At 40.9% G+C, this 72,089-nt stretch overlaps 3 non-coding genes across 3 annotated transcripts; all 3 read right to left on the reverse strand.

Moving 5' to 3' along the window:
- Positions 1-20,360: 20,360 nt before the first annotated feature.
- On the reverse strand, positions 20,361-20,432 carry TRNAW-CCA. The gene has a single exon. It is a non-coding gene; the product is annotated as a tRNA-Trp (tRNA).
- Positions 20,433-21,421: 989 nt separating this feature from the next.
- On the reverse strand, positions 21,422-21,493 carry TRNAW-CCA. The gene has a single exon. It is a non-coding gene; the product is annotated as a tRNA-Trp (tRNA).
- A 1,331-nt stretch (positions 21,494-22,824) lies between these two features.
- Positions 22,825-22,896, reverse strand: TRNAW-CCA. The gene has a single exon. It is a non-coding gene; the product is annotated as a tRNA-Trp (tRNA).
- Positions 22,897-72,089: the final 49,193 nt, after the last annotated feature.

Consider the following 72,089-nt stretch of genomic DNA (forward strand, 5'->3'; position numbering starts at 1 on the left):
TTCAGATACTACTGCAACCAACTTTAATATTTCTATTGATAGGAAGAGGGCCTTTTCAGTTATCTGAGTGGTGCTCTAGACTTTCTCCCCGATATGGGATCCAGGAGGCCTGTTCACATGACCTTTTCAAACCACTGCGGAAAGCCTTTCTTTGTTTTCAAACTTTTTGTCATGATGAGAAGAATTGCCTTTAACACATTGCCATTTTAGTAATAATGAAGAAACTGTTTGATCAATGAACATTTAAGAAATTTTAGGAAAGCCAATTGCAGCCACTAATCTGCATTTGTCTGGTCTTGTTATACTCTCTATCATGCCATAAACTGTGATTCTTTGGACCAACATCCAAACCATTATGGGGTGCACTTAAAAACAACTGCTGTGGTTATGACTAGACATTTACAGCCCTACAGTCCCACATTTATATTATTCATTTAAATGTGGACCTACATGATGGGGATGTAGTTCACCATTTGCCTACAAGTCATGTGAATGGTCCATCACCTTTAAAGTCACACCTGGTCTCAGAAAGATGTGCGTGCAAAAGAATTAACAGACGCAGGCCAGGAAAACTAGACTGTTGTTATAAGGCCATTTCCTTCTTTGATGTTATCTTTTACTGTTATCTTACTTTTCTCCCTCTGAGGTTACCACCTGTGATTTTTTTCCTCTGTTTGAAATGTTCAAATTCTCTTATTCCAGAGCAAGGCACATGAAAGTTCAAGTATGCTTACTATTGTTTGGGGAAAGATAGAACAGTATCTCAGCCTAGTCAGTTGCATCAACTGACAAGACTGCAGCGATGTATCAGTTTAGACAGTAAGGCAGACAATGTAGCCTAATTTAAACAGCCTGTCTGGTCAAACTGGAAATGAAGCACTGACGAAGCTCAAACTGTAAAGTTACCCAACTGTCTGTTCCAGCTATAGCTACATAGTATGTGACAGACCAGATCAATGCAACGGTCCAACAAACCTGCCATTCTGCATCTTTCCTATGGTGGAGTAAATTACAGGAAAAGAGATGAAAAATCCATAATGTACCCTGCTTACATATCTTGCATTGGCTTCTTCTCAAGCTCCAGCTAATTATAAATAGTATACATAGTATAAAGTTAGTTTCAGTGCAATTCATGTACTATGTCAAAGAGAACCTAAATTTTCAACACTGTATGTAGGGACAGCTGCATTTTTTTTCTGTCCCTTGGCTGCGCTGTGTGGGGGTCACTCTGAATTTGGTTTAACTAGCAGAATTGCTAAAATTAATTAGGAAACTGAAGCTTCTGTGGTTTGCTGTGGCTTGTATCATTTTCCTCCTACAGTGTACACATGAATAACACTGCAAGCCAGCAAGCCAGCAAAGTTTTCACGAGATGATTGTATATGTGGCAGTTTCAAGATTCTTTTGGTGCAGTGTTCTGCTGATATGTGCAACAGTAAAACACTGCAGAAAAAGGCTTTAGATACAGCCTTTGTACTATTACATGGGAAGAGAATGATGTTTTTATAAAGACCCTTATTGTGGAACGCACACCTTCACCTCAGTACTTCCAATGTACCACTAAAGGTAGTTGTTACATAGCTGTCAACCCTCCCTGCTGTTTCCCAATGCTATAATAAGGGAATCTCCTGCAAAAAAGGGAAAGGTTGACAGCTATGAGTTGTTATCTATACACTTCAAACAATAATACTAGGCAGTGTATGTAACAAACATTTAAAGCACATTGGAGAATAGAATCCTGGGAACTTTAGTTTACATCTCACAGAACTATGGTTCTCAGCACTTTTAACAAACTATAGCTCCAATTATTCTTTGGGAGGGGAGTGTGGTTTAAGTGTGCTTCAAATGTATGATGTGTGTGCAGCCCTAAAAATTCAGTCACAGAAAAAAAATTACTTGAAGGCTGCAAATCTGGAATCTTATTAGGGTCCGAAATAAGTCACAGCAAGGCTTAGGTTCTCCCCTTCCCCTTCCTCAAGAGGCCGTGAGGAAAGCTTTTTACTTTCAGTTTAGATTAACTATAGATAGCTGTGTCATTGAAACCAACAAACTTTGGTTTATCTGAACTGCATTTTTTAAAAAAACAAGCAAAAATCAAACTTTAATTAATGAAGCTGGTCCCCCCCTTTAAACATAGTTAACTTTGCCACAGTTTAAGATCTGGACAATGTAGTGAATTGTGTTTAATAGACATTTAAGCAAAACCTAGTGGCCACCTTCTTGCAGTCAGACCAGAGAAAGAGACCACATGAGCATAAATATTGTTGCAACTTGTTATCATTATGGTTCATCTTGACCTACAAATGTAGCCACTCTCTTTTACATAAAAAGTTAAACAACTCAAAATCAGTTGCTGATCATCCCAACTTATTTCTGAGTAGATACATTGAGAATCCCACTTTGAATAATATAACCAACTTCCAAATGTCTGGAAGAGGGACTTCCTCATAGGCCTGACTTTCAAAATTTGTTTTAGAAATGAAGCACTGCATTTATGACATTAAAATGACATCATTAGTTCAAGGCAGATCTGACCTGTTCTGTGAAATTAATCTTAGAAAAAGTTGCAGGACAGAATATTTCTGAACTGAAATTTTGCCTAAACCACAAGGCAACATACTGTAAATCCTATTTGAAATGCTCCCAATATTGAGTAATACACGCTTTGCAGAACATCTAAAGGCTTATTTCAGATTCATTGAGTAAAATGTCAAACCACCCATAGACTTGGACAGGGCTGAAATGTCAGATGTGTTCTCATTACAAAGTGGATGATTTATTATGAATCATTTATCATTTATTATTATTTATATGAATAGAGATTCAAAATCTGGGTATTCTTAAAAGCATAATTAAACTGGTAGCATTGGTAAATACATATAAACAATTTCTATTTTAAGAATGAGTTGCTTACTTGCAGCACATCCAAGATTAGTTAATAATCCTATTTTGTCCCTGGTAGTAACCATGCCGTTTTCCATTTCTATTTAAATATTTGGAATGAGTTGTGGGTTTGGAAACTGGAAAGTTCCAGATGGGCCCTTATTTACAGACACAAACTCTTGTTAATTGAAAAGTCAATCTTCTTTGGTCCTAATCCAGTGAAGTGTGATCTGCATGCACAATCAGGGATTTCTGTGAGGATGTGGAATGAGGTAATGTAGGGCTGAAAAAGTCCTCTGAAACTAGTGATGGTGTATAGGGGACCCAGAACACATTTCTCTATTCATGTGCATCGATTGCCCCTACGGGGGAAGGAATGTGTTGCTTCTTGCCAAGTCTGATTCAGGATGGGTAAAGGGATGTTTATGGTTCCCATTTATCACAGGTGTGGTTTTTATTATTTTATTATACACTAACAAACACACACATATGTGACTTTTAAACTGAGTATTAATCACCCACCAGAGTTTTTGTTGTAGCCACTGAGGCAACTTTCCAGGCTACAGCATACTGATGCAGGCCAGAGACAGTGGTGAAGGTGGGGAGATGTTTATGTTAGAACCCTGCACGTGCACAGTTGTTGACCAGATGGCCACTCCAATGTGGATGTGGGCTGTTGCCATCATCAGGAGCAACAATCCAGTCCATGCCATGAAGATGCTGGGAGGGACTGTGTAAATACCCTGGTTGTCAGGCTTCAGGGAATCTGACCCTTCCCATGGTGGGCAGCCAAGTATTAGGTAAACAATAAGAGTTCTTACCAAGTCTTTTATTCAATATTCACAGAGAGAGGATTAGAAAAGGTGTCCCTATTGCAGTATTGGCATTGCTCCGAGTAAAGCCCCATCCCCCTTTGTTTTTCCTGTTACACATCATCCCTGTGTTGGCTGATCTGTGCTTTCTGCCTCTGAGCTTTCTGTTCTCCTTCTTTCAATGCCCAACGGGTTCTGAAAGAGGGCGGATCTGGAAAGTTTTCTAAAGACACTTAGTCTGTCAGCTGTCTCTCCCCTAGAATCATAGAATCATAGAGTTGGAAGAGACCACAAGGGCCATCCAGTCCAACCCCCTGCCAAGCAGGAAACACCATCAAAGCATTCCTGACAGATGGCTGTCAAGCCTCTGCTTAAAGACCTCCAAAGAAGGAGACTCCACCACACTCCTTGGCAGCAAATTCCACTGTCAAACAGCTCTTACTGTCAGGAAGTTCTTCCTAATGTTTAGGTGGAATCTTCTTTCTTGTAGTTTGAATCCATTGCCCCATGTCCGCTTCTCTGGAGCAGCAGAAAACAACCTTTCTCCCTCCTCTATATGACATCCTTTGATATATTTGAACATGGCTATCAGATCACCCCTTAATCTTCTCTTCTCCAGGCTAAACATACCCAGCTCCCTAAGCCGTTCCTCATAAGGCATCATTTCCAGGCCTTTGACCATTTTGGTTGCCCTCCTCTGGACACGTTCCAGCTTGTCAGTATCCTTCTTGAACTGTGATGCCCAGAACTGGACACAGTATTCCAGGTGAGGTCTGACCAGAGCAGAATATAGTGGTACTATTACTTCCCTTGATCTAGATGCTATCACTTCCCTTGATCTGGTGGTGCTTGTTCTTCTTTCTGTTCTGTTCCTCTCCCAATATTTCCCAGCTTCTCACCTCTGCAGCCTCTGAGTTGTGACGTTCCACAAACCCCTGTTGTAAATCTATACCTCTTCTTCTAACAGGTTCAGGCCAAGGAGGTGGTATCCATCATTCCTTCCCCTCCTCCACCCAGTCCCTGACACTGGTGCAGATACTTCTTCTTCTTCTTCTTCTTCTTCTTCTTCTTCTTCTTCTTCTTCTTCTTCTTCTTCTTCTTCTTCTTCTTCTTCTTCTAATTTGATTAGAAACTATGCACATGGCTTCAGATTTTACCTCCACTAATGCATCCAAGCACAGAAAGGTGAAGACATGGAAGGCTCCTGCTCCTCTTTCACCCCATCTAACCACCATGGACTTCAACCTAGCAGAGCACCTCAGCACCACCACGGACAAGAACTCCATTGCATCTGACTAATAGGGAAGTTTTTAATGTTTGAAGTTTTATTCTGTTTTTAGACCTCTGTTGGGAGCCACCCAGAGTGGCTGTAGAAACCCAGTCAGATGGGTGGGGTATTATTATTATTATTATTATTATTATTATTATTATTATTATTAATTCTGTTTAAAAGGCATATGACATGACACATAAATATCCCTCCACCAAATAGCATAGGAAACCTGTTTTATACTGAATCAAACTATTGGTCAAGCAAGAAGTAAATCCCATGGCAATTTACTGCCATTTACTAAGCCAGGCATCCCCAAACTCGGCCCTCCAGCTGTTTTGGGACTACAATTCCCATCATCCCTGACCACTGGTCCTGTTAGCTAGGGATGGTGGGAGTTGTAATCCCAAAACAGCTGGAGGGCCGAGTTTGGGGATGCCTGTACTAAGCTATTGTATATAACCACTTTCTTAAAAATGCTTTCAGTACAGACACCCCAAACTTCTTCCTCCCCCTTCCCTTTCTTTCACCTCTTTAATCCCCTCCAAACAATGGTCCCTTCCAATTCTGCAATTCTATGATTCTATTAAAGCTATGGTTTTCCCACTAGTGATGTATGGAAGTGAGAGCTGGACCATAAAGAAGGCTGATCACTGAAGAATTGATGCTTTTGAATTATGGTGCTGGAGGAGACTCTTGAGAGTCCCATGGACTGCAAGAAGATCAAGGCTATCCATTCTGAAGGAAATCAGCCCTGAGTGCTCACTGGAAGGGCAGATCCTGAAGCTGAGGCTCCAATACTTTGGCCACCTCATGAGAAGAGAAGACTCCCTGGAAAAGACCCTGATATTGGGAAAGATGGAGGGCACAAGGAGAAGGGGACGACAGAGGACGAGATGGTTGGACAGCGTTCTTGAAGCTACCAACATGAGTCTGACCAAACTGCAGGAGGCAGTGGAAGACAGGAGTGCCTGGCGTGCTCTGGTCCATGGGGTCACAAAGAGTCGGACATGACTAAATGACTAAACAACAACAACAACAATGATTCTATGAAAAGGGAGATAAATATCAAAAGCTCCATAAAAGGAGGAATCACATGCCTCACGTCCAAAGTATCTCTGAGGGATCAATTAGTGTGGACCCAAACAGGAAGCACAAAGGAAGGATCTCATTGAAGAAGAACTTTATGTTGCAAGAACTTTATGTTAAGAATTGAATATTTTCAGCAACTATTTGTCACAAAGTGACTAAAGGCATAGTGAAAGCTGAAACCCTATGGTCCCTGTCCCAGGGGGTCTCTGAGGATAGATATCCACCCTTGGAGAGGAGGATCCAAAATGAAATATATCATCTGCAAGGCTGTGGAAAGGTCCACAGAAGTTATTTTCTGATGTTAGAACTCCAGAGAAGGTAAAGAGGAAGTATTGATTTCAGTGGGAGGTGAATTGTTTTAAGAAAGGAAACCAAAATAAAAACATAACCACCACACCATCCATTCTATTAGCATGAGCCTGGCAAGGCATAGGAAAAGATGACTCAAATGCCTTTGCTTCTCCCTTGCCTGCCATTTTGGATTGACCTGTAACTGTGGTGTTGCCACAGAGTGGTAAGTAATATTATTGCAATTATCCTGTGAACCACCCTGAGACCTGCGGATATAGGGTGGTATACACATGTAATTAATCTAATCTAATTAATTAATTAATTAGTAATAATAATAGTTCAGGATGTAAACTCATAGGGACTGGTTAGATGTGTAACTTAAAGAAGAAAAGCGAAATGTGGCTGGGAAACAAAACAGTATTCTGACCTAAACTGTATTTTACTTTACTATGAAAAGACAGTATGCTAATTCTGCAAAATTTAGAGTTATTATCCCAAATATCATACTATTTCTCAAATATGCAGGAGGGATCCTACTGTTTGGAAGAAATCAAAATTGAACCGTTTACTTTTCATTTGTAGCATTAACATTTATATTGAAATGAACAAGCAATATACAGTTATTTGGAAAGAATTGGAATTTTTATGTCGTTCAGAATTATTCTGGTTTCTATTTGCTAAAAGATTATTTTTGCTGATTTCATTAAAATGGAAATATTTTGTAGCACTAAGAAGAAGATTAAATTTCAGAGCTGCTCACACACCCATAAAATATTAATAGAAAGGTATTGCTGAATATACAAACATACAATAATATAGATATGTCTATTTTTAACAATAGTTTGTCAAATCTCACTTCTGTCATGGGTTATTGGATGGCTGCTCACATATTGGCTTACTGGTCTGATGATAGCTTATGTGGTGATGAACACTGCAATTCTATCTGCTGTGCCTCTTTGCAATGTTTCTATTGCTTTGTTTTATATTTCTGTTTCATTATTGGAATGTTGCATTTTGTATCTGCTAAAGTTGTTTTGAGTAGTGTGGAAACACTAAAAGGGTGGGATACAAATGTCTTGATGAATGAATGGATTCTCTTCTGACTGAGCTTTCTATCAATAAAGTGGGGGGTCATGCAATTATCACTATTTGTTTATTGTTTGCTAAAAATATTATAAACTACTGAACATCCAAACGCCACCCCCTCTCAAAGCAGTGTATAAGAAAGGAGACTAAGAGGCATACAGTGCCAAAAACCAAAATAAAATAGCATAAAATGCAGATCAAACTTTGCAGTGAGCAGTAAGATACAACAAAATGCAAGAGTAATTCTGGGAATCATTGGGTGAAAAGTATTTTGCATGTGCTGAAAACACAAGATTGTTGAGGCATGGCTTGTTTAGGAGCATGAATTACTGGTTTGACTCATCAGCATCCTAAGTTCCTGTGCTGTCCCACTTTACCATGGATATTTATGACCTGAAATTTCTCTTCCTCTGGCGTACAACCGTGACCGGGAGTAAATTTACACTTTATACAGCACTGAGTCCATGTATGGTCTTCAGCACATTGCTTATTCTGGGTGCTGATGGGTTTGTGGTTCTGTTTTATGACTGCAGATTGAGCAAGAGGATTTTGGTCCCTTGCAACTCATTGAACCTCTCTCTCTTTGTGTTGCACGCTCCTGAGTCCAAATTGTTCAGATCGCTGTCTGCAAAAACTCCTCTTTTCTCCCTTGAAATATTGTTCCATAAAATTGTAGGGCAAGGGACGTTGTGTGACTGACACCTATTAAAGGCAGCTTGCAAGGTGTCACATAAAAAATTCTAAACTTCCTGTTCCATTACTAGGCAACTCATCATTCTTATTTGGCTTATATATTTTCTTGGTTCTCCACTGCTTTTCTCACATCTCTATTGAGGGCAACAGAAGATGCTATTGAACCATGCAGTCAAACCAATTCAGACAAATGGACCAGCTTTAATGATTTAAGAATTGTAAATATTCTTTGGGTGTCCCAACCCAACAGTGATGTTTAATGCATACTGTTTACTAAGTGGATCTTTGTCCTAGTGAAGAAAGATGTGAATCTGTTATTAACTGTTTATCGCAGTACCCTTTTTCTCACGCTTTTTAGGACCACCCCCTGATTTCATTTTTTGAAATGTGGAAAGAAACGGCATGCATGCATGTGTCTTTAAAAAGCCATTTACTATATCAGGCATTGTCCTCAGCTTTTAAACTGAAGTGCTTGTTCCCTGATTTAATTGTTTTATCCCAGATGCCAGAGCCACATTAAGGAGTGTTGAGTGCCTTTTTGCCCTTAGACACAAAGCCATTTCTGCTAGTGATGAACAACAGGAAAAAAATACCACTCAGCAGGGGATGCTGAAATATACCGTATCTCCAATAAGCATTCAGAATTAGTTTGGTATTCCAATGTTTCATACCCATGCTATATAGAGAGAGGAGGATTGGGCATATACCCACTGTTTATAGAGCAGTGTTGGGTAACCTCAGGTCCAGGGGTCAAAGCAGTCCTCTAGGCATCTCTACCAGGCCACAGCCACTCTTCCCAGGCCTCACTCCTCACCAGCCCTACTCCACAGCCTCCTTAAGTGCTTTTGCCTGGATGAATTGTGTCCTTGAAATGTGATATTTGCCTGGATGTGGAGTGTGTGTGTGTGTGTGTGTGTGTGTGTGTGTGACCCTCCTATATCTGCATGGCTACTATGTACCTACCATCTAAAGAGTCATTTCCATTCTTCTCCTCTCTTTTGTCTCCACTACTGGCATGCGACACCTGCAAGCCTTTCTGCGAGGGAGGCCCTCAGTCTAAAAAGGGTTCTCCACCCTAGTATAGAATTTCCTATGGCAAACGTTATTCACATGAACAAATGGTGTTCTGTTTTGGGGCTCACTCCTCTGAGCACTTCAAAGGCAAAACGTGTCTTTTTGACATAGCCTGTTTTCTATTCCCTTTTAAAATCTTGCCCCTTTCCTTCTTTCAATCAAAATGAAAAGTGTCTAAAGTTTGAAGAACGAGTGTGGAAGAAGTTGTGAAAAGTTGACAGACATCTTGTTGAAATGTAGAAAGGAGAGCTTGGAGCTTCTGGAAGGGGCTCAAAGGTAGCCCCTCACAGAAAGCCCTATCAGTAAGAAAGTCTTGAGGTTACCAATGCATGAATCAACATGGCCAGGGTTCATGCTCACTTTATTGTTCTTCATCTAGATAATGGCTCTGATCATGCCCAGTCTCTCTGGATTCAGATGTTATGGAGAAATAGAGCTCCAAATTAATCACGACCACTCCCGATGGCATCATATAGTCGGGAATCTCTGAATTTAATGGGTCCTGTCTGTTTTCCTCTCTTTGGCCTGTGATACCATTTTGTCCAGACAACACCCACCTGCCCTACAGATAACAACATGTTTGATGTCAGGTGCGGTGCAGGCAAGGGCTGGGCTTGGACAAAAGGGTCTTTGCAGACATGGCCAATCAACTCATCCACAGTGCCTACAAAGCCTCCTTCAAAGCACAGGGCAAGATATCAGACCCTCTCAACATGCTATTTCCCACAGTGTTTTGACCCAGCAGCAAGGACCCAAAAACCTAAAAGATGCTACAGTAACAAATCCAACCAGGGAGGACTCACAAAAGCAGGATAAATTTCAAAAGTTATAAAAGAACTCTCCTCACAGTCCTGTCTTCCTTACTGGCAGCTGGCAGCATACCTGAATACAGATATGTGAATACCTTGCTGCTGGAAACTCAGAGCTGAACAAAGAAAATTCACACAGGGGAAAGGTAAGGTGAATTAGAAGACAATTGTTGAATAAGAATAATTTGTGAAAGTGAGCCTTGTAAAGGAAGGAGAACTAACCCCCCCCCCCAATAAACCCCTAGTTGTTACAGAACAGAACTCGCATCTAGAAATGGATGGAGCTGTCAGTTTTGGTTCTCTAAGTTTCTACTTTTTTTCAATCTTAAATTCAGTTCTTCACATTTCCATAGCAATTTGTGATGACCATCCCCCAAAAGAAAGTCCTCATGAAAATTTGTCAATATCTATCCTAATAACCACATTCTTTGTATGCAGTTTTGACTAATGCACACATGTCTTGCAATCAATTCCCCCCTAACATATGCATTTTTGTACATATGGTTCACTTGTTGGAGGACCGCATTGCAAAAATTTGGAAATTTAAAAGGATAGCTGTGTTTTCGTTTCCATATCATTTGGAGAAGTGCGGATTTAGTAGTGTCGCATGAAAATGCAAACAAATTCCAATTTCTCCTTCATCCCTACTCCCATAAGGCCCAGGCAGCATGGTCAGTGATCAGGTGTAAGGGAGTTGTGGTTTGGTAACTTCCAAAGGGCACCAGGTTAGGGAAAAGCAGTGCTATTTTTCTAGAAAAAGAGGTGCCGGAACTAATCATGTTCTTTTATAATGTCAATGGCACCCACCTGAAAGGTGTCGGAACTGAGTTCCAGGAAGTTCTGGCTGAAAAAAAAGCCCCGGGGGAAACTGTGTTAAAGTAATATATGTAATGTCACGTATTAGTTTTATAGTTTCACAAACTAGAAATATCACAAGACAGATGGTTTGGTGTAAAAGCTTAAAATTCCAGAAGAAAGCCAATATTGTGAGAATGCCCAACAATGGATGATTCCTAATTGAATTTGCTGAAAGCATGGAATGTTAATCAGAATTCTTGGATTAGAAGTAACACAATATTCAACTCAAATTCCAGGTTTTTGCAATTTTGGCAGCAACTCATGGCATATTGGTTTCATTTCCTATTGGAAATGCTCCTCTGTACCCCATTGGGTTTTAAAGGATATTATTCAGGCGATCCAGTCAAGTAGCCCCAATTCAGAATTTTATACCACAAGCACTTCAGTAATATAATGAAAGAAGCAACTCTTTGGTTGCCATCTTATACACAGTTACAATGCCACATCTTACTTCTAAGTGCACACTTGCCCAGGCAGGCACATTATGTGACTATACAATGGTGATGGGATAAAATCAGGCCAATTCTTTATTGACAGCAGCAGGCAGGCAAGGGTTGGCATGTCATTGGGTCCCAGGATCAGTTCATCATTCACAAGCCCCATGTTGATGGAATGGATCTGCTGGGTTTGGATCACTCCAAACCTGTACGATGGGAGTCAGCCAGTGTTGAACCTTGCCATGGTGCAAGCCAAGCAAGCAAGGTCTCACTTGGGGAGCTGGTAGCAGATTCCAACCAGGCAGATGCAGAACCCATGCTTGGGTTTGCTGTGGTCAATCCTTCCCTCAGGCCCCTTATGCCCCCCCCCACATACTATGTTGATCTGGACCAATGCCATTTCCACCCTGATGCAAACAATGTTCTTCTGCCTAACAAAGGAAAGCCATCATTTCACTGAGGGAAAGGTGGAAAAACCCCAACCAAGTGCCAATAAGGCAGAAAAAAATTCCTTTCTGACCCTGTCAACCAATGACCCAAAAATGCTCTAACTCAAGGGTGGGCGGGCAGAAAGCTCTCAAAGCAAAATGGCTCTGAGCTCCAGTGGAAGTAGCCTTATATGGGCTTCCCCTGCCCTCTTCAGTAAGGGCTCATGGACAGCTTTTTTCCATGAACCCATCACCCAGAGAAGATACTGGGCAAAACCTTGCCCAGTACTTTGCTGTAATCTATGGGCTACAGTGCCGCTGGGCACGTGTCCTGTGTCCTGTGCTTATTGGGCACGGAACAGGACACATAGGATTGTGCTGGTAATTTTTGATTACAAGTAAGGGTCCCATTAAATACTGTACTGTTAAGCCAGACACAATGAAAGAGTCTATCTCACTGTGAGCAGATCAGGTAAAATAATATTTTGAGAGAGCACACGCCTCCAGAAACTGTACTTCACCCACGCTTACATGAAGCAATGCAGTCACCTGTAAGGAACCATAATTGATCTGGTTTTTAAAAGAAAGCAAATGTCTAACTGTTGATCTTCTTTCTGATTTCTCGAGCCTTAGTACTGCACTGGATCATTATTGGTTACTTCAGTTTGTCCATAACTAAAACGCCTACAAATCAATGAAGCTTCCCTTTGCTCTAGTTGAACTAGCATGTCAGTTTTCATTCACTGTGTCATCTGGAAAAGTCATATTATAGACGGGCTTTCCTTATCTCCTATCAATCTGCAGAACAGGAGGATATAAGCACAGTCAGCCTGAACATAACACTATCAATCTGAAGAGCAAAAAGCAGGTTACAAATAAGATGTCTTTGAAGAATGGTAGAAACTGAAGAGGGCTGTCAGAAGGACTGCATGATTTTTACTGAATGAGGATTGTTTCCTGGTTGAGCTCTCATCTTGCTTTCTCTCCTTGCAGAGTGATAAGCCACTTGGAGAGGCATATATGTGCCAAGAGGGCCCTGCACAAATAAAGGCACTATTTAAGTAATAGTATTCCTGGTAAACCTGACTTAATTTTCAAGTTAAGTCCAAGGCAGTGCTCCAGTATGATACAGACCCCAACCAAGCCTTCATGTCCTAGTCTTGATGATTGCCTAAACTTGCCTTTAAGGGGAGAATGCAATGAATATCCTGCAAGCAGCAGAGATTTAGGATCAGATTTTCCCTTCTCTTATGGTCTACCTTCCCAGGTTGACGAGTCCTATCTGCCCCTAATGCCATAGCCTACCAAATTTCAGAAAGTCTTGCTTTTGGAAGCCAACTAGCCAAGCTTATATTCCTTCCTATCTTAATCAGGATTTTGTTTGTTTTTAAATGTATTTTATAGTATGTACCGTACTTGGCACAATGACTCTCCTAAGATCTAGCCATTCCACCATCCTTCCCAAATACAGAAGAAATAACAAGAAGCAGCAGCAAACATACATTCACAACTCCCAAAGCTAGGCTTTAAAATATGAATCTGAAAAATTTTAGGCCAGGTTTGGGGAACTTTTGCACACTCACCTTGAAATCGCTGAACGGCAGCTCCCACAATGCGTGACCATTGACTGTGCTTGCTGGGGTTGATGGAAGTTTTAGTTCAGCAACATCTAGAGGGCCAAAGGTTTCCCACATCTGTTTCAAGCATTCAAAAATACACATATGAGAAGTTCTCACACCCCCATCCAAAGGCCAGCATTTAGATTTTGTTCTGTTTGTTTGTTTTTCAAATGAAGGCCATCTTTATTTTTGGAAAAGAACAATGACAAAGGATTAATCCCACCCTGCATTCAAAAGGAGATTAAATACAGGCTTAAAACATTAGTCAAGTGTGCCCTTTACTGCTCAGAGAAAAATAAAGAATTTGAAAGTAATGCATAATTTTTCAGATTTCCAACATGTATGAGGTTGACATGAATTAATCCTATGGACACAACTGCTCCCTTTGTTAGACTGCTGAATGATAGAAAGCAGAGTTTAGAAAGGTTTTACTGCACACTTTGAAGCATGCACCTAACAGGCACATATAGATTTTCAGCCTGATAATCTTAGGCTGATTTAAAAATACAATGTGCATAAATATAGCTCTCACACTGATTGGTCATACAGATGCCCCTGTGTTATGCAGCATTATATTTGCATGTCTATTGCAAATGTAGATTTTACTTGTCTCATTCTTGAGATTCGTTTGAAAATGCAAAGCTTTTGAATTTCCAAGCCATCTAAGAAAATGCTGTTCTCGCTGCAGAATGCATCTTTTCAGCAGCTGTGTACCTGAGTAGTTTTATATTTGGAAAGGCATCTGAGAAGTGAGAAAGGGATGCTATTTATAATGCTAATTATAAGGTTCACAAACTGAGGGGCTTCTGATCTATAATCATTTGACACAGCTTTAATCTACAGTAACAAAGCAGAGCTGTCAGCTGATTGACTTCGCTTCCAGATGGTTGAACCAGGTTTATTTCACTGTTGTGTGTGTCAGCATTAACAAATATACATCAAACATAGCTGGAAGAGGCAGAAAGTTTTGCCGTTGTGAACTAAATTATAAATACTAGGTCAGCAACCCCAAGATACGCCTTACATCTGTCTCATTTGGTAGCAGCCAAATCCAATTCAATTTTATATTTGGGACTGAATTAACTCTCCTTGATTCACTGTGTTTACTGACTAGGAAACCTGAGACTGTTCTACAGCACCCTTGTTATTTGGAGTACCCACATCCATTTGTTAACAAACAAATAATAAAACAACAACAGCCATAGATTTAAAAAATAGTTCCCCATTGATGACTCTGAGTTTAAATTATTTTCTAGTGATGCCCAATCTGACTGGAATTTATCAAATAGCCATAGCTGTCAACTTCTCCCTTTTCTTGCAAGGAATCCTATTTGGAATAAGGGAATTTCCCTTAAAAAAGGGAAAAGTTGACAGCTATGCAAATAGCCCATATCCCATTCTGTCTTACATTTTTATCTCTTGCATGGAGAGAGAGAGAGAGAGAGAGAGAGAGAGAGAGAGAGAGAGAGAGAGAGAGAGAGATGTGAGAATGACAAACTGAAGTGGTGCATGACAGCCTTGGCCCATATTGCACATATTAAGGCTAAGTGTGAAGTGGGAAAATGGGTGATGAAAATGCCAGTGTGTAAATAAGAAAACGATGCCCCACAGAATCATCTGCCCACCGATATATCCAGCAAGGAGTACAGCACAGCCCATGTGATATGCAGCTGCGTGGTCATTGATGACATGCATGACTGTAGAGCAGTAATTGGTTAAATAGGCAAAACAAAACTAATTAAAGGTAGCTACAATGAAGAAGAATCAGAGAGATTAATCTCTTTAAAGCTGTTGTCGGCTTAAAATAAGTGTTGAACTTACACTTCAGCAAAATTGGTGTGTTTTAGTAAAGAGGCACAAAGAAAGTGGGTTGTGTGAGAGAGAAAACATTTATTGTAATCCCAAACCTACATGCATAGGAATGAGCCCACAAACTCAATGGGACTTAATTCTGAATAGATGTGTCCATTGCTTTTTTCTGGGGGTATGCAGGGGCATGCATACCCCTAAACATTTTGTGAATCTAAGTTTGGCATCATTGAGGAAAATGAGAGTACCCCTAAACATTTTTTTAAAGAAAAAAAGCACTGGATATGTCTAAGGTTGCAGTGTTTATCATTTTTATCTCAAAACCAAATATGACCACAAGAAACTGAGTTAAGGAAATCCCTCTCTCTCCCCCATCTCTGTGTTGTTGTGTTGTGTTGTGTTGTGTTGTGTTGTAACACAGTGTTCTTTATGACCATTAAATAAAGATGACTATAATTTCTTTAGAGGTAATTCTGTCATGGTGTGTTACAGTTTTAGCCAAGCACATTTCTTCAGCAATGACCTAGCATATTGCGGAAAATATAGCAGTTCTGCAAGAGTAAACCATTTAAAGACTAGCAATTCTGAAATGGAAAACAACTGATTTCATAGACAATGAAGTCATGCTAACCTACTGGCTTTGACTCCCTATAAATACCCTTAAAGAAGAAGAACAAAGCAATACACTTCAAGCCTCCATTATAGACAGAGGTTCTGAATAATCTAACAATATTAAAGTTACCCAGTCTAGTATCTGAGACATCCGACATACAAGATTTGACATTTGATGCTTGGCAGCCTTTGTTATCCAATATTTGATAGCTGAACATTGACAACTGACATTTGTCAGCTGAACTTATTTGACAATACCTGACCTTTGATGTCCAGATTTATTTCATATTTTTGACTTTCAGTATTTTAATTGTTTCTATGATCAAGAGTATTTGTCAAGTTCTATACAAAATGTGTTAAATAAAAAACTCAGGACTATACAAAAGTTCTATACAAAATGTGTTAAATAAAAAACTATTGTGCTTGAATGAACTAAGGGCCATAGTTTGTCACGCTAACCTGAGCTCCTTCATCCCACCTGCTGTCTTTATGTCATCTTACCCTACACCAGGCCCCAATAAATAAAAAATAATCTTTAAAAAAATGATCTAGGACCGCTTACACCACATTCAGTTAAAATAAGATTCTAAAAACACACCCCACCTTACAATAAAAAATAAAATAGCAGACAATCCAAACTATATCCCACATTTCTTCTGAAGAACTCCAGCTGGCTTTCCCCATTCTGTGGAACAGCATTCTTGCTGAAATATGACAACTACCCATGAATTCTACATTCCAGGAAAAGTCTCAGGCTGAGATATTCATTAAAAAAAATTTCAGCTTGTACTGTTTTGGAAACCATTTTAGCTGTTTTAATGGTATGCCTGTATATCTTGAGGCATATATTTCTTTGTCCCAACCAGTTTTTACTGATGGTTTTATAATTTTGTTTGCTGTATGCCACCTTGCTGCACTTTTTGAAAGTACAATCTAAAAATATTTACAGAAACAATATCTTTAAAACTCATTGGCACCTGCCTGTCTTGAGAGACAATGGAGGGTGCTTCTGGGGGGTGAAGTTGAACAGCTGTGTTAGCAGCACCAAAGTGACCTCTTCAGGTGCAAGTCTAGGCGGTGTGTATGGAGGTCCAGGGCTGCCCAAATGACAAGACCCCCATCTCAGCCTCACTGATGTGGTCCAAAGGAAAACAGAGCAATACATTTGGCACCAGCTTGGCTACAGGAGTTTCCAGAAGGAGGTGTACAAGGCAACCTCCAACCGTCTTAGGAACTGCACTCCAGATTTGTGTAGGCTTTATAGCCCACAAGGCAGTGGAGCTTTATGACCAGAGTTTTCCTTCTGCTAGATATGCTACTATAACGATCTCTGGCAGCCTAATAAACAGCCTAATAAGGAGCAAGTACTCTCCGTCAGTTTTATGTAAGTTTATTTACAAGAAAAACACATCCAGAGCCTGGTGTTCTGCCTGCTCTCATTAACCTTAGTTGCTCAGTCTGACTCATCATCCTTCCTCCAACAGGAAGGACACCAAAATCCCACCTTTCTTCTCCTTCTCTTCCGTTGCTCTCTGAGCTTCTCTAACCTCCTCATCCAGGGACTGCACAGCTGACCTGTCTCTTCCCCAGAAGACACAGCCTCTGCTGGTTGCCTGGCAACACTTTGGCCAAATTCTTCCAGCTCTTCCTCTCCTTGGGAGCTAACAGTGTCTTGCCTGGGAAGGAGGGGGGCTGGGCTGTCTTCTCTAAACTCAGACAGACAGCTCCCAGCTACAGAGTCGGCTCCTTGCTCGCTTAGCTCAATTTCCGAGGCCAACTCTTCCGCTGTGCTCTGGGGGCCCATGTTCCTGACAGCTACCTTCCAAGGTTGATGAGCCCCATCTTCCTGTCACTTCTTTCTGCAAGCATGTACAGAAACCACATTCTTGACCACTGGACCCACAATGTGACTTGTCTGCTCAATCTGCCAGAGCCTGTCTTTGCATGCAGGGGAAGTCCCTAATTCACGGAGGGTTTCTTATCCATTGGGTACCCTCACTTTGTTTAGCTGGCCAGTTTAAGCCATTTCTGAGGTGTGGGTGCTGTCGCATGCTGACAGCTTCTATGAGCCACAAGTGAGAGCTGAGTGCATAGTGGGGACCAAGGGTGGATAAACTACCCCAAAAGGAGCACAAACCAGAGATACTACCCCTCCTCTAATACCACTTATGTAAAAGGTGATTCATAAATATAACTACAGTAACTACAATAATAATAGGTTGCTCCTATTTTTATCTTCACAATGACCCTAGCCCAAGGTCACCTAATAAGCTTCATAGCTGAATTGGGATTTCAGTTGTGTTTTCCCAAGTCCTCGCCCATCATTTTAGCCAGCCCACTGCACTAGCTCTCCCCCAAGGCTCCTTTCCCTCCTTTGACATTTTCTCTGATTCTGCCTCCAATTATACTTGCATATTTCTTCCTGAAATTTGCTTTTAGTTTTCCCTTTTCTCTCAGGACACCATGAGTAACACTCCTAAGCTGTGTTTACAAAAAGCTTTTACAAGCAAGAGGGATGATTAATGCCCTTAAATTTGCATTGAAATCAGGGCCTTCTCTCTTTTCCTGTTGTCGCCCTCCACCCCCAGATTTGTCTGGATCTCAGATGTGAACAGCTGCAACGGAACATTGATTCCTTATTATATTACATCAACGTTAAAACAATAGACTGTAAAAAAGTGAAATGAAAGTATATAATTCTGCTGTTTACAGTACACTCACCCCTAGTGGCTTACAGGCCTAAGATAATTCCTTTTAGGAATCAAAATCATGTGCTGATGGACTGGGTTGGGCATTGGGGCAATCCTTTGTCTTGGAGGGAGGGGAGGTTGTAGTCTCCGCCTGCCCCTCCTAACACTGGGGTATCCTGTTAAAGGGATCTGGGGGGAGTGGTCATGTCCGCGAGGCCAGGACTGAGGACACTCCCCCAGATGGCAGTCCCTGTGAGGGGTCACCCTATTTGCTGTAAGTCTTAGGAACGCCCCCGTCTGGTTTGTGGGCCAGAAGTATTTTGATTGCTCCATGCCCAAGCCAAAACTCTTTCATCTGTATTCAATAAAGTTGTGGCCTGTTTCGATCTAAACCAGTCTATGTGGTCCTTTATTTGTCTGCAGGTTGGGGTCTGGGGAGCACGGTGCCTGGACCCGCAAATAGGATTTAAGCATTGGTAAAACAAGCAATAATCAGACTAGATTAAGACTGGTGCTGCGCTATGTTTCAGGGTTGGCATGCCAAGACTTTTATGGTTACAGAGATGCATCACTCTGGTTAAAGCTATTTTTGTTTGCTGGTTTAATGAGGTAGCTTGTTTCCATTTTGCTGAGAGTTATTAAACTGCACATGCTCAGCATATTCTTTGTATTCAACAAAAGTTTATGTATTCATTCATGTGTCAGTCTTGAAGATACCTCCAGGCATATTTTCCGATACTTTATTTCATGCATTCCTTTTTGGCAAAAGGTTGGGGAGGGCTATTTTGAGGAATTTACCAGGGCCCCCAGCCACCTTAATCTGCCTTTGCTGATGTCATACCTACAGAAGGAAACCTAGTTATGTCTTCTATTAAAAGAGTTAGGACCCCTCCCATCATCCCCAGTTTTAAATTCACTGGCGTCTTAAATTAAGGAGTCTTTCATTCTGTATTTTAAGAGGTTTTTTTTCAATGTGGTGAAAGTAAAGATTGCTTGGTGAGCCACCTGAGATACCTTTATTTAGCATTATTAAATTTTAAAGTGGGCATCTCATTGTCCACCATGGCCTTTGAAGATGGTTTATCTCCCTCACTGATCGCCTGCCAGCCACAAGTTTAACTAGCACCTGTAACCTCCAGGCAAGAGAAGTCACAAACCAGCTGGCAGGCTTATTTGCACAGTAATGAGTCCTGTCTCCTTGCCTGCAGTGGACTGATTGAGGGAAAGAGATTTCCTTCCAGTACTGCTGGTTAAATGTGATTGACAAAGCAGTGTGATACATGCTTCAGTTTCCAAGACTCTCCACAACTCCCATATCTCCAGAAGATCTCTATTCTAAAAAAAAGGAGGGAAGATATTTTTCTGAGAATAGGTGAAATGTATAGAACAAGTGGGAAATCAGCTGATGTGCATGGTTTTTGTGCGACTTCTACTGCAAAATATTTTTAAAAAATGATGTTAGGCAGTTGCCTTCACTGTATGGTTTTCCGTACCTGATAAATAATGTTTTTATTTAAGCAAGTCTATCCAGACATGCACATTTGACATACATTTTAATATGCTATTCTATTTTGTAATGTATATCTGTAGAATGGCTGGTTTTATTTTGAAAAAGAATTAAGTTAACTTGTTCTTAATATTGAATCTTATTAATGATTTTTCTGCATACATTTTATGTAAATCACATAAGTTTTGATGATTAAGCCAGTCTGTCACTTAGTATCCAGAGGTAGAAGGAGCCTTTTTTTCAGCACAAGAGACAGTGGTGAAAAGGATACCACATCTGACTTCAGACTGGCTGACTTGAGCCTTTAGCTGCTCTATTTCTCGCTGACTCAAAGCTTCATCTATGAGTCTACATCTCAACTTGGAAAGGGGACAGAAAAAATCAGAATGCTGACCCTGGTGTGATTTGAACACACAACCTTCTGATCTGGAGTCAGACGCGCTGCCATTGCGCCACAGGGTCATTGACAGTTTTAGACTCTGGTGGAAGGTAGAGCTGTCTGCTACCATCAGTTGCAGGGCCAGAAAAGACACTGCCTTGAGTGGGTTGGCAGCAGGGGCCTGTGAGGTGCAGTGGAGATTGAACTCGATTTCTAGGTTGTGAGGCATTGAATAACTGCAAGTTTGAGTTGTGCTAGAGTAACATATCCTACTCCAAAAGAGTCAAATTTCCCAAGTTTTTGTGTGCTTGCATGAACTAGGCATGTCCTGCTTCTGGGGCATAGAGGTCAACACACAGGATGGAAACTTCCAGTGAGAGGGGAACTAAAGCAGTGGCGGACCTTGAGGTCTCAAATTTCAGTGGTGCCCTGTGCAATGCCAAAAATTGGCACTCCCTGCCACTCATCTTTCATTCTACATCACAGTTGTGACGCCTCCTGCTGTGCTCGTGAGGCTCTGTGCCCAGTGAGACAAAACCAGTTGCACTTCCTTAATTGACCAAAGGTTTCTCATCCGGCTTTGGAACAGAAAGTTGCATGAAAGTATGGACAGATGTGTCCATTTCAGTTCCCCTGTTTTCTCCTTTTCCCAGTCTTAGTTCAATTGTCCCCATTTCTGCATTAATCTGTGTTACGTTTTTTAAAAAGGAAAATCCATATAATTTTTGAGAATCATTTTTTTATGGCATTTTACCTAAAATATGTATCTTTGCAAGCAAGTTTCCATAATAACATGCGTTCTTACAAACTTGAAGAGTTGCATCACAACATTCAGAGAAGTGCAAGTTTCAAATGATAGCTTTGTTATGGTTTTCATATTCATTTGGAGATTGCAAATTATTTAAATGTGAACTGAATGATTTCTTTATCCCATCGCTATTTGCAAGTTCTAATCCTACCTGGCCTGTAAGATGTGCTGCTGTCCTTTGCAACATGCTAAAGCGGCACGGGCCATGCCATTACCTGCATCTCATCTGAGACCGCACAGTGGGTGGGCAAAAAGTAAAAGTGCTGACCCTGGTGTGATTCGAACACACAACCTTCTGATCTGGAGTCAGACGCGCTACCATTGTGCCACAAGGTCAGTTGTGCCAGTTTTAGACTGTTCCTTCAAGGCAATGGATGTCTCCCTTCAGAGGAAGGGAAAGCTATCACATCCGGCTTTGGATCAAAAGATTGTGGGTACGGAAAAACATATTTTTCCATTTCAGTGCCCTTGTTTTCTCATCTTAAATTCAGTTGACCCCCTTTCTGCAACAGATTGTGTATTCTCTCCATCATCTGCATTTCAACTGGCCCTGGGATGGGGTGGAGGAAGAAAAAGTAAGAATGCTGACCTGGTGTGATTCAAACATGCAGCCTTCTGATCTGGAGTCAGACACAAGGTTGTGCCACAAGATCACTGCTAATGCATCTAATGACAGTTATAGACTGAATGCATGACCGAAGATAGTTGGGGAGGGAGCTGTCTTCTGCAGGCGAGAAAAGGCTGTGTTGTGGCAAGTTTGAAACAGGGATCTTTAACACAATCAAAAGCACTTTAGATCAATAGCTGGCAGCAGACAGCGTGGTAGATTCAGAGTGGCTAAAACAGCAAAAACAATATTAATAAAAAGGAAGAAGCACAATCTTACTCCATCCACTCACAAACATACAAGCCCTAGCTCAGCAAATGGAGTCAAACACACATAGCCACAAAAGGTCCCCTTTTCCTGAAACAGGTAACAAATATATGCTGAATTCTGCATCAATTGACCAGTCTTTGCTGTACTTGTGCATACAATGCAAGGCTCATTTCCACTGTGCTGACGTCATGGCAGAGGGGTGACTCCTCTAGCAAGAGAGGCCGTAGTACAAAGGATCCTGCATCATCAGGAAGCTGTGGGTTTGAGTCCTGCTCTGCCTTGAGTTGTGGGCTGTTGTCTTTATGCACTGAGCCAAAAAATGTTGTGAGATTAATTTATTAAGTTTTCATTTTAATGAGAACCTGTTTAATTTGGGCACCTCAGACTAGTACATGAAGTGAAACACAGCTATCATTCAAAATGCAGACTTTGTATTTTGTGACGCAGTTCTTTAACCTAAACATGTGTACAAAAAAGCTTGTATTAGGGGAAAGTATACACAAAAATATTGATGAAACTAATGAACATAAGTGCATTAAATAAGGGAAGATTATGCAAATCTTAGGGGAAATGCACACAGAACAATTGATACAAATTTTCACATTTTTTTTTTAAAGTTCACAAACTGATGGGGAAATGGAGTGACTTAAATTTAAAGTTAAGGCAATAGAGCCCAAAGAGAAACCAAAATGGACAGATTCATCTTTTCCTAGAGCTTAGGCCACATGACTATTCCCTTCCCTTCCTCTTTACTGGCAATAGGGGAAGACAAGAACAAAAGTCAGAATTCTGACCCTGGTGTGATTTGAACACACAGCCTTCTGATCTGGAGTCAGACGCGCTACCATTGCACCACAAGGTCAGAGACAGTTTTAGGCTTTAGCCTTTGTGGAAGGTACTTATGGGGATGTCCACAACCATTAATCATCAAGCCATAAAAGGCACTGGTTTGAGGGAATTGACAGTAGGGAAGGGGAGTGAGCTATTTAAATAATGCAGGTTTGCATTGTGCCACAGCTATTCCCCCTCTATTCCTTTTTGGTCTCTTGCAGGGCTGCCAACTTCAATAAAATATTGGGGGGGCAGGTAAACCCCACTCTGCATAATCGATCACATGACATAGTGCATGCACACCATTTGAATGGCAATGCCCATTAACTTTGGGGGAGCCCAGTGTCGCGGGCACTTCAGCCCTGTACAGCACCCCCGGACATTTCACGGTCTATGAGTGATGCACCAACGACAAACGGTCCCCAGCTGCAACCCACCAGACTGCTAACCGGAACCTGCTTGTTTTATTTACCACAGACGAGGATTATGTGAATAAAGAAGTTGTTTATTGTGTACAATAGCTTGTGGTTTCTGATAAATAAACGGTGTTCAATAAGCTTATAAAGATGGTCCTATACCGGCCTATTACTGCTAGATGATACCGGCCTATTACCTCTAACAGTCAACTAATTAACAATAACAACACGTTTCACAATAACTGTTTATCCTCGCTGCTAACTTCCACCAATGCTACACCTCAGAATCTTGACCCAGCTCGCACTCCTGACTCACTCCCTGCTCAACTTACTTCTTCCACCAACTCTCTCTAACTGACCACAGGGAGGGTTTTTTTATATACAGGCGGAGCCTGCCCCTTTGGGTTCTAACTGACACAAAATTTAACCCCTACCTTGCTTAGCCCTGGCTTTGGGCTAGTTCTCCACACCCAGCCTCCTCAAATATTATATTGGGTTGGCTCCTATGGTCTCTTGAGACTGAAAAAATGCCAAACCAGCAAAAATTCCCAAAGGGTATATGTCTGCATCAAAAAAAGAACCCTACTTGGCCTACTAGGTCAAGACCACATTTAGACCAGCATGTTGTTTTTACAGATGCTTATGGCAGGATTATGAACTGTTTCAACCCAGGTACTCCAAAAAAGGATAACTTGTTACTTGATAGGCAACCGTCTTCTTCCTGCCCAGCTATATTTACTCATCAGTTTAAATGCCTTGTGAACACTATAAATACTTTAGTAGAATTTCCCAATTCCTATTGGAGATGTCACGATATCTTTCCTAAGTCCAATTAATCGCTTCACGCTTAACAGTGCCTCATTATTTAAATGACTGTACCTGACAGGCAGCTGCATGCCTAGTGGAGCATAGCTTGTCAGATAGGGATTGGTTCAGTTCTGGCAGGGAACTTTGTCCAAATCTTCTTCCTACCAGACTGCCTGGCTTGATTAAAGGGCAGAACCTGGGGAATCTGAAGGAGATTCCTGAGGGAGATTTTTGCAATAAAAAATAAGCCCTGTCACAATGGCAGGCATTCAAGCAAATTATGGGCAGCTCTCACTGATGTTCCCTCTTGATATCAGAAAATGAACCAGTGATGGTGTCCTGCGCCAAAGAGCATATGTAAGTGGTGTGAAGAAAAACAGAAACAATCAAGCAATCCTGGTCAGTGATACTCAGCTTTAGGAAAAAATTGTCCTCCTCAGGCTCCTTGAAGGTGATCCATTTCTACAGAGTTTATTAACGCTGTCCTTCTGTGACAGTCAGGTCAAATGCCAGTTTTAACTGGGGTGGTGGCAATGTCAGGTTTAAGGAGTTAATGTGTGAGAAATTCTATTTGCAAGATAAAATCTACAGTTCTAATTGAAATTCTATTTTCAGTGAAGTGTGACACACTTAAAAAAAAAAAAAAGCAGCTGGATGATTCAGTGACATTCCTATTTTTAATGACTGAAGATACCAGCATGGCAAGGACAGATAACCTCTGACTTTTCATCCAATGTTTAAGGACAATTCATGGATTGCATAAGTAATAGGATTACCAAAAGACTAGCAATTAAAAAAAGACTTACTTTGGAAATATTGCCACCCAGGGATAGCTAAAGTTGTGCCCTCCAGATGTTTTGAACTACAACTCCCACCAGGCCAAAATAGCATAATCTGTATTAAGGGATGGCGGAAATTACTAGAGATACTTCTAACTAGTTCTTTAGAACATAGGAAATTTCCTCATACTGAACCAGACCATTAGTTCTACTCCATATTGTCTGAACTGACTGGCAGTGGCTGTGCAGGGTTTCAGGCAGGACTCTCAGTCCTACAAGGAGGCCCTGCATTAAACCTGGGACCTTTGGCATAGAATGCTGATGGTCTGAGCCACAGCCCTTCCGTAAATCTGCGAGACAGTTTCAGCTCAGATATTAGTAGCCAAAAATTGAAAACACCAACAAAGAAGAACGAACATTTTATAGAAAATGGGAAGGTGTGAGTTGGCATAGAATACTAAAATGGGATGCGGGTGGTGCTGTGGGTTAAACCACAAAGCCTAGGGCTTGCCAATCAGAAGGTCGGCAGTTCGAATCCCCACGACGGGGTGAGCTCCCATTGCTCGGTCCCAGCTCCTGCCAACCTAGCAGTTTGAAAGCACGTTAAAGTGCAAGTAGATAAATAGGTACTGCTCCGGCGGGAAGGTAAAGGGCATTTCCGTGCAATGCTCTGGTTCACTAGAAGCGGCTTAGTCATGCTGGCCACATGACCCGGAAGCTGTACACTGGCTCCCTCGGCCAGTAAAGTGAGATGAGCACCACAACCCCAGAGTCATCCACGACTGGACCTAATGGTCAGGGGTCCCTGTACTCCTTTACCTTTACTAAAACATAAGCCATCATATTTATTTCCAACCGAGTGTTTTATAAGTTTTGTTAAATAAAACTAAATATTACACATACAAATGGAGGGCTTGAATGACAAAAAAAAGACTCATTAGAAGAGTGAAATAAGTTTATTCAGTACTGGAAGCAAATTATATAAATAGGTACAAGGATGAATTAAAAGAGATGTGAGAAGTTGTGCAACAAAAATGGATAGAAAAATTATGTTCTTCACAAAATGCAGCAGCAGTTATTATTTGTTGTTGATTCATTTGTGACTGATAATTCCAGTTTAACCATGATTTGTTGTTTAGTCCTGTGGAACCAGATATCATTCTTCTATTTTAATGGAAATATATTGTAACAATAAAAAATAAAAAATAAAACATTAAAAATCTGTGATAGCTTGTGATAGAATGACCAGCCCAAATTTGCTCAGGACCAAACAACACATGATGATAACCATGCAAGTGGCAGTTGATTTTTAGATTAAAGCTGCAGACATGTATATAAAAAGCAATAATGTAGCAAAGGAAAGAGAGTAATAAAAGAAGTTCTCCTACAGTTAAACATCTGCTAAGAAGGAATATACAATTACATAATTAGTCAGCATTCAAGACTTCCATTGTGTTCTAATGAAAATGTGTTCACCTTTGTAATAATCTGGTACATGTAACTCTATGAATGTCACATATGAAATTCAAGTGATTATCTCGCATTAAAAATCCTGGTTTTACTCTTTATTAAGATCCTTTATTATAAACCAAGATTTCCCTACTTTTTGGTCTCCTTAAATATCCACTCACCAAGTGAATATTTCCCATGAAATAAAAAAAAAGTTAAAGGACCCCTAACAGTTAAGTCCAGTTGCAAACGACTCTGGGTTTTGCGGCGCTCATCTCGCTTTACTGGCTGAGGGAGCCAACATTTGTCCGCAGACAGTTTTTCAGGGTCATGTGGCCAGCATGACTAAGGCGCTTCTGGCGAAACCAGAGCAGCGCATGGAAACGCTGTTTACCTTCCCGCCAGAGCGGTACCTATTTATCTACTTGTACTTTGACGTGCTTTCGAACTGCTAGGTTAGCAGGAGCAGGGACTGAGCAACGGGAGCTCATCCCATTGTGGGGATTGGAACCGCCGACCTTCCAATCAACTCCCTCCCCCCTAAGATTAGAGAAATAGGCTTGTACTGGAAAAAGGCCAGCCTTGCCATCAGGCACACAGCCTCTTGACCATAGTTGCCGAGTCCCCATGGCAATGGGTGCCCTGGCTCCCACAGCATTTTATATAAGGTGGCAAGACACCCACAAAGTGTGGTGTGGCCATGGGTACACACTGCAGGGGGCACATGTACTACGTCATCATGCCCCTGGTGAACATGCGCTTTTTCTGCTCACCCAACTACATGTGAGAGTGACATCAGCATGCCAGAGGGCCTGATAATGTAGCACGTGTACACGGCAGTATGTGTAGTTACACATAGCACACATGCCACCTGGTATACACATGTGCCCCAGTGACGGCATGCAGCCCTGGGCACCAATGGTCACATGGGTAAGCTGGTGCTGCTTCTCTTGCCTCAGGTGGTGGATTGGGAGGGCAGTGAATTAATCAATCATAGCCGGCTTGGACCTCAACTATCACAATGCTGAAATTTCCACTACACTGACAACCACTCATATCTCTGGCACTAACAGCTATATCTTGTCAGGCACTCCATGGCCAGAATGGCACCCTGTTGGGCCATGGGGTACAACTGTTGTGTCCTTTTCATTTTTATTGGAAGCGTAACAGTCACCACACTTGAAGCAAAAGAGAAAGATGAATGACAGCAGTTGTCCAAGCAGGCTCTCCATGCCCACATTTCCTGAAAAAACCCATGATGTCCTCAACTGGGCATTGCCATAAGCATGTGACTGCTTACTGTGTGACTGATAGCTATTTACTGCTACTTATTTATTTTAAATACTGATTTCTTTAAAAAGTAAAAGAATTGGCACATATTTCGTTTAAAGATAAAAGCAAGAACTTTCCTTAAAACTAAATCAGAAAGCACATCCGTCTCAGGCACTTGGCATCCAGTCACCTTGACTTCCAATGCCCCAGTTCAAGCTCAAGGAAATAGATCATGAGATAACTCCACCCTTGGAGCTTTTTCAGATCTGGAAGTGCAGGCAAACAGGGAGGCTGCAGAGCACTGCAGAAATATGTAGAGGGAAGAAGAACAATGATAAGGAAAACCCAACCCCACACCCACTGAAATTTTCATGAAATTCTAAAATGTCTTGCAAATGAGGCAGAAAAATGGGAACATCATTTGTAGAGGAAGAAAATGTTTAAGAAACTGGATGACAGGTTTTAGCACATCACTAGCATAAGGTTCACAGATATATATGCTACCCTTACAATATATGTTTTATGCTTTTTATGCTGTCATGATAACCCAGGGCTCTGACTCCCCTATCCTCAGTGGAAGAGACTGTGGATTCAGAGGATATCTTAAAATAGGAGAAGAATTTATCTTCAGAACCAGTCTTTGATATCTCTAATTCCTTGGGAGTTGCAGCATCAGAGGGGCCCATGGTGTCAGCAGCTCTGCTGTTTGAGAAATTTGCATTTTCCTCTTCCACCTCTGAGGACTCCAGCTTTGAAGTAGACCCTAGCCTTGTTGGGTCCTAAAATATCTCAATGTCTCCTAAAATAGGTTGGATCCCTTCAAGAGTAAAGTCTTCACTTATCAAGGACAAGACTAGCTGCAGAGGAAGCTGCAATCTGATGCTCACTCCAGGTATTCTAATTGTGGCCATACTGAATTCTTGTCTAGAGACTGCATGGAGCTGTCCAGGGTGCTACACATTTTGCTTGTTGGCCCTTTGGACCTTGAACTCTGCTTTGCCTGACTTTGTTTATCTGGACCTCCCGCTGCTTGGTCTTACTTTCCTTACTGATACGCTTGAACTGACTGTGACTATTGGATGCTGAAGAGATGCTAGTGGTTTGTGACCTTGTGTCCCTGGAATCTATGAAGAGAGCATGACTGTCCTGTAGCTAGAACCATATGCTCCTGCTGGGACCACTCCTTTGGACCGAAATGGCTGTTTTATGCTCTTTGTATGCTGTTCCAGCTGTTAATGCTCTTTTATGTTGCCATTCTTTAGTGAGAGCTAGGATGAAAGCATTTCATTGTGATTTAAGCAGAACTTTCCTTCCTGTACTGTACTAGGAATTCAAGTCATTTAATTATGAAGTGGGGGTGTTCAGTTCTGCATTATCAAGGTACTTATGGAAAACTGACATCAGATGTCCTCTGTAAGAATATATATATACATGCACATCTCATAGACTAAATATGATTGCTTTCAAAAGCTCTGTCTAGTGTTTGGCTAATAATAAGATTCACATTTAATTGGTTAGTCATAATATCTTTGAAGATTTTTACACCTGAATAAGTAATTGCCATTTTAACTTCTTTTGAAACAGCACTCATAACAATCCTAATACATTTACATGAACTTCTACACACTGTGTTTAGACTAAGGCTTCCAGACAGCTAATTCTCTGTGTCCATCTTTTGTGTTTAGCAATACAGCTGACTTTGACCGAAAACGTTTCAGATGTTTGTTGATGAATGTTGCCAATCACAAAGTTATATTAATAGCTCTTATTAACGAATTGGGAACTTTGCAAGGTTGACTGCTTTGCTGATTAAATCAGAGGAGCTTTTGCTCTTTTGAAATGTAGCATTCCTAGCAAAGAGCCAAAAAGGTAATGAGAGTTCTGAAGTCCAACATCTGTTTTGTTGAAAGAGATGTGTCATGTGTTTCTCCAGTTTAGTTGCCAAGGTGTTGATATTATTACTGACATCATACACTGCAGTGGTGTTCATGCTTCCTATCTCTCTGTCTCTCATTATTATCTGATAGTGCCATTGTAAGGACAGCCAATTAATCCCAGGCATAGTGAAAACAGGAAATAGAAAGATGTCAGATTTGCCTTTTTGATGTATTTGATGCAAAGGTGAATGGTGGGAATCTACACTAGCCAGAGCTTGAATTGTTGTGTGTGTGTGTGTATGTGTGTGTGTATTGGGAAAGTAGGGTGACCTTTTAATGAAACCCACCAGTTGCACCCCTGGCTACTCATGATTTTAAACAAATCACACTGCTGTAGTCTTCACAAGATCCTTTTATGGGGACTCCCACAAAGGTTAGTTGACCAGCCTCCTTCTTTCCTCCCTTGAATTCACAGATTGGATCATGCCCCTCTCCTCATGATTATTAAATTTTATATCCTGCCCTTCCTCCCAAAGGAGCTATGGGCAGCAAACACACAACTGATGGAACAATGTAAACATCTAAAACATGTAAAAACAACTCCAATATAGGGAAATACCACTACTTAAAAGTGTTATTGGAAGAGGAAGGTATTTTTGGCGTATCTCTGCATTGCAACAACAGATATGCCCAATGACAGCTACACAGTGAGTGTGGTTGTGGTTGTCTGCAAGGAAACTTCTAGGAAGCAGCTGCTGCTCATGAGCAAGATTTGTCTTGCATACAACCACACTCAGTCATCAAAGGGTGGAGCTAGCACAGTGACATAGCGTAGCTCGACTTGAGTTTCAAGCCATGAATGCTGCACACGTGAGTGAGACATGAACAGGGCTTAAGTGTGTGCTGCATTTGATGCTTTTGTCTCCTAGTTATGAACCACACACTAATCAGTATGTCATTTAGCTGTATGTAACATAGCCTAAAATTCGAAGGTAACTTATGGGTAGGGTGCATAATGGATGGAACACATATTCAGCAGGCTCCTGGCATTCATCTGCTGCTGGATTGTATCACCAAATGTGCTACAGCAGGTGGGATGCTGGATGTTTGTGCTTCCCTACATAAAAAACATCATGTGCATACAAAACTGGGTGTTGGGGAGCAGCCTCTAGCCTTGGTTTACCGTTCCCTTGCTAACTAGGAATGATAACTTTACAGATTACTCAGTCCCTCCACACATAGTCTGAAGTGGCACAGTCCAACAACATCTACACTGCCTGAGACTATTGATCATGTGAGCACTGGGAAGAGATAGAATGTGGCACTCAGCCAACATTTGATGGATGGCGTGAGTCATTCTACTCAGTACTGCCTTGTTTCCAGTCACAATGTATAAATGGAGAGTGAAAGGAGAATGATTGAGAGAATGATCAGCTGGGTGAATAAGAGAGGTGAGTTTGCTTCATGACTCCAAGCCACTAAGCCCTGGGTTAGAATCCAACCCCCCCCCCAGTACTGTTGGCATCTGTCTGTCTCAAGAAGTAATGGAGTACACCTCTAGGGGTGAAGTCAAAGTGCCGGAGAATCACAGAGCCTGCTGGTGTAGTAAAAACCTGTAACTCTTAATTGCTGCCTACCACACTGTTTTTGCTGTGTTAGCAGCACCAATTTGACCTCCTCTGGTCATGCCCAGATGGCATGACCCCTCTCTTGTCCTTGCTGATGTGGTCCAAAGGAAAGCAGAGTAATACATTTTGGACCAGATGGACTGCAGGAGTTGCCAGAAGGAGGCATATAAGATGCCACCCAACTGTCTTAGGGACTCCACTCTGGATTTGTGTAAGCTTTACTCCGTAGCCTTTTCTTTCCCCAAAGATGTCCTGGGTATGGATTTTTTCTCTCTGTGTGTTTATTCTCAAAGCCTTTCTTATGCAGCAGAAGTTTAGGATCTGAGTTTTCCTTCTCCTAGATTGGCTACCTTCCCAGTATTAGCTCATTTAATATAATGTTATATGCTTAGCAACATAGTGTGTTTGTGTGTGTGTGTGTAGGGACAGACACCGGCAGAGAGATCTGAAGCTGCCTTAAACAGAGGCCATCAGTAGGCTCTCCAGGGTTTCAGATGGGCATGTTTCCCACCTAGACTAGAAATGTTGCCAAATATAATCCATAGGTCCTTCCCAAGACTTCTAAGGCTGTGATTTTATGCACACTGGCAACAAGGGCCATTGAACATGGCAAGACCTACTTCAGAGTGGAAATGGACAAAATGGTCTTCTTTCTTTCTTTCTCTCTTTCTTTCTGCCTTAAGTTCAGTTTCCCACATTTCTGCATCAGTTCAGTTACAAATAAAAAGATTTTGCATGAAAAATTGTATACCTTTTCAAGTGCTTTTCTTCTAATATATACATTTTGATGCATTTATTTGCTTAATATACAAGCAATTTCCCCTAATATAATGCATTTGATACATTATTTTCATATATATATTTGTGTGCACCTTTCCCTAATGGAACATTTTGGTATGCATCTGTGGATTGAATTCTGCATTACAAAATTTAAGTAAGTGCAGGTTTTGAAGGACAACTGCCTTTATAGGAAGTGTGAATTGGGGGATCTTCGTTTTAAAATGCAAATCACCAATTCCCCCTCCTCAGTTGCTACTTCTGAGTAAAATGCACTAGATTACTGTACAGATCTTTTTAATACACACAAAACTTGTTCGGCTCTGGTTACTGAGTTGTATTATAATGAATTCAGATCAATATCTGAAAAATACATTTGTTATTGCTATTTATTGTTGCTATGGATGATCCTATATCCACAAAGTTGACAGCTTCCAGGTTCCTTTCAGATTTTAGAAGAAGAGTGTTTAGCAGTTGGTGATTATATATATATATATATGTATGTATATCAAGCAGATGCGATGGGAAAATTACAGAGAAACAATAAACATGGCACCCCTGGATGCCTTTTAAACATATAAAGTTACTATGCAGAAAAGATCCATGCTTTGAAGGCTTTTTATCATCATATTTGAACTTAACCTACTGACCCCACACAAGCAAATAAAACCCCCATAAAACAGACTTTGGACTTCCAAGGAAAATAAAAGTCCTTTCAAGTACACATCAAATAATACTTCAAAACTGGAAGTTGACTCTTTCTTTACCCATTTCGCAGTGTATTTTTGGAGCTAAGCTCATGATTTTTAAAGTTGTAGGCAGTGCTTTAAAAAATGTATATAGAAAAAGGTGTTGCTACTCACCAATATTTTATTACAGTAAATGCCACATTTTTAACATGGGGGGGGGGGTGAGAAAAGGTGCCGGTACTGCATACCCTTGAGTAAACCCAGGGAAAAAAGCTCTGGTCGTAGGTTTCTCTAAAGTGGGATCAGTTACATGTGGAATTCCAGTGCTAAAGAGAGTGGGCTGTGCAGTACGATGAGGCAGAGAATTACTGAGTGCCAGTGACACTGTGGGATGTGATGAAAGGGTAAGTTTTCTATCCTCTGTAAACTTTAGATCATGACTGCACACTGCAGTGCAGCTAATGTTCAGCCAGCCATAATGTACCCATCTTACCACCATCACCATTCTTGTACACACAGCCACATTCATATGTTTAATTAGTCCTAATAAACTGGTCCTTTTAAATATAACAGTTGAGCTGGTTCTGTGTTTGATAATAATTTAAAAAGCTGAGGTTATGGGAACATTCCTTCATATGTGGTGGACTTGTAAAAGGGTATTGGGAAATGATCCATAATGAATTGGGGGGGGGGATGTTTAAAAGTAGTTTCCAAACAAATCCAGAGTCCTTTCCATTAGGGATAATTAAGACTGAAATTTCCAGGTGTCAAAAAAGGCATTCCACTACTGCGGCCCGTGTTTTGTCAGCCCCAAAATGGAAAACAAGTGAGGTACCAACCAAAGAAGAGTGGCAACTTCAGTTGACAGAATATGCACAGCTTGCAGAGTTATCATATAGAATAAGAGAACAAGAAGGACATATGTTTAGAGAAGATTGGAAAACATTTATTGAATATATGGGAAATAACTGTGGTCAGCTGAAAACGCTGGCAGCATTACCGGTAAGATAAATTCAACAGTGTAAATAAGTTACGATGGATGTAATAATGGAATACTGAATGGTATAGTTCCTGTAAAATATGCAGGGATTTATGATATGTAAAATGAACCATGGAAAGAGAAGAACGGAAGTCATTGATACCTTAAGGATGTATAATGAGTACTTTAAATTGTAAAAGAGACTTCCGGCTGGCGACGCCATAGCGGGTGGTCGGGGCTGCTTCGGCTGCGAGGCGCCCGATCCATCCCGGGGGTTAGGAGCCCCGCAACCGCAAAGCGGGGCTCCGGTTGGGGCGCGGGAAGAGCGTCCCGCGCCCTGGGCTCCCCGGCGGTGCCCGTTGTGCTCCGAACCCTTCCCCCGCTCCCCCTGTAAAGGGGGGGTGGGGGTGAAGGGACCACGGAGCCGGGCCATAGGGGATATGCCCCAACCGGGATGTAAATGCGGCGACAAATCCCGAGATGAGCGTTGTGGTTCTACCTGTGATGATAGGTTCTGAAGAACCCGGAGGTCGTAAGTATGAGATTGGACTAAATACTTTACTGTATGGAACGATCCGGGGGAAGAAGAAAGGCAGCCTGTTCTTTTCCCTTTGGGCGGAAGAAGCTAACCAGCTTGAATGACTGTTGCTACTAATTGGATATAAAGTATCGGAATTGTGGAGAGTGAGACTGTTACAATTTCCCTTCGGGGAGTAAAGGGGTGAAAGATATCCCGATTTGAAAATCTCGGTCCTTACATACTGATTTCATGGAAAATGGCGACGAAAAGTTCTAACCGGACATAAAGACAGAAACTGCAATATGACACTCACTCCTACCCCTCCTTCTACCGTGTTGGGCTTTGTTTGGAGGCTTGTTTTGAATTCCACTTTGACGGACGAACAAAGACTCCTGGAACTGAGGTTGGAGATTCTCTACTGGAAAGTAAAAGCCTTGTGTGGGGGCCTGATAAGAAAGGAATTTCCCGCAGAGGAGGCTACTGAATATTTTGACACTTTGGAAGAATGCGTCTGCTGCGAACTGAGAGGGTGGATAGGAAGATGGAAAGAAGAGACAGGGCTGCTCCAAAAGAAAAAAGATTCCGTCTTTGGGGGTGGCAGACCCAAGACGGTAATAAGTTCTGCAATATCCAGCCCCCGAGGTGTGAGCTCGAGGGCATGGGACAAAGAATTGAGCTATTTTCAAGAAGAATGGTCTGGAGGAATGGAACAGCCGGGAGTTTGTGAGATGGATACTCTGAAGTTCGTCGCAAGGAGCGCGCTGAATTGTGTCTGCCTCTGTGACTTTTTGGAAAGAATAGACAATTGGAAACTGGGCTCTGGCATTACTAGGAGGAAAACAATGGACAGAAGGGGTGTGGGGTGAAGTAACAAATTAAATTTAAAACGGTTGGATATGGTAATCTGAAATTGGAATGTGAAGATCGGCAGCTTGATTAGATTTTTTGCTTTTTAAATGAGATATCTGAAGTTTTATGTGATTAGCAACAGATTGCAGGACAGAAGAATAAGTAATGTTTAAGAATAAGATAAGAATAATGGATGAGGATTTAGGATGAGGTATGATCATATGGGGGTAATACCAAGAAGACTAGTTTAAGATGAATAGTAGATCATGTTAAGTAAGATGATTTTTGCATTTTATATATAAAAGTATGTTTAATTTTTAAAAGAAGGGGTTAAGAAAAATAGATTGGATGTAAAACCAATGGTGAAAAGGCAGGGGAAGTCGTGTCAAGATACGGAAATAGAAATTTTTTTTTTTCTGAGAAGAAGCTTAAGGAAGAAGGAGAAAACTTGGCAATGTTTGTGTTTGTTTTAGTGAGTAAGTGATTTGTATTTTCTTTTTTAATGTTGGTGTGGGTGTGGGTTTTTGTTGTAATAAGAAAAATGTCAATAAATTCTTATAAAAAATAAATAAATTGTAAAAGAGAATATTTAATAAAAATATATATACAGATAATAATTAAAAAAGCTATTTTGTGAGCTGGGTATTTTGACTAGATGTTATTACTACCATCGTGGCATTGCTACTTTAGTTATGTGATATGCACTGAGAGACATTTTAGCATCACTTTAAAAGATTTAATATATTTTTTAAAATAAAAAACTTACATATTTTAAATACTGATAAATCAACTTTCCACCAACAAGGGCTCCCAAGTGATTTATAAATGATAATTCAAAGCATTGGGTTGTATCCAATGCTATGCTAGTGGGGTTCTGCTGGTGCTAGAAGACCCCATTCTCAAATTAATCACTGTTCAGTAGTTCCTTTGATGTTACTAAAGCTTCTCTGGAGCTCATGGTTTGGGAATGGGGCTTTGATGCATTTTGCAGTAATTTTTTGAATGATTTTTTATTGTTGATTTTAATTTTATTTATTTTTAATGCAAATATTTATATTGGGGGAAACCCAATTGCAACAATTATACATGAAACCATGCAACAATAATCATGTAAAAATGTAAAAATCAGAAATCATCAAACTATCATGGAAAAACATCTTAATTGTTTGTGTATGCCTGATTGGATAGAAACATTATTTTCAGCAGGTGCTGAAAAGTTGAAACAGAAGGCTTTCCTCCAATATGGTAATTTCCCACTTAATTTTTTGTGTGTGTATGAAAATACTATATATATATATATATATATATATATATATATATATATATATATATATGAATGAAAGCAATACAGTGGTACCTTGGGTGAAGAACTTAATTCGTTCTGGACGTCTGTTCTTAACCTGAAACTGTTCTTAACCTGAGGTACCACTTTAGCTAAAGGGGCCTCCCGCTGCCACTGCACGATTTTTGTTCTCATCCTGAAGCAAATTTTCTTAACCCGAGGTACTATTTCTGGGTTAGCAGAGTCTGTAACCTGAAGCGTCTGCAATCTGAGGTACCACTATAGTTACCTTTTGCAAAAACATAGGATTTCGTATTTTAACACTCACCAGACTCCTGCTTCAATTTCCCACTGAAATAAATGGGAATGAAAGGGTTGTATCCAAGCCAGTTATACTTTGAGTAGACTCAATGAAATTAACGGTCCTTAGTTACTTACATCCAAAGACTTCAATGGGTCCACCTTGAGTTGAGCTAACATTGATGCAATCCAAACTCTGCCTGAGAATGTCTTGTCTTGTAATTAGTTCCTTTTTACAATTGGCTTGGTATGCTATAAATATGACTTCAGTATAGTCCAACACAGCTGAATATACTGTAGTGAAATGCCATAAAGTATGAGATGGATATCTATGGAACATGCCAATTGTTTTGTGCAGATGCTGACACTCTGCCAACACACTGAATATGGAAGCCTGTTTTATGGAACAAAGAGGTCTTAAAAGGGGTCACTCTGCTTATCACATTACAATAATATGCTAAGTGGGGTTGTTAAAGCATTTGTGTTACATAAACAAACATTGCATATAAGCTGTTTATGGTCTAATGCAGGCTTTAATGGACTCAGCTCAATAGGGGGAATATGTTTCACAACAAAACATATTCAATGGTGAGCACTCACTTTTGGCTTCAAGGCATGGTGCAGTTTTACTTGGTGCTGTAATTCAGGATTGTGTTTTGGCATTTTGCTCCCCAGCATCTGAAAAAGATTGAATTTAACCCTCGTCTCAAAGCCTAACATGATGCTGGGAGTCTGCAGCCACGTGTTTTGTGTAGTCGTCTGCTTAGTGCCAGGAGACAGGGCCGATAATATGGCACATATTAAGTAGTAGATGCTAATAGTAATACTGTACGGAAGTGAGAGCTGGACCATAAAAGAATCTCTTCCAGCTCTGTGAAGATGCTGCAGATTGAACCAGATGCTCTGCAACTGAGCACTCCTTGCATTGACTACATAAGAAGTATAATGCAAATTCTATATTCAAGATGAAACAATACTACTATTGCTGATAAGAAGTATTCTACTTTTTAATAAACATAACTAAATAAAAAAAACTCTAAACAATACATATAAGTAAGATAACTAAGAACCACAGTAACTAATTGCATGCAAAACCTCAAAACAGATCAGGATAAACCAAAATGCAATATAATGGCAGTATATTTAAAATGTGTAAATATTATTAAAACACACACAAACCATAATACAGGCACCAAAACCACCCATTCACACATTCGTACTTCATGAAACTAATCTGAACACACAATCCCCACATACACAATCATATACAAGATGAACAGTAAAATTCCAGTCACGGCAGACTGTTTCCTTCATACTTTGGCTCTGTAAATATTCCTTCATGAAACAGCTCCAAATAAAGTTTACTCTGATTCAGACAGTGATATAGCAATGTAGCTGAGGTGCTGAGATGATCTTTTTTCCTAAGGGCACTGTGGAGCCACGTTGGCGGGATAGAAATCTCCAAATAAATTAAAAAATAAATAAAATCTGTTTCTTCCCTTGGCACAAAACTTCTGGTTGTAATACAGCCATTGGGAATATACACCTATGATTAACCCAGACCACACTGCCCTAAGTTCATATTACCCCAGCTGTAAAACATTTACTTGGCAAATCAAACTGAATACTGCAGGAGGGTCTTTATGTGAATCAATGTACTATATGTATTTCTTGACATTTCTTATTGGTATTTCTATCCATCTTTGCCAAAATCGCTCAGTGTGTATACTTTTGGAATCCTGAATGACCAATAAAATCAAAGCAATAGGCACACAAATAATATTTTTTAGAAGGAAGCAAAGCAGTGGAAAGTATATTCAAAGATGGAAGTGCTCCTATTTCCTCTTGAAGTCTTGGCAATATTTTGCCAGCCTAGCTAGCATTACATTTCCTGACACTTTTCTGTGGCTGAAAAATTAGTATGGTTTCATACAATTTCTGCTACACAGTCACTTGCAGGGTTCTTTCTTAAGGCTCTGTAGACACCATACATTTAACCCCCCCACCAAAAAATCAAGGATCTGTAGTTTACTCACCACAGAGCTACAATTCCCAGCACCCTTAAAAATGACAGTTCCCAGTATTCTTTGGGAGGGACCTGTAATTTTAATTTGTGTAAGATGTATGGTATACACACAGCTTTCAGATTGATTCTCTGAGGATTGCTAATGAGAGAGCAGGGTGGGTGGGGGAACCCTATTAATAAGGAAGCAAATTGCAAAAATTTCTCCACATGACAAGTGAATTAATATCTTGATGGACACATTCCTGTAACCACAATAATGAACAAGGTCACAGCTTATCAACCCCAAACAAAAGAAATGCCACAAAGCCTTCTTGAAGAAAGCCAGAAGAACCATTTGAAACGGGGAAAAAAATCTCATGTAATTGAAAACATATGAGACATACATTTCTGAAACTTTTCAGTACCTAATCTTTTGTGAATTACATCCCCCCCTCCCCTCACAAATATTTCTTAAGCCACACTGTTGCATCGGGCAAGAAACAAATAATCCTGCTGGAAGTCGTTAGTATTCAGGACAAAATACAACTCCCTAAATGTTGCAATGAGGAGTGTTGCTTGAGAAAAACTTGGAAGAGATGATGTTGATCCAGAACTCAACTGATTATTTATTTTTTTGCCCTTGATTGCTATTGCAAGAGAATTGCACCTATGTTTAAAAAAGAAAAGCGTGAGGAATGGGTTATTTGCAAATTCCAGTGTGAACTGACCCGGATCCTAACCTCCCAGACTGGAATGCAGGCATCCCTTGGATTTCACATTTTCCTCCACATTTTGTGATGTGATTCTCTGATCAACGAAATGTATTTATTTAGGGAGGGAAATGTGTTTATAAATGCATTTAAAAAAACCGAATTACATCAACAGAGCAATACAGTCCATGGAGGCTGAAAGGGTGTGTGTGAAAGGAGAATCCTAGAGGGAAGAAACACCAAATGCAAAACTCTCCATCCGGTTCCTGCATTGTTTCTGTTGCGTTAGCCACACTGAAGTGACCTCTCCGGGGCACAAGCATGGGCAGTGCTGCATGGCGGTCCTGGGCTTCTCAGATGACAAGACTCCACCTAAGAAAAGCAGAGCAATACATTTGGCACCAGCTTGGCTGCAGGAGTTGTCAGAAGGAGCCATACAAGACACCATCCGTCTTAGGGACTCTTCTCTGGATTTGTGTAGGGTTTACTCCTTAGCCTTTTCTTCTCTTGAAGATGTCCTGCACGCATTACATGCAGTGTTGGGGTTGACAGCTGGGTCTCCACAGCCCTGGCATTTGGCCCACCATGCCAGGTACTGCTTCAGAGCCTTACTGGCACTGGCAGCCATCTAGAAATAAGAATAGCTTTCCCTGGTAACCCAAAAAGGCCCTCAAATCAATCAGTTTGTGACTCAGTCTGTTTCCTTTGGTCATTTATTCACACAGGCCTGCTCTATTCACTCATATTGTTGGTTATAATTAGTTTAGTACATGAACCCTCCTTTTTATTGCTGTTCTCAAGTCCTGGTTTTTCTTATTACATTTGAATGAAAGTGTTTTCCTCAGGATGGATCTATCTCTGGTGAATCGTCAGGAGCATTTTGCAAGGGAGCAGTTTTAAATGTGAGGCAATCTGTGTAGCTTTGGGAATCTTAATTGGGCTCCATCACCAGTGTAATACCCTCACATCACGGTGGAGTAACAACTTTCAATTAGAAATTCCTGAATAAATTCTGGTCTTTGTAAACTCAGTGTACGGGTGGAATAATCCTACTTGATTCAGGGGAATTGATTCTCATTTGCATTCCAGCCGGAGGATCAGCAGCTTGTCTCCTTTTAGCATGTGCAAATGTAAATGGACAAAATGCCTAATGAGACAAATCACACAAGCCTAACACCACTTGAAAAGATGTACAGCATAGGAATACTCATGAGCAGGTGGTTCCTCAGTCCCTTTGCACCTTGTCGAAGAATTGTTAGGGCTTAATGTTTGGGAACAGCTGTAGCCCAGGGGTACAGCATCCACTTTGCATGCAATTCTGGGCATCTCCAGGTATGAGCATTTAATAATAATAATAATAATAATAATAATAATAATAATAATACTCCACCCATCTGGCTGGGTTTCCCCAGTCACTCTGGGCGGCACCCAACAGAATATTAAAAATACTATAAAACATCAAATATTAAAAACTTCCCTAAACAGGGCTGCCTTCAGATGTCTTCTAAAAGTCAGATAATTGTTTATTTCCTTGACATCGGATGGGAGGGCGTTCCACAGGGCAGGCGCTACTACTGAGAAGGCCCTCTGCCTGGTTCCCTGTAACTTCGCTTCTTAAAGTGAGGGAACCACCAGAAGGCTCTCGGAGCTGGACCTTAGTGTCTGGGCTGAATGCTGGGGGTGGAGATGCTCCTTCAGGCTCTGTTTAGGGCTTTAAAGGTCAACACCAACACTTTGAATTGTGCTCAGAAATGTACTAGGTGCCAATGTAGGTCTTTCAGGACCAGTGTTATATGGTCTTGGCAGCCGCTCCCACTCACCAGTCTAGCTGCTGAATTCTGGATTAGTTATAGTTTCTGGGTCACCTTCAAAGGTAGCCCTACATAGAGTCCATGGCAGTAGTCCAAGCGGGAGATAACTATCCCGTTTCTGGTCCATAGTATGGACTTCTATTGATTTAGAACCTCAGAGTCCCATTATATGGATGATCCCCAGTAATTAGCACTGAAACCACATTAGCTTATTTTCTTAGTAATGAAATAAGTTTTTTTAATGGACCCTAAATAGATACATGGGCAAAATGGAGAAGTGCCACAGTTATTGAACTATGCATATGGTGGTCATGTCTTGATATAATTAAAAAAGTGCACCCAAGTTTGGTCCAGCGTGAAGCCTTGCTTCAGGTCTGACAGTTGAGGTTTGCAGGAGCAATTCCAGGGAAAGAGCCCAAGAGTTTTTGATAGGTCTTGTGCAGATCAAAAGCTTTCATTCACCTAAGAGGTACCACCCCATCACAGAACAGATAGGGGAAAATATAGCTTAACCCAAGTCTAGTCAACATGATATCTTCTGGATGTTTCTGGACAAAAGATTCCCTGAGTATTTTACATGCTGCCCACTATTCTTCTGACAATTGTCACAAAATTGGCTTCCTCACAAAACTGGCTTCCTCACAAAAAAGTCTAACCAGGCTATTGTTGCCCTCATTGGTTGGCAACACTATATCTATCTATCTATCTATCTATCTATCTATCTATCTATCTATCTAATTACTTTGGGTTCATTTTGTACACTTACTTATTTTTTGTTACAGGTAGGTAGCCTTGTTGGTCTGCCATAGTCAAAACAAAATAAAATAAAAAAATTCCTTCCAGTAGCCCCTTAGAGACCAGCTAAGTTTGTTCTTGCATGCACATGAAAGCTCATACCAAGAACAAACTTAGTTTGTCTCTAAGGTGCTACTGGAAGGATTTATTTTATTTATTATTATTATTTTTATTGATATTCATTTGGATCATCTTGTCTATTTCCAAAAGATGCAAGCTTAAAGAGTGACATATGGTGAAAAGCTTTTTAAAAAAGTATTATTTCAGAAAATACTAATCTATAGGTGAATGGCCTGCCTGAAGGCATAGAATATTATCTCACTGAATCTCAGCTCCATCCTAACCATTTTTTAAAAGCTGACCTTCCTTTTAAAATACTGAGTTAGATCCATTTACCATATCCGATTTCTCCTGTATGCTGTGAAAAGAGAGATAAGATGGCTTTGTGCTTATATATATATATATATATATATATCCCAGGGCACTGAAAAGACTGATTGGTCTCTTTACCGAATTGGGGGGGGGGAATCCTTATTTGTAATGGGTATGTCACACATGAGCAAAGGTTTGACTGCAAGTTTAAGAATGAAATATATTGCACCACAGTAATATATTAAATGTTTCTTTTTTCCACAGCATGGCTCAAGAACTTATGCCGTAGGACATGAAGAGTAAAGGGAAGAAGATTTAATACTTAGATGGTGCCGAATGCCAGTTTACGCAATTACAAATTGCTTGGATTATTATTCATTTTTAGTCCATGTTGACTTTTGGATCAGCCTAATGAAATGTAGGCTTGGTGAAATGTTCATGCAAATCAGCTTCTATTCAGAGAAAAGACACTGGCATGTTCCACACACTATGCTAAACCATAGCTGAGCGCAACAAAAGTAAGCATCAACAAGACTTGGTCAGAATCAGCTATGAGGATGCTAGCTCCCCATTACACAGCCAGGTCAGTTTAAACTATGATCCATTGCTTAAAAAATGACAGGAAAGAAGATGTCTGGCAAGTGGATGAAAGACAAAGGGTGCATTTCCTCTTGTTTGGTTTGATTTTATGGTGTTCGCTAATCAAATTAATAGCACCCGTTAACTGCCTTCAATTTATGCTCAGATAGCATGGATAAACATTTTCTCATGCAGTTCTTTTTATGTGTCCTAGCATCTTTTACTCGTAGAAGCTAAGTCGCATAGGGAATTCACCATGTGATCAGTCAATGCAGGAAGAGAAAAGCATCTGCTTGTATTCTTAAAAAGAAAGAAAGAAAAGCATCTGCACAATTGGCCACAAATTACATTTGGCAGCCTAGGAACTGCAGTGGAACCTTGGTTCTCAAATGGCTTAGTTAAGGGACAAATCAGTTTCCGGACTCCAAAAATCTGGAAGTAAGTGTTCTGGCTTTCAAACGTCCCCCCCCCCCGAAGTCGAACGTCCTACGCAGCTTCTGCTTGAGTGCAGGAAGCTCCTGCAGTAAATCGGAAGCCGCACCTTGGTTTTCGAATGGTTTCGGAAGTCAAACGGACTTCTGGAACGGATTATGTTCAAGAACCAAGGTACCACTGTATTGTGATATGGCTATTCCCATGCCACCTTGTGAAAAAAATAGGATATCAATGTAATAAAATCTGTCCTTGCATATAATTGCAATACTCCATCTAAATATGGTTTTCAAATCTAGAATGGCTTTTCCCATCACAACAAGTTTATGGCATATCTATTTGTGCATGCTTGACAGTGTGTTATGCACGAGAAAGGAAACATGTAGAGGTGTTCCCACACCTTTCTTTTGCCTTAAGTTCATGCACATCATTTTGAAGAAAGCTTCTTCTTCTACATTTCAAGTCTTGCTTCATCCCCTCCTGTCATCATCCACTAATGTTTCCCTCACTGAGAAACACTTTGGTTGCCTGGAGGTAATGGGGGGGAGAAGGGGATTAAGTGTGCCTGGAATCTGGACCTAGGGAATTGTAACCACAAAATTCTACCCTGCTGTCATAAAGAGGAGCCACACTATTTCCAAAAGGACTGCAGAAAATAACAATGATAGTGCATGTCAGACAACAATAAAATTTGCTCTTCATTTTTAATTTAATATTTTGATCTTCCCCTCAGACATTTGTGTCTGTATGCAATTTGAGGCACATTCAAAAATATTTTAAAAGATTCTTTTAATTTTAAATATTCCTGTTCTGACATGCTGCGAGTGCTTATGGGTGCCCCCCACTGCTGCACTGGAATACAAAATAAATCCCCAGAAACTAGGAGGCTAGTGTATGATTTAAAAAGACTGAAAATAGACAGAAACATTTCAGAAACTCCATCAAGCTTATGATTTCCAGCAAGCCAAATGCATCCTGAAATAAAATGCAGCCATCAGTTTAAAAAACTGTTCAGAAATCAAAAGATGGTGTGGAACAGCAACACTGTTTTATAAATACATACTGGTGCTGTACACAGCCCTACACCTGCCCCATGTCCTCAATCCAGGGACACCTGAATGCAGCCCTGTTTAGGGAAGTTTTTAATGTTTGAAGTTTTATTCTGTTTTTAATGTTCTGTTGAAAGCTGCCCAGAGTGGCTGGGAAAATCTGCCAGATGGGTGGAGTAGAAATCTATTATTATTATTATTATTATTATTATTATTATTATTATTATTATTATTATTCCAAATCAGCCTGACCCACTCTGGGTTAGTTTGGGAACTGCCTGCCCCACCCAGGATTTGGTCCTGAAGTAGTTTGGAGGTAGGGTTTACATTTAAGTAGATTTTTTTTTAAAAAAAAACACCCTCTAATTAAACATACAGTTTGGGGGGAGGGGCAGGAGAAGGAGGTATTGCTCTCTTCTCCATCCACACTGAGAGCAGCAAGGTCAATTCTCCCATTTGGATTTTATGAACATACAAAGACATACGTGGAACAGAAACGAGCAAATATTTGGACTTTATGAATGAACTGATCTATTGGGACTTCTGTTTACTTTGTCGAACTTTATGTGTTGATCATGTACAAGAGAAATATTTGATATTGTGAAAAATACAGGAGAGCATTGTTTATGTGGATGCACAGCTGGTTACGTTTTGTGTGTTTGTTGGATGTTCTCTTACAGGCAGCTTCTCTGAGGGATGTATGTATTACATACAGTCGTACCATTTTCTATACATTTATTTAATATGTTCTAAGTTTGATTTTAGGTACAGTTTAAGTATATAGTTTAAGTGTGATTTGAGGGAAAAACGACTGAGCTCATGTCAGGCAGGGCCATTTATTTGATTTATGCTTTGTCCATTTCCTTTGGAAAAGGAGATGGTGGAGTAATAATGGGATAAAGTCATGCCATTGTTTTCTTGGAAGCCTCCTTCTTTTCTTCAGTAGTGGAGTATCTGGAAAGCTGCTGCCTTCTCATTTTACTTCGGTCTTCAATTCTGCTCAGACTTTATACATAGGAGACTTCTGTCAGGAAACCCCAAATGTCCTACATATAATAAGATTCAGTGACTATTCTTTTTTTGGGGGGGGGGGGAACAGATTGTGTATAATGGTTTTTCTTACGTTCCGTAACCTTTCTATAAAAGCCATGAACATTAAATTGAATCAGTTCAATAAATTGTACTGAATGTGATGTAGCTACAGGCACACAAACCCAACTACCTCTCCAAAAGAGTGAACAAAGTTGGCCACTCCACCGTTATCCTATTTTGAAGCCCAACTTAGGCTGAGAACTGTTCAGTTCCTGAGTTATTTAGGTGCTCCTTGGAGAGGAAAATGGGCCTGTACTAGGAAGCTCATGCCAAATAAATACAAGAGAGACTTCATTGCTGCTTGGAAAAGCAGAGGTCCAAATGCCACGGCAAATTGCTTTCTTGTCTTCAAGCCCAATGCAGCACCGAAAAGAGCAGGAGACACAATTTCCAGAACAATAGCATGGATTTCTCACTGCCCCACAATTCTTAGATTAGAAAGACTTTCCCACTCTGACTTTTTAGCATTTGTCATCTGGTGGAGTTTTCTGATGTTAGCGTTATTGTTAGTAGTTGGTGTATCAAACTGAGGTATGAAGTCTCCAGAAAAATACCTTATTCCCAGTTTTCTGATCTTTCACAGGCTGGAAATCAATTAAATTGTTCTGAGGATGAGACCAGTATACATAATCTCCAGTATACATAATCCTGCTTTTTCCTGCAAGGCCAATTGCAGTAATTAACAGTCGTCAACAGGATTACCTCACCTATCAGCCAATGACCCATTCCCACCACCCTTCTGAGTAATACCCCTCCCCACCCTCTCACTATATATAAGGGTCTGGTGACTTCTGTTTCAGTGTATCTGAAGAAGTGTGCATGCACACGAAAGCTCATACCAAGAGCAAACTTGGTTGGTCTTTAAGGTGCTACTGGAAGGAATTTTTTAATTTTTAATTTTGTTTCCAGTATACATAATCAAAAAGCCTCATCTGGGAACAGCCTGTTTCATTGGGTGTGTGCATGTGTGTATGCACATATCATTTTCCTTTGTAATTTGAAATTTCTCTCTCAGCCAGTCACTTCCCAAGTCCTTCTCCATTTACATTCTCTTGGTTACATGATATTAACAAGTGTAAATGGTATAAGGAATGTCTGACATGCTGGTAGGCTGCACTGAGACTGGGTGTGAATTCATCAGTGCTTAAAAATGCCTAACTTTAGTTTCCTGCATAATCAAACTTTGATCTTTTTTGTGCAGGCATGCCTTCCCAGACATGCGGTATTATTGTGGACACTTCTGTTTAAAACTGATGTTTTAATTTTTGTTTTGATAATTTGATTGCATTTTTTAAAAGTCTGTTTACTGTTTTGCTACACTCTGCCCTATATCCTATGGTAGGTCTGACTAGTGTTGTGAGCTGGAGCCAAAACCACTGGGGCTGCATGTCCCAGTGAAGTAAATGGCCCAATGCAGTCCTTGGACAGAGGTTCTCATATCTCATATCTCAGCCAAACCATACATGAACATCTGGTATATATTATATCTTTGTATTTCTTTCCTGCCTGGTCTAGGTCAGTGATTCCTAGATCAGAAACATAATGGCAAGGTACAATATCCCCAACTAATTATAGTCCCAACAGCCTGAGATTGAATGCACTGGGACTGTGCCTATTTGAATGGCACCACCCATGTTGTTTAGTCAATTAGTCGTTTCCAACTCTTCGTGACCCCATGGACCGGAGCATGCCAGGCACTCCTGTCTTCCACTGCCTCCCACAGTTTCGTCAAATTCATGTTGGTCGCTTCTACAACACTGTCCAACCATCTCGTCCTCTGTCGTCCCCTTCTCTTTGTGCCCTCAATCATACCCCAACATCAGAGGTGTTTTTTTTTTCCCCCAGAGAGTCTTCTCTTCTCATGAGGTGGCCTAAGTATTTGAGCCTCAGCTTCAGGAACTGTCCTTCCAGTGAGCACTCAGGGTTGATTTCCTTCAGAATGGATAGATTTGATCTTCTTGCAGTCCATGGGACTCTCAAGAGTCTCCTCCAGCACCACAATTCAAAAGCGTCAATTCTCCTGCAAGCAGCCTTCTTTGTGGTCCAGCTCTCACTTCCATACATCACTACTTGTCGTGGCAAAGGGGCTTGAATAACTCAGAGAAGCTATGAGCTATGCCGTGCAGGGCCACCCAAGACAGACAGGGCATAGCCGAGAATTTAGACTAAATGTGATCCACCTGGAGAAGGAACCGGCAAGCCACTCCAGTATCCCTGCCAAGAAAACTCCATGGAGAATAACAACAGGCACCACCCATAGACACTGAAATATAATAGCTACTACCTACCCAATCCTGTACAATAGATCTGACTGATGCCATTCACTGGAGCCAAAGCCACTGGTCCAAGCATAGTGAATGGTTCAATGCAGCTCCTTTGGCAGAAGGTCTCATTATATCTCATGCTGGCAAAGTACACGAATGTGCCGTGTACAATATATTTATAATTCGCCAGTTGTGGAGGTGATACTTGGGTAGGCATGCAACAGCCACACCCACAATGTATGATAAAAGTAGACAATCCAGTTGGCTTAATGTCTAACCATTTGGTGTTTTTTTTGTTTTTTTAAAAAGCCTTCTCCTTCTTCTTCACTAGTGGTTCATACGACAGCAGGGCAAATAGATCTACCAACTCTCCCCTTCCTTCTCAGAGCACTCTTCAGGCTCAAAAGAGAATATGGTGGTACAATATCAGCCCTGTTTAGCAAGCTGAATGAAGTTTTTAGGTTGGTGAGGCCTGAAATAAGCATCTTGCCAACAGAGCAAACCACCCCTTTTGCTACTGCACCACAGTCTCCTGCCTTCCAGATCTACATACCAACACAGCAGGTTCTAGCCTGACTCCCAATAGATTTGCTACATTTGGCAAGTGTTATTTTAACTCAAGTTAAACTAATTTAGGAGACGGTTGTATAAAATGCAACTTGAATTTTGGACATGACAAGCCTACCAGTGAGTGCATGTGTTTTTGGATGAAGGTCTTCTGAATGCATAAAGCCAACATTAAACCACATGCTTGGTCAATGATTACCCCAGGTTAAATCTGCTTTGGTAAAAATTCCAAAGTAACATGTAATTTTGCAAAATGCAGCATAGTTTTCATTAAATGTCATAGTGATGGACATTTTTTTTATGATAGCCATTTCTTCAAGGACCACACATACAGTACACTGCCACCAGAGTTTGATTGGAGACAAAAGTGACCACCTTATTTGTGCCTTGTGTTCTTTTGAAGCTGCACAGCAATAGCTATTTAGGGGGAAATGCATGTTTGTCTTGTGCCAGTACAACCAGCAGAATATCATTGTCTATGCATTTACTGCTTGGGGTCACCATGGTCAGATTCTGCACATCTGAACTTCAGAAGACATAATGAATTCCTGTTTTGGATTTGTGTCATGTGCTTCCTATAATTATAAGCATCTCTTCAAATAAAGAATAAACATTTAACTTATCAAATTTCTACATGACTGTGAGAATAGATTTGGAAAATATTAAAAGATTATTAATACACTAGAGGGCACTAGAACCCTCAAGATCCAAGTTTTCCAAAACTTTGAGAAACTTTCCATTCTCTAAAACCATTTCCCTTTTGTTTTTAACTGTTTAAATATGACAATCAAATAAACACACAGGGTGATAAATCCAGACCTAATTCAAATATGAATTATAAAAGCTGTGCGCATATGTGTAAAGAAACACATGGCTAAAATGAAAAGTATACACTGTGGACCACAATATGAGAATCAAGACAGCATCAATCAAAGTGAAACCCCTGCAACTTTTCCTTTTTTTAAAATAAACTCTCATTCAAAACTCAGTTCAGTGTGTGCAATTATCACACTGTCTTCATGTAAGCTTTATTCTGTTACAAGTCCATGGCATAATTGTCCAAAGCAATTAGGGGGAAGTCAAAAAAACTGCTTCTCATGATGTGAATGGTGTGAAGATCTTCGTTAAATACACTTATTCCTCATTAGTCTTTCAGGCAAAGCCGTAAGTGGAATTATACTATGTAGGACTCAATAGTGGCATATATTTGGTGTTTAGACTGCCCTTTAACACATTGTCAAGACATATGAGTCCTTCTGGTCTGATTCTGTCTAGTCCAATTACCTATTTGCTGTCTTAAAGCCTGAATGCTAGAGAGTGCAAGAGAGGTTGATCCATTAGACAAATGGGGCACTGCCTCAGTCTGCCTTCAGCCACTCCCCACCTTCTTCCTTACAACCAGTCTCAGTGTTGCATTTGTAGAACTCAGCAGGGAGAAGGATGGGGATACAAGAAAAATGAGTTGGCTCTGGCAGTCATTGGCTCTGGCTGTACCTATTGTTGGCTTCCTGCCTTCCACCCTACCAGTGCAAATGAACACTAGCCTTGGTGGAGAAGAAGTGCAAGACAGTTTCCTGAGTGCTGGATCAGTTTTGCATGTTGTCTCGAACCTGGGAGAGACTAGGCATTCAAAAGGACATATGAGTGTGAAGGCACCAACTGTCTCTGTGGGGAAATGCATCTGCTTCAGAGATTCACACATTTGCAGGGGTGGGGGGGAAGCACAGCTTCTTCTTTCTCATCTTATAAGGCTGGTGATGATAAATCAGCACCTGTGCTTTTGAGTTTTCAAACGGTTGCACATATCCTACTATATCCTTACAAAAACCTCCTAAGAGGTCATGACAGAGGTGAGATCTGTAATTCAGGCAAAATATTGCACCAGGAAGGGCTGCACTGGAACTGTGGAAAGAGGACAATAACAACCAAAAAAACCTCATCTTTGTGCACATGTGCAAGTGTTTTTTGTGTGAAAGGGTGTACAGTGGTTGATTTGTACAACTCAGTTACTTTATACCTAGGTACACATACTGTACACTCATTGAACATTAGATGTACATAACTGGATGAATGTACAGCTCAACAGTTTGTTACACTGAACAGCACTGAGTTATTCCCTGTTGAAGTGTACATGTGTAAATTCTGGCCTCTGTCATCCAATCATGTATGTCCAATCACCAGGACAACAGTTTGTTCATATAAGACCAATCCTGGCCTTTATGCACTGACTTCCAATTAGTTTCTGGGCCCAATTTAAAATTCTGTTTTCGACCTATAAAGCCTTAAATGCTCAGGACCACATTACCTCAAGGGCTGCCTCTCCCCATATGAACTGACCCAGACCCTGTAATCATCATCAGAAGTCTTTCTTTGTGTGCCCCCTCCACAAGAGGTTCAGAGGGTAGCAATGCAAGAACAGGACTTTTCTGTAGTGGTTCCCCATTTGTGGAATGGTCTTTGCCTGGTGCTTTCATGACATAGGAAAAACATCCCTCTTCACCCAGGCTAATTAAACAATCTATGGCCTTTTAGTCTATAGGGGGGTATTGTTTTTGGCTGTGTGTATTGTGTGTTTTTGTGTTTTTGTACTGTTAACTACTCTGTGAATCTCAGATGGAAGGGAGTATATAAAGTTTACTACTACTACTACTTATGATGATTGATGATGATGATTTTCTCAGGCCATCATCAGAATAGTGAGCTCCAAACTTCTGTCCTACTTTTTTGAGCATCTTGTTAAGAGGTTGGCATTATACTTAATGACGATGGGATCCTTTGAGACACCATAGGTGATATCTTCTTTGTGCTCCATTCACTCCCTAAAGCAAGTTATCCTCCCCTACCTGGGTTGGGTTTATATTTCCATACACCTTCCCTAATACATTCTGTTAAAATGCCATTCCTAAATAACCTGTGACACTCATTGAGGAAACATAGATAAGTAACAAAGACAGGATGGAAGTGACAGTGCATAGCATTAGCATCAATTCTCATAAGATCAATTTAATTTTGGAAGGATTGGAAGCTAATATTAATGACAGACAGAAATGTGTTGGAATGCAGAAGGTGCTGCCAAGAAATCTGTATTTGCAATAATCATGCTCAGCAACATGAATGATTTAGGATGGGAAGTAAACAGTATTAAATTTGCAAACGATAATATATTGGGAATGGTACAGAAACAGGAGAGCGAGCAGATAAATAATACAAAGGTTCATTGAGGGATGCGGGGGCATGGTAGAAGATTCATCTATGAACAAGGAAAGGAAATACATATTTTGAGGCGGGGAGGGGAATTGATAATATGGATTCTCAGTGGGAGAAATAGAGAGAAAGAGAGATCCAGAAAGCAGCAATTGAAGGACCACTAAAGTGACATCACTCATTGATAACTATTTTGTGAACTATTACTTCATATTCAAACTATGTGGTACTGAAAAGGCAGCTCATAGAGCAGCCAGGCAAACAGTGTTTGTCACAGACACAAATCTGCCAAACACTTAACCTCATGTGCCACTCAAGCACATGGACGTGACCCTTACTAAATCAGGCCATTAGCCCATTTAGTTTGGAATGTGCTTTCTGGAAATGACTGGTCATGAAGGCTAATGAGAAATCAAGCCTTAGAGATGTCTCCGATGGCACCTTGCTAAGGAATCTTACCTTGGCTGCAGTTCTCTGCCTAGGAAGAATTGGACCATATCTTTTTCATCTACACAATAACAGAATATCTTTCTCACAACACCCTTGAAATTCTCACAGAATTATCAATGAATGCATTTTTTAATAATAATAATAATAATAATAATAATAATAATAATAATAATAATAATGGAAAATCCTGATAACAGCCCCAAACAGCAGGAGGACTCTGGATAAAGCCAGCTGTGTGGTGTCTTCCTACCCATCACAATGTTCACTATCCCCTGCAATCACTGCTGATCCTAATAAACCTTTTGTGGCCAAACCCCAAATGCCTTCTCTTATTTCTGTATGAATAGAATGGCACAACATCACTGGAGAAATCTCAGACTGGTCATTATTCAGCTTCTAAGGCAGTAGTCACCAATTTGGTGCCCACCAGATGTTGTGCAGTGCCAACCCCGCCAGCCCAAGCCAGCATGGCCAATAACTAGGGCTGATGGGAATTGTAGTCCAAAACAGCTGGAGGGCACCACATTTAGCACCACAATAAAGAGCCCACTATTTTGCACTAGCTAGGCTTTCTTGGCTGAGAATAAACCATAACGCAAGCATCAGAAATTATTATCTGTGCACTGATTTTGTGCTTTGGCTTTTGGGGGCCGGAAAGTAAGCAGCAAGTGTGTTCAGTGGCTCATGAAAAGCAGTTGTTTTGAACAGCGGTAGGAAGTACGCCTCACCATGAAAAGGTAAATGTGTCTACAAGAGTCCTATTACAGGGCTCAGAGGACCACTGCTGCCCCCGCCCTGGGAAGTTCTCCTCACAGCTAATCAGCTGTTGTGTCTTTGGCAGAAGTTGTGTATTAACTGTTCCTGCCAGAACTGCTTGTATTGCAATGCCTGCTAACAAGTTGGCTCTCCTGGCTAGTTTGGGAACGCCATTAGCACCATTTAGCTATTCCATCTGCCTCGGCAATTGATGCATTTCGCTGCTGCTCTTGGATTTCTGCAACCCTTCGTGCTCAGTGTATAGCTGGAGCGAAGTGAGTGTTAAAAAATAATCTGACCACGTCAGAATGGAAATGTTAACACACAGCTTACATGCCTGGAAATGATTGTGCAAGGTGCAAGGCAAGGATGAATCATCCCACCTGAGTCCAATTTAGTGGGTGTCAGAAACTGCACACAAAATAAATAAAAATAAATGGTAACCAAGTGTTTCTGAACGTTTTTTAAGCAACTTCCTCTATTTTCAGCAGAGATATATGTTGGGTGAAGGCGTTTGAACCTGTTTTCTATATCCCTCAGTGAGGTAAATTATCTGGTTAGACTAGGTGCTTTGTGTGTCGTCGTCCCTTCACACCTTTCTGGCTAAGGGAGACTCATGTGGTTTGCCTCCTCCCCCCCCCCCGCAATCCTGGTTGGAGAAACATCTGCACAATTCATGTCGAGCAATCACACACAAATATGTTAACCATCTGAAATAAATAGAATAAGAAGTAATTTCTAAGAAAATCCATAGTCAATTTGTGAGAGCAAACTTGTTGCCAAGGTAGTGTCAGCCGCAGCCAAGTTTCCACTACAGAGTACATTAATTTACCTTCTAATTAAATCAAAAGCCTACCCCTTCTAGTGTAACAGACATTCATCTTGGTTCCCCAGTGGAATCTAAATTTTCCACAGTTGTTGGTTAAGTTGCAGTTTATTCCTTGGAGACACAGATGGTTCTCAGTTGCAAGTGAAGGGAAGACTCCATGCTGGCTCAGTGGTCAGTTAAACATGGACTTGCTTAGAATGCTTTCAGCTGGAGCAAATTTAGAATCAGCATGTCCAGAATCCACAATAGTCCATGCTGCTAGTCCAACCTGATTATCAGGGTCAGCGTGGGTGGCATGGCAGGTCTATTGCCTAACCATCCACCAACACCCCAAACTTACGCCGTCTTTGAAGTAACACTTTCCGAGAAAAGAGTGAAATACTTAAAAAAGACCCCCCCCCAAATTAGAGATTCACACAGTAAGAGGAGAACAGGACTGCAGTGATCTGCTTGTGTTATTCATCATGCAAATAAAACAAGTAGAATCAACACCATTGTAATATTCACACAGACTTCTTGCATTGCTTCACATTTACATCCCTTAGTCTTTCTTTGTCTTACTATCTCATCTCCTCCATGAAGAAAAATAATACTCCATTTTTTTACATCAGAAGGTGAACCATTTTAAAGGGCTTATTGTACAAATGAGTCTTGAATGTCCTTGGTTAAAGGGCACTATTCATGGAAAGTCAATGGCTGTTCCCTACAGGAGAATTTAGTTACAGATAGTGGGATAATAGTCTTAGCTAAAACCACTTTATCACCCAGGAATTCTTATCTTGCTTCTTTTGCTGTCTGAAAAAAAGGATTGAGTTAGTGGAGGATGGATCTGGGCATAAACGTGAACTTTATTGCTTATCTTAAACCCTAAGCAGAAAAAGAAGACTGCCAGTTTGCCCTGCAATTTAAATTGCTATCTATTATAGATTTAAAATGTGAGCTTACTTTGCATCATAATAGCATCATTTAATTGCTGTTCACTCATTATATAATTTATTAGTTGCACATGAACTACAGTACAAATTTGGTGGGATGGCTCAGGAGCCTTTGACATTGTAGTTTTGTTGAAGTCTGTGGCTAGAAGGCAGGTTTCCATGAGTCTCATATTGGTCTGTTTAAGGCTGGGGGCAGATCCAGGCAACTGCTGGTTTTTATGTGTTCAAAACTTAGGGGCCAACCATTGTGTCTTCCTTTGCTCTCTTTCAGAGAAAGATGCTACAAAGACTTTCTCCCTCCCTATTTTCTTTCTTGTCCCTTAGGCAACTGGCTCTTTCAATCAATCTCTCCTGCTTGCAGCTTCACATTTTACCTGAGACAGCTCCTCTTCCACGGTTTACTACCCTAGGCTGAATTTTCAGATGGATGGGGGAAACTATGAGGAAATCGAGGCACATAACTGTACTCAGAAGCTTACAACTGGAGATTCTCTTCCTTGATCATTTTGCACTCATGTTAGATAGCTTTCTAATGTTTGTATTTACAAACAATATTGGAGAGGCAATAGATGTGGTATGATCCTATGCATGTTTACTCAGAACTATCCTTACTATATGGGGAAGGGCTGTAGTTTAGTGCTAGAGCACCAGATTCTCTTGTAGAGAGTCCCAGGTTCATTCCACAGCATCTCTGGATAGAGATGGGGATATTCCCAGTCTGAAACTCAAGGAAACCATTGCCACTCTGTAGACAATACTGTACTAGACAGACCAATGAGCTGATTAATTCTAAGGCAGTTCACAAAGTGCTATGTTTGTGTCTCCTACAGAATTTACAGCCAACTTTTAACTATTTAGATTATTGCAACTGGTTTAAGTCTTGAGAGCATATGCTAGGGCCAAGTCTAAACTTTTGAAATTGACTGGAAGAAAAAGCTCCCCTCTCCCCAAATTGCTTAAAGCAGTAAATAAAACTAAGATTGAATGGGATTCATGTTGTGGTCAACGTGTATCCTTCACAAAGCTTTGTGACCAAAAATTTCCATGAACTAAATTAAGGAAGCTTAAACATGTCTTTTGGATTTTGTGACTGAGTAAATATATTAATCCACAATGGTAAACAGAGCAAAGTGTAGCTATTCTTTTTAATATAGTTTACAGTCTACAAGTGAAGCAGAAATAATACTGTTAAGACTTGCCTCAAGGAAAGTGGTATTAAACACTGTAATAAAAACAACACATCCTACCAAATAAGCAATTATATTATCCTTATCTATAGAAATAACAATTCCCTGTTTACCTATACAAATAAAACACAATATGCAATTTTTCTAATAATTGAATCTGATACTTGGATCTCATTTTTGTGGTTTAATCAAACTATTTTGTGTTTTATAAGCTGCAGCTTTCTGTGGGAATAAATCTGCTGTTCAAATCCTGGATGATAATAATAAAAATAAGTCAATTTTTACTGTATTGTGTGTAACAATTATTAAATTTTCCTTTGCCTTTGCTGACACCTTCATCTCTTTGCTAGTTTTAACTGTTGCATCATTCTACTCACTTTGTGAACTAAGATACACAATGCTTTCCTCAGAAAAAAATAGCTCAGTATTCAACATTCTAAGGATTCAAGACTGCCATTGTCAATTAACAAATATCTTTTTTTGCATCTTAATTTGTTGCTGTTGTTGTTGTTAATTAAAAATACATAATAAGAACAAAAACAAACCAATAGCCCCCCCTCCCACAACACATTTAAAAGGGCATTGGATATCAATCAGCCAAAGGCCTGGTTGAAGAGGAACATTTTCGCCTGGCTCTTAAAGGTGAATAATAAAGTCAATAGTGGAACCTGCTTGGGGAGAGTATTCCAGAAATAGGGAGCCACTGCAGAAAAGGCCCATTCTAATATTGCCACCCTCTGAACCTCTCGTGAAGGAGGCACACAAAGAAGGGCTTCTGAGGATGATCTCAGGGTCCACGTAGGTTCGTACGGAGAGAATCAGTCCTTGAGGCAGTGTTAGGGACTGGGCAGAGGAGGAATGGTGGAGACTGCCTCCCCATGGAGGAAGAGGAAGACAGTATAGATTTACAACAGTTGTTTGTGGGGGGGGGGGTTACAGCTCAGAGGAAGATGAGGGGGAAAGTTGGGAAATAATGGGAGAGGAGGAGGAGGGGCAGAAGCAGAACAGCAGGTGACTGATACAGTGTCACTAGAAAGCATTCCAGGCCCTCCATCTCCCAGAACTCAGTGAGCCTTGAAAGTAGGAGAACAAAGAGCTCAAAGACAGAGGGCATGTAGAGCACCCATAGAAATGATGAATGAGGAAATGGGAGAGATGGGAGAGCGGAGATTCATTTGGGACAGTGCCATTATCCAAGAGGCTGGGTTCTACAGCCTCTCTCTGTAAATATTGAAATTAAAAAATGGATCTCTACTGATTCCAGTGAAGTGTACAGGTGAATGTGAGAATACAGGAGTTCCATGTATGCACAGGGTGGTAACCATGTAGGTCTGTAGCTATTCTGTCCCTTCTAGGTTCAGAGCTCCCAGGAAAGTGAGCTGTGATTGTGATACTTCATATATGGGTGGTGTAGCTTCAGACATGGTAGAGTCTTGACCATAAAAGGTAGATTGTGGTAAGCAAAGGAAAGTTTCAGCAAAGTACATTATTGGTCAGCAGGTCTAGACTTGGTTCATAGAAGAGAATCAGGCTAAAACGAAAAACAGCCAATCAGAACCTTGGACAGAGCACTCACCTATAATAAGGGGAGTTGCTTCAGAAGGGTGCAAAGACTTCCTCATATCTTATAAAGCAGGGATGTGGAACCTGTGTCCCTCCACATTTTGCACTCCATGACCAACCTGGTAGGCCTCACTTCCTGATGGGAAGGTACCTAGTATCTTAAAGAACCATTGCTTTATTTAATAGTCTCTGGCACTAAACATTAGTGTGGAGACAGAGGCACCATCAGAAAAGACTCCTCTGAATCTGATACCCTCCCAGCAGCCACAGGATCGAACTGTTAGACTACAAAGCTATACACATTTACTTGAGAACAGGCTCTGCTGTACTCTGTGGGATAATAGCTGTATAAGAGAACATGTTTGGGTTTTGTACCATTAATGCCAATGTAGAAATGTCTCTCCTGGGAAGGTTGCCCTTAAAGGAATACAACCCTTGCGCTAAGAAAGATTATCTACCTGTATACCTGAAGGAGTGTCTCCACCCCCATCAATCAGCCCGGACACTGAGATCCAGCGCCGAGGGCCTTCTGTCGGTTCCCTCACTGCGATAAGCCAAACTACAGGGAACCAGGCAGAGGGCCTTCTCGGTAGTGGCGCCCGCCCTGTGGAATGCCCTCCCATCAGAAGTCAAGGGAATAAACAACTACCTGACATTCAGAAAACACCTGAAGGCAGCCCTGTTTAGGGAAGTTTTTAAACTGTGATATTTTAAATGTATTTTAATGTTTGGTGGAAGCCGCCCAGAGTGGCTGGGGAGACCCAGCCAGATGGGCGGGGTACAAATAATAAATTATTATTATTATTATTATTATTATAGAGAGACTATGTCCCCATCTTCAAAGGAGAACTAAAGCTGTGATTTGGTATTGCAGGTTGTTGGACTAGATGACACTTTGGGTCCCTTCCAACTCTACAATTTTATGATTCTATCTGAGCCCTTACGTAGTTCCTAAGTGCCTAAGCAGTTTTCGCAGTCTGCCTCCTTCTATCTGCTTCCTCCCCATCTTCCTCAAGCTGTCAAACTCTGTTAAATATTTTCATTCCATTAATATTTAGATTTTGCTTGTATATGCTTGTTTGACAAAATCCAAACATCTTGTGGAATAAATAACTGCAATAGCATTTATCTATCAAAGCAAAGCACATAAGTAATGCACTTGAAGATTAGGTATATTTCACAGTTAAATCAAACAGTGACACAAATCTCACTTTGCCTTTTTTTTTTTAAAGCAGCTTTCCATTAAAGGAGATGTGGGATGTTGAGTTTACACAGCGAGGCTGCAAGCAGGATTTTGAGTCTCATCCACAAGTGTTCTTGCCCATATACAAACACTATTAAATACAAAGGAAGGCTGAGTCACTGCACAAGGCAAAAAGACCCAATTAAAAAAAAAATCACATGACCAATTAAGATAAAAGGGCTCAATCCACTGCAAAATGAGTCATTACTAACATGGTCTTCATAAGTCTTTTAATCAAAAGTATTTCTCAATAATTCAGTGATGATTAGCTCCTAGTAAGAGTGCAAAGGGTTGAAGAATATCCTGTCAAAATAATGTTGTTGTTTTTTAACTGCCCACCCAGTGCATTGGACCCAGCTTCATAGTCCCTGCATGTCACATGTGATTTAGGGTGTAAAATACATCTTTTTGGATGTGTGGGGAATTGTGGAGGTAGAGCACTGTGTTGTGTGGAGAGAAATGGCAGGCATTTATAACAGTAAAAATGGGAAGGGGTGCATATTGTCCAGTCCAACCCACAGTTGTATGCAGTGCATTCAATGGAACAGCAGCATACGCATAGTCCTGCACATGACAATTCCTGCATTTTGTAGATTGAGCAGACTTAAAATCCCTAATCCTTTCTAAGCACTAGCAACAACATCAACATGCCTTCTAGTCCATCCTATTCCTTTTGTTTAGAGTAAAAACAAAACAAAACAAAACACACACACACACACACACCCTGCAAATTTAGCACAAGGATAACTTATGCAAAAAAACTGGAAAGAAAGGATTGTTTCGACAAAGGAACAATGATTGCAGAAGTTAATAGAGTTTGTTGAGTTAGCGAACTTGATGGCCAAAATAAGAAATTATGAGGAAAAGAAAACAAGAGGCTTGTGGGAGCTTTTTGAAGAATGCTTTAAAAGGAGTGGCATCATGAGCTTATGAGCAACAGTAGACAAGACAAAGGAAAAGAAAAGGGAAACAATAAAGGGAGAAAAGAGATAATGTAAGGAGTTGTAGCAAACCAAGGATTTGAAGTAGGATGTCAATGGAAGGTAAGTCGGGAAGTCTATGTAAGATTAAGATAAAAGTTGTATTGATGTAATGTGTAAATTGGAAAATTAATAAACAAATAAAAATTTGCACATCTTTTTTAGCTTTTAAATAATACAATGCATGGGGTGGCCCATGGTCTGAATGCTTAGAAATTGACCTGAGGGTTGTCTCTCTGTCTTCACTTAGTGCTTTTCAGAAAGCAATTTCAGCCCCTCATGAGTGGCCAGTTAGCACATGGGTCTTCTGCTATGCATTGAAAACAATGTAGTCACGGCAATATCTCCTGGGAATGACTGGTCTTGATGATATTTCTTTGCTCATTTGTCTGTGAGGGATATGGCAGCCACCATATTTCTGAACTGTAAAACACTTTGGGGAAGTTGTCTACTTTGATGATGAACCTACAAATACAGGCAGTAAGGTCATTGCAAGTGACCGTTAACTGACAGCTGTGAGTCTTTGCTTCACCTTCCCCCTCAGAGGCAGTCTCCTGTTATTTTATAAGTGAGCATGCAGGAAAAGTTGAGCCAGTGTAGAGCAGTTGGGAGAGGCAAATTTCTTTCCACGAGACAATTTTGTCCTTCCCCTGAGGGCTTTTCTGAATCTGGCCTGATAACCAGCCGGAGCTGTTCTCTCTGAACTGAAGCACTCATTTTGATCTCACCACTCCAGTAGTTCGGACAGTGGAGAGAGTGAAGTTCCTTGGACTTGTCAGGTTGTCTGATTGGAGCTGTAAGGCAGGGAGTGGTGAAGTGACAATGACAAAGACTCCTTTCAGGTGGGCTTAAAGATCTGCTAACTACTGTTCAGTTCTTTGCATGGAGGAACAGTGCATGAGTTGACGCCTGTGGCCACGGTAAGAGAGAAATCTACCTCAAATGAGGGAATGGTGGTTTTGGAAAAAGCTTTTTTGGGTCCCCTAGCATTAAATTGTTTGATGGTGCTAGCAGGAAAGCCAAGAGACTGGAGAAAGGGAGCTAAAAACACAAGTAGCACCATTCTTCTCTCCTGCCATCCCTTCAGGCATCAATGTTGTCTGGGAATTGACTTAAATAGGCATAGTGAAAGGATAACTGTGCAAAAGTCTGAAGTAAAGAACATCCCCCCTCTCACTTTTTCCAAGACCTGTCATTTTTATTTTCTGCATTATGGCAGAACAATCCCAATACACTGTCTCCATGGTCAGAAGCAGCAATGTTTCTCAATACCAGCTGCTGGAAACCACAGGAGGCGAGAGTGCTCTTGTGCTCAGAAGTCCTGCTTGCTTGCTGGTTTCCCCACAGGCATCTGGTTGGCCACTGTGAGAACTGGATAGTGGACTTGAGATGCCATTGACCTTGTGTTCTAACACTGACCAACAAACTGCACCCCCCCCAATTACATATAAGGAGTTTTGCTCTTTTGGGATATCTAACAGCAGGGAAACCTTTTTCCTAGTGATGGCTGTGTTCTCTTGAAGGCAGTCTGCCAGGAGCTGCATGCCACAGTGTGGTCAGGTTGGGCCCAAGCAAAAAAGCACCCAGGACCTAACTTCTCTCTTTCACATACCCCTCTTTGTGTGGACAGACGGAGACCCCCCCCCCCAACCTCAGGTCAGCTCCCGCGTGGAATAAAGACACATGACACTGTGTTATGGGGTTTAAATTTGCCACAGCTTTATTTAAGATTCAGGTGTAGGGAGATCTTGGTTTAGGCCTTGGACGTTTCTCCCTCCCAGTCTCCAGCTGGGGATCTGGGGAACATCAGGTTTATCCAGATTGAGTGGGGATTGGACTGGCTCTGGAGAATGTTTGTTCAAGCAGAGAGCCCCCCCCATTCGCCGCATCATGGGGGAGGCTAATGACAGCCTCTCGGTGTATGTCCAATGACTCCCCTCAAAACAACCCCTTTAACGGGGAACCCTGGGGTCGCTACTGCAGGGGGGGCGCACGTGGGTCACCGCTTCACAAACCTCCCCCCATTTTAGGGAAGAAAGACTAAAGGATTCCACCCAAGGCCTGAAACCACCAAAGTTGTGACGTTTTGCTATTGGGAAGGCAAAACCTGCCAATGCAGGGAAATTCCTTTCTGGCCCTTTAACAGCGACCAATTCATACCAGCACCAGCATACCTGTGAAGAAGTTAACCTGAAAAATAAAGCTTAACTAAGGGAGGGTGGGGTGGGAGAAGCTCTGGAGCTGACTGTGATCTCCCAGGTAAGTTCCACCCTCTATTTTGTGGGTAGGGAAGTCCCACCCCTTACCTGGCCAACTCCCCTGGCAACGCCTCCCCCACCGGGATTGGTTGACAGTCCAAGGTTGGGCGGGAACCTTCAGGCAGTCCAGAGGAGGGCAACCAAAATGGTCAAAGGCCTGGAAACGATGCCTTATGAGGAATGGCTTAGGGAGCTGGGTATGTTTAGCCTGGAGAAGAGAAGGTTAAGGGATGATATGATAGCCATGTTCAAATATATAAAAGGATGTCATACAGAGGAGGGAGAAAGGTTGTTTTCTGCTGCTCCAGAGAAGTGGACATGGGGCAATGGATTCAAACTACAAGAAAGAAGATTCCACCTAAACATTAGGAAGAACTTCCTGACAGTAAGAGCTGTTCAACAGTGGAATTTGCTACCAAGGAGTGTGGTGGAGCCTCCTTCTTTGGAGGTCTTTAAGCAGAGGCTTGACAGCCATCTATCAGGAATGCTTTGATGGTGTTTCCTGCTTGGCAGGGGGTTGGACTGGATGGCCCTTGTGGTCTCTTCCAACTCTATGATTCTATGATTCTAGGTATCCAGCCTGGGGTGTGTGTGTGTGTGTGTGTGTGTGTGTGTGATGCCAGGCACTACTGCTAGGAGCCGTGTAGGATTCAGGGTGCTGCATGTGACCACGCAAAGTACACCCTCATTTGATGTGGGGAGCAGTCATCTGCCACCTCCCTGCATTCTCTGCCACCCCCTTTTATCCTACATTATTTTTCTTAATTCTTAATTAATTTGAACTATTACTGCTGTTGGACCACGTGTGTGTGTGTGTGTGTGTGTGTGTGTGTGTGTGTGTGATATCCCAATTGTGGTCTCAGGTTTCTAGGGGGCAGAATAGAGCAAAACAGAGGTATCCAAGGGTGTCCTCCAGATGCTATTAGACTATACTTCCCATTATCCCTTACCACTAGCTATGCTGACTAGGATTAATGGGAGCTAGCATTTAGCAACTTCTGGTGGGCACCATATTGGCTTCCTCTGCTGATATCCCCCTGCCCACTTGAGCACAGTTATTGCCATTTGGGTTGGACTTAGGAAATGGGTTAAAGAAGCAAAGGATGTCCAGGAACCCTTGTTACCGAGTCCAAGGTTACATAAATATGCTGGGTTCCCTTCTCTTCCACAGGATTCCAGACTTCGTATTAGCAATACATTACTGCTACTGCCAAGGTTCAGGGCCAAACCACACATGATGCAATCTCCAGGAGATGAATGATAATTTCCTGGCTTTTCACCATCATCTTTCTCCCCCTTTTTTATTACTCTAAACTGCTCATAGAGGATCCAATTTCAATCTGACCCATGATGGCACTCTGAAGAGGGGTGTTTAACCTCCTTTCTGACACCGCTGATCTCCCTGAACTAATTCTTCCTTTAAGTTCCTGTTGGCCACCCCAGCAACAGAGTGAAAATCAGGCATGATGCAGGCAGGCACAATTATTAATTTGACAATCTTCAGGGGGGAAATCCAGTTATAGCACTACAGCTAATTACTGTTCCATTTCGATGTGTTAAATTGAGGGTGAAAGACCATGTTAAGTAAGACCACCCAATGAGGGAATCCATGTCTGAGCTCTGATTTGAATCCACATGTTTCAGGTAAAGCCAACCCCTCTATCTGCTGAAACATCTGCACTGAAGTTAAATATTTTAAAGCAAAAGCCAAGAGGTTTGGCTCCAACACTTCTTTTATCGCCTACCATTCAATGAATCAAATTCCCAAGTTTTATTAAACTTTGTTGGAAAGATAAATAGCAGAAGTAGAAAAAAAGACAGAAATTAGCCCAAAAAGATGACTTCATGCTATCAAAGGTTTGAAATGAGCTACCATGTGGCTGCTTGATATAATATATGTATATATTTATTCCTAATAAACATGGCAACTTAATATATACTCACACCTAAGCTAAATAGTTTATTCAGCCCCTTGTGGCTGATGACCTTTTTGTGTGATTTTGTTTCTTTTAATACAAGGCTATGGATCCAGTAATAGCTAAATTCCCAGAGAAACAAGGTTCTGCTTAAAGATCTCCCCTACACGGCAACCCTACACATGTCTAATCAGAAGTAAGGTAAAGATAAAGGGACCCCTGACCATTAGGTCCAGTTGTGTCTGACTCTGGGGTTGTGGGGCTCATCTCGTGTTACTGGCCGAGGGAGCCAACGTACAGCTTCCGGGTCATGTGGCCAGCATGACAAAGCTGCTTCTGGCTAAAGAGAGCAGCACATGGAAATACCATTTACCTTCCTCCTGGAGTGGTACCTATTTATCTACTTGCACTTTGACGTGCTTTCGAACTGCTAGGTGGGCAGGAGCTGGGACCGAGCAACGGGAGCTCACCCCGTCGCAGGGATTCGAACCACCGACTTTCTGATCAGCAAGCCCTAGACTCAGTGGTTTAACCCACAGCGCCACCCGCGTCCCTTCTAATCAGAAGTAGGTTCCATTTTTTTCTGTGAATATTACTCGCAGGTATGTGTGTAGAGGATTGCGGCCGTCATCCGGTTTGTGGTGGGTAAGTTTGTCTGACATGGGTACTTATTTACTTATTCATTTATCTATTTATTTTAGACTATCCTTCAGGTGCCATAGGAAAAGTCTGATTCACAGGGAAAACATAATTGAAGTAGCAATGATGACTGTGCAAACCTAAAGTTCTGGAATGCACTTGAATCCATCCCCACAAATCCTGACAGTCTGGAGGTGTCCATAATGTTTTCACTGTTTTGAACAGGCAGCCACCCATTTATGCATGTGCGCTTCACGCTGAAAACATCACAAAGATGTCACAAAAAGGGGTGGAACGGGCCAGGGGCTGGGGGGCAGAATGGGGTGTTTTGCACTCTTGCAGTCCTCTTGGTATGAAAAGTTGGACCACTTTGGTTTTAAATGCTCCTAAGAGCTTCATCTAATATATCTCTTTGTTTCAATGCAGGCAAACCATCCATTTGGTAGACTAGCTAGCTCATTCATCATTGTTCAGGATTGATTGATTTATACATTTACATTCTACCTTTCCATGGATGCTCAGACACCCAAATCCCCTTCCTATGTTCTTTGCTCCTTATGTGCTGATGTATCAGGGGCAGAAATAATGCATGAAGTTGGCTGATACAGGTAAAAAAAAAATTATACACGCACACAAGTATAAACAAATATGCAACAGCATCAAGTTTTGTGTGGGTGCACAGAGAAATTTATTGAAATCATTTAAATACTTGTTTGGTCATGAATGGATTCCTGTAGCCTAACTTCTTCTTTTTCTGAAACAAAATAACTGTCAATAAAATGTTAAAATGTGATGTCTTGGACAGAACGAAAATGAAAACGGGGTAGGAGAATACACTGGGGGCTAAAAAAAAAAGGTTAGTGGCAAATGGGCATTCACCTAGCATTGCATAACGCTTTGAAAATGAGTTTTGCCTTTTACAAGAGCTGGTCTCCTAATACACATTGTTCAGCAGAGAATACAATGCATGGCTCCTAATGAGCTTTTAATGTTATCTCTGTCAGCTGAAGCCTTTCCTGTTTTATTCTGAAGGTACGGCAAAACAATTTGCTTTGTGGAATAAAAAGGAATCAGGAGGACCCAGACACAGAAATCCAATTTCTTCTGCAGACAGCCCCAGTGCTATATGCCTTCCATTTTAATGACTGACAGATTCCATTTCTCCTACCCTGGCATCATAGAGGAAACTAACTTCCTTGTTTCAGAGTGACTGTTAAAACATTTCCAAAGATCAGTACCGACTCTCTCTCCTCCCCACCCCGCCCCCCCATTGCACCATGCAGTTAACAGATAAGCATTCTTAATCATTTACACCTGTTAATTCAGATCAAATGTGATTACCAACACAATTGATTTGATGGTGATGGAAGTGAGCATTAGTATAAATTCTGTCTGCTGATCCAACATCCTCTGCTGGAACACTACAATTGATCAGTCAAGCGTATGTTTATTGTACACCACAGGAAAGTAAAAATGCCCTTTATTTTAAAACAAACGCTATAGTTCTGCCTTCCAATTTTCCACACACGTCTAGATCAGCTACTGAAATATTATGGCCCCCTCCCTCCCTCCCTTCTTTAAAATGTATACATATTTTCTAGCTTCCTGGGTCCTGTTCCACTTCAGGCACCGCTAATTTCTTTATCATTTATTAATGAGATGAGGTGATGAAAAAGAGAAGTTGCAGGATGCAGGGCAAGTTGTGATGAATAATAGTTATAAAGCCCATCTCCCAGATCACATGCAGAGGGAGGATGCTCCAGACCAGTGGAACAGGAAGTTACATTGACTGGATGTCCCCCTGCCCGTACCCACTCCAGCAAAATAAGGAACGTTGCATTTGACAATAGATTGCATTCCACAAAATCAAGGTACATTTAAAGCATACATATATTTTCTGTACATAAACGTTCCTTCCTCCATGCTCACATATGTTCTTCCATGGTATTCATTCAGGGTGGGGGAAAGAAATTGCTAAGTTGCAATCAATTTGAGACATAAATACCTATTTGCATGTGAATGCCATCCCCACCTCCAAGGGGAGTGTATTTACAATGCCCCCCTCCCCTGGAAAAAGAGCATAATTGGTTTCCTCCAGGGGAAGAGATGTAGTTTGGCATGTGGGGCACTTTGCCCAATAAGGAAGAGGTGGAGACCAGACTATTTATGCCGACTCCACCCCCCACTCTTCCCCCTTTTGACATCCACCCTCCCACCAGGGTGGGTGCTGCTAGTTGTCTTTTGTCAGGTACTGAGCATCAATTTTAGGAGGAGCTCTTAACAGTCCTTGTGTCTCCTCTTTTTTTGCATATGTCACTCTGTTGAGTGTTGTCTGCATGGCTGGAATGGTGTTTTAGAATTTGGTTTAACTGGCATTTAATCTGGGTAGGGTTTAAGAAATGCTTGTGTTAATATCTCAGCCTGTTTGTGAGGTTTGGTCTGGCAGGCACATTGGGGTGAACATTGGCCAGTGGAGCAGTGGTGTACATGTCAGGTTCATGCACCCAAGGTGCACTCAGCAGCGGGGAGGAATCTTAAGAAAACTTGCTGTATGACCACAGCATGCAGCTGCAGGCTTGTTCAAGAAATAAGAGGGATTGTGTCCTCCCATTTATTACAAATCCTCTGCACAGACATATTTGATTGGGTTAATTTCTTCCAACTGTTCATTTCCAGATTCTCTGTTTTGTTATATTTTAATAAATATAACACGTTTACCCATGATGCCGTTTGCCTCGAGTCTTCTTTCCGATGTGACGGCAATATGCTTTGTATTCAGACCTGCCGTTGAATGTGTTGCTGTAAAGTGATATAACCCTTGATTTCTGTGGTCACATATAAGTGGCCTGTTTAATTAAATTTGCTCGAGAAATTTAACATAACTTATTTAAGATGCATGCAGCAATAGCAAAACAGCAACCTTGACTTTTACTATGAAGTTGCAGTTAATTAGGCAATATGACAATGTGTAGAAAATGTAGTTCTGACAATAAGCCAATGCAGCCCTGTTCAATGTTCCTGCTCATTATTTTATTTTTTGGTCTTTCCCTTGGTCTCCAGAACTGACAATTTCCTAGGTTCCCACTTTAGCTGCAACAAATATTCTCTGTGGGTCGCAGACAGCCTCCATTTGATATCTCAGCATGGTTTCTCTCTGGTTTTGTTCCCTCTGTTGGCTTCACAGTTTGGGATATTGGAGTCTCTGCTTTTTCCTTTCTTTTAGTTGATTGCTTCTGATTTGCCCAGATAAGCTCTTGTGAGGTGTGTGTGCATTCGTTCTTAGCCTTGACAATATCTTAACCTTTTGTGCCAGTTCTTACTTTATTTTTCACTTTACCATTAAAATAGTCACTGCTAGGTGTGTCATAAAATTACCCACTTATACAGCATTTCATTGGTAGAGTATAAAGGGACCTAATTTGGAAGCCATTGAAAGTGCTATGTATATACAGGGCAAGCATTTAGTCATGTAGTCTGAGCTCATCTCTTGCTGTGACACAGCAGGCAGTTCCTTGATGTGGAGTATGGGCTCCTTGCATTTTCTTTGTGTCACAAAATTCTTTTAGTAATTCTGTGTAGTGTGGAACTCATGCAGGTTTTAATCTTCCTTTCTTATTCAAAGAATACTGCATGATTATTGCTCTTCAAGTGTGTGTGTGTGTGTGTGTGTGTGTGTTTAACTTAGACAACATTTTGTAAACATGTAAAGAGACTGGCAGCCAGATATTCTGATGTTTATTTTGAATCAGTATGCAAATTAAGTATTTCCCATTTTTGTATGCATGTGCACATACACACACACACACACACACACACACACACACACACACCACTTTCTTCCTGCCAGGATATAGCCTGTAAGAGTCCAGCAGGCCACAACCACATTGAAAAAGAGGTTCCCCCCAGCACCTGCCTTCCTCCATTCCACTTTCCTAGATGTTGAGTACACCCGGGTTCATTTAGGCAGAGGCACAGAAACTGCTGAAGTATAGGGTCATAAAGTAAATTGGGGATTGCACACAAGTAATATGACATACAGAAGGTCAACAGGTGAAGTTTTCCCCAGAAGTGTATTTCCATACTAGAAAAGGCGTACCCTGTTTAATTTGTGCCAGTCACACAGCAGTTAAAGGCAGAAGTCATCATTTGCTTTATCTTGTACCTTTACTTCTTGCTGCAAACTGATCCTATTGAAATGGAGTGATTCTTTCAGCAGGTAGGAATCAGTAAGGTATGTCTCACATTCCTTACTTCTGATTGCTTAAGCAACAGTGATTAAGTGACTAAGGCTTAGTTTACATACATATAAAAAACCTGTGAAAATGCTTTTTCAAAAAAGTTTTGAAATATATATGAAATATGTCATTAGCTCACCAGCGCTATCTTGTGTCACATTTGTGTACTGCACTTAAAACACACTTAAAATTTTACATTTGCAGCTGTATAGCTGAGTTGTAAGTGGCTTCAGCAACAGCAGTAGTTTCGTATCTGCCTAATAAATCTTACAATATTGCCTTTGCATTTTGCTTGTTAACTTGGTTTTTAAAAAAGAAACCTATAAGTCCAGCCCTCCTGCTGGGCAGAGGAATGAACGAACATGAAGATGACCTAGAATTTGTTAGAAGGTTTTCGCCAAAATGAATTTAATCACTTAATTCACATTTAGTTTGCTGAGCAGTTATGGGAACACTTTCAGATGTAGTTCAGAGGCTTGTGAACATGTTCAGTGAACTTTATTCAACTAAAATAGTTCATTTCCCACTTTGAATGATATTGGAGAATGGAGAGTAGTAGGCAGAAGTATGTATTGGTATCAGGGATGAAATTGCTGTGAGAATATATATTGGGGAATTGGATTGAAGGCAGTTTACATGGTACACAAATGAAGGCAAGACTTTCATCTTACTTTTTTTTTTTGCCTTTGGCACATAAATGAATTTATAAGGTTCCTATGTTGAAGGGTTTGTTTGTTTTTTTAAACCTAGAATTTCCATGTGTTTTTAGATTAAAAAAAGGAAATGCACAAATTATACTTGCTGTAATTCAACCTTCTTGTAATTTGAAAACCTCAAGCTGCTTTCCTTTCATCTAACATTTCATCGTTCCCATATTTAATTTCCTTTTTATATCCTAGAACCAACTCTTCAATTTTCAGAAGACATTAAAAATGCTGCAGAAAAATATATATTATTCCACAGATCACTTCTTGCCAAATATTTCTTTATCAGCTTACAAACTCGGGCTGTGTACACACACCATACTTTTAAAGCACATTTCCCCCTTCAAAGAATTATGGGAACTGTATTCACACACACACACACACACACACACACACACACTTACCGAGCTACAATTCCTAGCATCCTTAACAAACTATGGATTCCATGATTCTTTGGGGGGGAAAGAATGTACTTTCAATGGTGTAGTACTTACACAATGTATGGTTACCTTGGAGAGGCGCTTGCATCTAATTCAGATTGAAGTTCATAGTCAAGATAATACAGTGGTACCTTGGTTCTTGAAAGGCTTGGCTCCTAAACAAATCAGCTCCCAAACATCACAAACCCAGAAGTAAGTGTTCCGGTTTACGAACATTTTCCGGAGGCCAAACATCTGACGTGGCTTCCGATTGGGTGCAGGAAGCACCTGCAGCGAATCGGAAGCCATGCCTTGGTCTTTGTATGGTTTCTGGAATCGAACGGACTCCTGGAACAGATTAAGTTTGAGAACCAAGGTACCACAGTAGCATGGTTTATTTAGTTGATATTTTCTGGATGTTTGATCATTCATCTGGCATGCTTATTAATTTAGCACTGTTGCAGCTCTGATTATCAAAACATAGGGAACCTTGGAAACTAGAATTTTCCCCTGCACATTTTGTGCCATGCCACTGATAAGTCTCTCCCATTTCCCTGCATTTCCTATTGCACTCTTTTTCTTCTGTCATGGTGTGTCAAGGATTCCTCAAATGTGACATTAAATGCACCTTTATATTGAATTAGCACTATTGCAAAATAAAATTAGTGGCCTGTGGGGTTGGCAAGGCTAACATTAATCATGATCACAGCAGGCACAGAGGGGCAGTATAAACCTTTCCCCCATGTTGTGGTCTTGGTGTTTTTTGTTTTTTTTTAAGCATTCCTTTGAGGCAGCAAAACCAAAGCAGGTAGAGGCAAAAAGGTTAAAGGTTAGGTGTCTTCAAAACTCCCAGATTCATATCTGCAAAGCAACTTTATCCCATCTCTTCCTCCAGAGCCATTGTATACAACACATCTCCCTCCCAAATTCCACCCATGAAGCTATGGAAATATTGAAGTATTGAAGTCTTGCTGTCGTGCATTAAATGACCCAAGTGATGAGACACTGCATAAAACCAAAACACAACTGAGTGGAGGGATGTAAAATGGCCCACGGCACTTGCTGTAAGATGACTTCACTGCAGACAATCTATGCTTCTTAACATTTGGTATATAGTTGTAATATCCTGAGAAGACAAATATGTGACTTCTATTGATTATAAACTTCTATTAACTCCTATATGCCTTGCAAATCTATATATGAAGAACCAATTATGCACAAAACAAGTAACTCTGTATTTTTTTATTATTAAAAATGTGCTGGTACTCACCATAGAGTTCTTACAGTAAATGCTAAATTTTTAACATTTGGGAGAAAAGGGTGTCGGTGCTGCATACTCTTGAGTACCCCCAGAAAAAAGCACTGTCTGTATGGAACAGCTTTCCTACACCAGATGTGTGCATATTTAACCTCCCCAGGTGAAAACCTGTTCATTTCCTTTTACCACACCGAATAAGGAAGTGAATGTCTACAAGCTGTATGAGAACTCTGCACTGTTTTCTTCTTCTTCTTCGGAGAACTATCTTAAATTAAAGTCAGCCAACCTTTTCCTTTTTCCCTGAGCTAGGTTTAATTACTGAAAATCTTTTTACATGTGTAGCCTTCAGCTATTAATACTATAGAACAGGTTTTGGCTAAGTAAATACAGGATAGGAAGAATGGCTAATTATCCACAACGCTGCAATTTCACGCTATAATTGTCAGTGGTATTAATTCCAACTCAGCATATCTGAAACCTAATATGGATTCCACAGCCTGGCCAGAGGAATCTTTGTACACAATGGGTAACACTCTTTAGAGAGAAGATTTTTTTAAAAAAAAGAAAGAAAGAAAGAACAAAATAGAAAAAGAAAGCAAGAAAAGCAAAGAAAGAAGGAGAAAGAAAGAAGCAAAGGCTATGTCAATTACCCTTACTGAACAGAAAAACACAGCTGCTGTTTGTAAAGGCAAAGAAGAAAATGTCACAGGCAATGGGGAAATAGCAAAGTGAAACATATTGTTCATCTGTGAATTGTGACATTGGTCCAGCGTGTCCGATGCCTATCCTTGTCCAGAAGCGTAAGTGAGCAGGAATGGAGTTTCGGGAGTGGGGGATCATTCAAGTCACAACCACACCATACATTTAAAGGGTTCTTCCTGCACTGCAGGGGGTGGGACTAGAGGGCCCTCCCAGCACTGAGATTCTATGATTCCACTTTAAACACTCATGGCTTCCCCCAAATAATTTTTGGGAACTGTAGTTGGTTAAGAGTTCTGCGAATTGTTAGGAGGCCCCTATTCCCCTCACAGAGCTACAATTCTCAAAATGGTTTAATAGCCAATCCCTCTTCACAGAGAACTCTGAGAAACTCTGGGCTGCTTAGCTTCGGCAAGGTAGCTTATTTGTGTGCCTTCAGAGCATTTATTTTAAATTACAGATATACAATTCAACATTGTTGTAGTGCTTTTCTCCTGCAGGGGTTTTTGTAATCCTTATCAATCCTCACTATACAGTCGCAGCTCTGTGGAGTATGGTTATGGGGCAAATGGAGGTCACAGGTGTGCCAACGGCTTTGCAGTGAGTTCCAAACTGAGTAGGATTTTAATACAGGTCAACATCTAACACA

This window comes from Lacerta agilis, chromosome 10 (assembly GCF_009819535.1).
Source record: "Lacerta agilis isolate rLacAgi1 chromosome 10, rLacAgi1.pri, whole genome shotgun sequence".
Lineage (NCBI taxonomy): Eukaryota > Metazoa > Chordata > Lepidosauria > Squamata > Lacertidae > Lacerta > Lacerta agilis.